Here is a 60,948-nt window from a genome sequence, read left to right as displayed (position 1 = left end):
ATTGTCTTGCACATTGACTAAGACCGTGAATTCTCTGTATCTTCTCATAACAGTAAAGTGATACTTGAAATGTTATGATGTATCACAGTAACAATTTACCGAAAAATTAAGTGATGTGTAAATGTTGTTAACCTTAAGAATAACAAATTTCAGCCTGTAATTCCGGGAAATCATCATTGATACCATAAAAAGAAAGGCAACAGTTATTTACCGCTGTTGAAAAGTCACAAACCGACCTAGAGAAAACAAATTCGGGCCACAATCTAAAACCGAGGGAAAGACATCAACTATAATCTACAAATATATATTTCATTTGCGTAAGTTTCCCATTGCATGTTAAACATTTTTGTTATCACTTTGTGTGGAAAAGATATAATTCTATGTTGCTGTCGCTAGTTCATTTAGCTTAAAAACATAAAAATAAGAATAAGAAATGATCCAACTCTTCACCAAAAACAAAATAACATAAAATTTAACAGCCACAGGTGAACGTACGGTCTTTGACAATGAGAAAAATCCTACCATACCGCATAGTCCGCTTTAAAAGACAAAAAAGTAACATATGTAAAAAATTCAGTGTGTTTGTACTGCATATTGTACTCAAGTGATTTCATCATTTTGATTTCAAAGTAGGTCCGAGACCACAATTGTCACGAATATAGTCCCTAGTGTTGACAGTGGGTTACTTGCCATTAATTTTTATACCCCTTCCAAATTTATTTCTCCATGTTTAATGCCTCAAAATGCAAGAAGGGGGGGGGGGGGGTGAAATTACACTGTAAAACAATTTGGGTCCTGAATTTTTAAGGAATTTTTTGGTCCAGCTGAAAAAGGTTAAAAATTAGCACTTCGGAAGCTGTGAAAAGATTTCATGACGCCCTATTCATAAAATTGTCCATATTTTGAGTTAGAGCCGATGAATTTTTCTAAAAATTTTGATATAATTTGTCCCAAAAGTAGTACAACACACTGTAAAATTTCATTGAGAAAGCGCAGACGGGATTTTTTTTTTTTACTTATGTTCTAAAAGAAATGCACTACGAAATAATTGTGGTCTCGGACCAGTAGCCCCATTAAAGTTATAATGCAGACAATATCATAATTCTGGTATCTTTGATGATTATTTTATTGTTTATCTTTTTTTATGGAATCTTTTTGATGAAATTTAACACGACAAAGCATATTACTAACATTGATTTTTATCGCAGGTTGTGATTACATAATAACAAACAAATTAGCTGACAAAATATTGGAAAACAAAAATACAAAAAACACCTACCTATTACAAGGGTCTTTCCAATTATTGATTTATGAAATGCATACTATAATTTATTCAGTTTGTGCTACTCAGATCGAAGGATTGTTAAACCGACTATCAGATGTTTATCATAGAAATATGATAAAACATAAAATGCTTGTCACAATATGAAAAATAACAATAAAACAGTACAGTGTGACTTTGATCTGTTATTATTTAACAGTATCGATTTCAAACACAATCAGTTATTATTTTATTTCAGATTTAAATTAAAATTTTAACGATGGGGTTCGTGTTGTTTAGTCAATAGTTTTCTATGTTGTATCTCGTGTACTATTATTTCTTTGTTAGCCATGGCGTTGTCAGTCTATGTTCGATCTATGAGTTTGAATGTCCCTCTGGTATCTTTAGCTCCTCTTTTATAGACCGTTATGGAATAACCGTTTCGCAAAAGATATCGGAAATGTTCCTTACGTCGTAACTACAATCCGCTTCCCTTTCATGAATGTGACCTACCGAATTAGACTATTTACCGATTTTTTTTTTATAACATAAGCAACACAACGGGTGGTCCGAGACCACACTTGTCGTCCCTTGATTTTCATTGTCCACAAATGTAGTCCCTAGTGTGGATAGTGTTACTTGCCAATATTTTGTTTACCCCTTCAAAATGTATTTTCCCATGTTTTATGCCTCAAATAGCAAGACAAGGGATGAAATGACAATGTCAAATAATTTAGGTCATGAATTTTAAAGGAAAGTAGTGATTTGGTCCAGTAGAAAAAGGTTAAAAATTAACAATTTGGAAACTGTCAAAAGATTTCAAGACCCCCTTAACATATAATTGTCCATATTTTGAATTAGAGCCGATGAAGTTTTCTATGATTTTAATATAATTTGTCCCAAAAGTAGTACAGCACACTGTAAAAATTTTATTGAGAAAACGCAGGTGGGATTTTTTTAATTTGCATTTATTGTCTAAAAGAAATGCACTACGAATTAATTGTAGTCTCGGACCGGGTGCCACATGTGGAGCAGGATCTGCTAACCCTTCCGGAGCATCTGAGATCACTCCTAGTTTTTGGTGGGGTTCGTGTTGATTATTCTATAGTTTTCTATGTTGTGTCATGTTTACTGTTGTTTGTCTCTGTCTTTTTCATTTTTAGCCATGGCGTTGTCAGTTTATTTTCTATTTATGAGTTTGACTGTCCCTCTGGTGTCTTTTGTCCCTCTTTTATGAAAGTCGCATTTAATGCTGAACTGGTACCATGATAAGAGTTTAACAATTTAGGATGCTCGAGGGTATAAAAATTTCAGAAAAAAATAAACATTTATTTTTCATTACAAATTTTATTTACTAGTATTACCTTTAGTAGTTTTTACTTTATCTTTGGTACAAAAATGTCATTTTTAGGCATGAGAATTGAAATATCTTTTTTTTTTTAACTCATCGGTGACCTATATTTTTTTTAATTATTATTCTCAATTAAGCTTAAGACCTGCGAGCCCCCTTAACTATATGCTAAAGGAAAAAAAAACAATCGTAATTCTTTTCAACTATTGAACCAAACTGAATTGGTACTTTCAGATACAATTTATTGACAAGTTTCAGCAAAAAGTAGAAAAAAATGACTTCAAAATCTAGTTTCTGATTCTCATTTGTTTATATAAGAGAAGAAACTTTTAAAAAAACCGGATAATTTTCTAAAGATCAGTCGAATCTTAAAAAGAGATTCGATAGATTTTTTTTTATTTTAGTTTAGATAGCATTTTATGTAGATTTAGATGAAAGCTATGTACCTTAATAGATTCTACTTTCTTTTTCTTTCGACTGATCATATAAAAAAGAAAATGTGGTATGATTGCCAATGAGACAACTCTCCACAAGAGACAAAAAAGACACAGAAATTAACAACTATACGTCACCGTACGGCCTTCAACAATGAGCAAAGCCCATACCACTTTCTTCTTGTTTTCCATTTTGACACTTCCTACTTCATTGTTTGGTTTTACTAAATTAAGTATTTTTTTAATAGTTGTTGCAAATTTCACAATTCAAATGTATATTAAAATCACAATCCACTTTCATTGAATGATTTCTGAAGAAAAAAAAGAATAAAAGCATTGAGCGGGTTACAAACTAAAACGGAGGGAAACACTCTAACTATAAGAGGGGAAAAGGTACAACATGAACACTTAAGTGCAACAAAGACAAACGCCAACAAACATATAAACGATTTTTTGCCATATTCAGTTGAACTTGGTTTAATGCATATCCAAACGTGATGAAACATCATTCGTCACTCCATTTTAGAAAAGAATATTGTTATTTGGAGCGATCAGCACGAAATTCATGGTTAGTATTACATAAGTATATATTTCATAAACTATTAACACCGGAAGAGAAAACAATATTCATGCGCTGCATAAAGGGGTACTACATAAAGGATATTTCAATTAAGGGGTGTCTATAGTTGATATTCGGGATTCGCTTCGTGTAGTTATTTTTTGTTACAATGGTTATTATTAAAGTATTAATGAAAAAAACGTTCCGAAATGTTTATTTTATTGTAGGTTGATAAAAATACAGCACATTGTAAAACTTTTAACCTACCATGTTTGACTTGATCGTGTAACATTAACTTTACAACTGACATTAACATAGACATAATTTATAAAGTTCATACGTGTTTCTCGTTTTTATTTGGATTAGACCGTTGGTTTCCCCGTTTGAATGGTTTTACACTAGTATAATTTTTGGTGCTCTTTATAGCTTGCCAAGGCTCCGTGTCGAAGACCGTACTTTGACCTATAACGGTTTACTTTTATTAATTGTGAATTGGATGGAGAGTTGTCTCATTGGCACTCATACTACATCTTCCTATATACAATTGAGAATGGAAATGGGGAATGTGTCAAAGAGACAACATTCCGACCATAGAACAGACATATATAAACATAAAATTTGTGAATACCGTACATCCTTGCTAAAACTGGTTATATCTTGATTCTGGAATATTGTTGCTTTACAGAGTATAATTTATGAAAAGTCGTTTAATTGTTCATATGATTAACACAAACAAGTCATTAAAAGTAAATTGCATTATTATAGTAAATACAATGATTAATAAATTTGATTGTTCAACTTATTTTAATCATTGAATTAATTAATCGTATTATTGTTTAAACACTATAAATAAATTTGTAGTGTTATGATTAATTCTTCAATAAGAAAGTGTTTTTCACGATGCATTGTAAATAAGGGCATATACCCTACTTTTCTGTTTTTAAGGTGGGACGGTAGTATTTGCAATCCAGAATTTAAGTTGCTCTTTTGTGTACCCTACCTAAGTCAATGTATCTGAACAGTGTGATTGGACAAAAATTACAGTATTAACTGAACACACTTTCCAAAACTGTGGGATGCATCTGGTGTAGAAAAATATGAAATAATTTTACAAACAGATGAAAATGAATTTTTGAGAATTTGTTTAAATTGTGTATTCACTGCACGATAAAAGACCTAAAAGCACTAGTGGCCTAAGGTTATTAAAAATAGCAAAAAAGTAAACGGTCATGATACACATTCAAATTCATTTCTGAATAGTAAAATGAAAGTACTTCAGTTAACTGTGAATGTAGATATCACCCATAAAAGATTTCAAGACCCCCTTAACATATAATTGTCCATTCGGGATTCGCTTCGTGTAGTTATTGTTTGTTACAATGGTTATTATTAAAGTATTAATGAAAAAAACGTTCAGAAATGTTTATTTTATTGTAGGTTGATAAAAATACAGCACATTGTAAAACTTTTAACCTACCATATTTGACTTGATCGTGTAACATTAACTTTACAACTGACATTAACATAGACATAATTTATAAAGTTCATACGTGTTTCTCGTTTTTATTTGGATTAGACCGTTGGTTTCCCCGTTTGAATGGTTTCACACTAGTATAATTTTTGGTGCTCTTTATAGTTTGCCAAGGCTCCGTGTCGAAGACCGTACTTTGACCTATAACGGTTTACTTTTATTAATTGTGAATTGGATGGAGAGTTGTCTCATTGGCACTCATACTACATCTGCCTATATACAATTGAGAATGGAAATGGGGAATGTGTCAAAGAATTAATATTCCGACCATAGAACAGACATATATACATATAATTTATGAATACCGTCCATCCTAGCTAAAACTGGTTATATCTTGATTCTGGAATATTGTTGCTTAACAGAGTATAATTTATGAAAAAAATGACTTGTCGTTTAATTGTTCATATGATTAACACAAACAAGTCATTAAAAGTAAATTGCATTATTATAGTAAATACAATGATTAATAAATTTGATTGTTCAACTTATTTTAATCCTTGAATTAATTAATCGTATTACTGTTTAAACATGATTTATAAACTCTATAAATAAATTTGTAATGTTATGATTAATTCTTCAATAAGAAAGTGTTTTTCACGATGCATTGTAAATAAGGGCATATACCCTACTTTTCTGTTTTAAGGTGGGACGGTAGTATTTGCATTCCAGAATTGAGGTTGCTCTTTTGTGTATCCTACCTAAGTCAATGTATCTGAACAGTGTGATTGGACAAAAATTACAGTATCAACTGAACACACTTTCCCAAACTGAGGGATGAATCTGGTGTAGAAAAATATGAAATAATTTTACAAACAGATGAAAATGAAGTTTAGAGAATTTGTTTAAATTGTGTATTCACTGCATGATAAAAGACCTAAAAGCACTAGTGGCCTAAGGTTATTAAAAATAGCAAAAGAAGTAAACGGTCATGATACACATTCAAATTCATTTCTGAATAGTAAAATGAAAGTACTTCAGTTAACTGTGAATGTAGATTTTTTTGCAGTGTTAGAAAGTGGTGAAAATTCTAAAAAGGCTATCATTATCCCTTATGGGCCAGGAAATACTACCGTGCCACCTTAATGTATGACCTTCTTCTTACGTGCTATTATGATACCAAATATGATGATAGTTTATATTATATAATATCTGTAAACAAGTACACCTTTTTCTCATGGAGAGGCGATTTTGAATTTATTTTTCTATGTACTGTATACATTTCTTGGATGTCGATCTTTCTAATACGTTGGAGGTTTTTCCTAATGACAAATTTTGGTTGCTTTTACGTTTAATTCGAAAGGAACGCGTTGTTTGTTAATACAAGTCGTTCTTATCACTACCAACCAATTTCCAACTGTTGGTCATATGGTAATCTTGGTGGTCTTAGGCGTTGTTCAAAGATGTATAAGTTCCCTTAATTTTTTTAGTAGAATGACTGAAATAGGTGTATGATGAAACTTCTCCCTCCTCCCCTAAATTAGTGCAGTTTTACGATTTTTTCTGTACGTCAAATAGGCTCAATAAATCATGTAAGAAGAGATTGCTATGTTCCTTGACAAAAGCGGATATTTCGATATTTTTGTGACTATGGTCCGATAATAATCGTTCTCATGAACTATAACGCATATCGTATTTAGGGTTTTTGAACGAATTATGTATTCAATTTCAGTCAACATTAAGGTTCGAATATGTGACCCGCCTTGACATTTGCAGGCTTATGGAGGTAGAACGTCATTGTTAGAAAAATTATAAACATGATAAATATCGAGATTCAATGAAATACGTATTTGTGAAGAAGAGATAAACACTTTCCTTGGCTTCTTTTTTGCCGACTCCGAACTATACATCATATATAAGTTTTGAAGAAGTTTTACTTTATCGTTTGAAGTGAAAAATATTTGAATCTACATTTTAAATTGATACAAAAAAAAATCAAATTTCTGCTCTATAGATTTCCTTTAATAAATGAAATCTGAAATATATCCCTAACAAATGCACCGTATAAAATGCATATAAGAGAACACCTACTTATAAACTGTTACGCGTCGCATACTAAGTATAGAGACATGCATAATAAATCTAATTTAAAAAAAGAAATTCTTTAAGCTTACTTTGATAAATTTTAAACTAAATTCATTTCAACAAGTTTAAATTACATGTTCTAAAATAGAGCTACAAAAAAAATGCTCTGCTTTATAAATTTTCTTTCATAAATGGAGTCTGAAATATATCCATAATAAATGCACCGTATCAAATGAAATATATGAGAACACCTACTTATAAGCTGTTACGCGTCGCATGCTATGTTTAGAGACATGCATGATAAATCTAAATTAAAAGACGAATTTAAAAGAAAAGAACTTCTTAAAGCTTACTTTGACAAATTTTAAACTAACAAGAATACACAAATTTACCATAGCACAATGACAGGATGTATAAGCACAAAGGCACGTCAAATGGACACTATCAAAAATAAACCAAACAGTTAAAGTAATGATTTACAATGAAATAATTTATTATATACGAAGATAAACAAAGTCAGTATTTAGACTCTATACTTCAAGACCATCGTGTATTATTTTTGGAGTTGATACGGAATACTTATCGACAAGGGTTGGTATCTTCCGATGAACCTTTTTAGAGAAATGACGAGACGTTCTTTGACATACCTCTGGTTTATCAATTTTCTACTCAGACTCAGTGACCATTCGTCTCAACTCGGCCGATTCAGAGTAGCGGATTCTACCGAGGATTGCCGAATGACTCAGTGACGTAAAGGTTATTTCGTGTACGTTGTCAAGAGTCATTTTATTAGTAATATTTTATCATTGGTTGTATGCATTGCTGATCTATCTGATTTCAGTATTACTTATAGAAATGTAAATTAAAAATCTAAATCCATCCTTAAATAAAGACAACAGTAGTATACCGTTGTTCCAAATTCATAAATCGATTGAGAAAATAAGTATGAGAAATTTTGGTTATGTAACTATATAATCTTTTCAATGGTCCACAAAAGGGGAGGGGGTTAACTAATATCGAAAACATCAGCCGTGGAAACATGCAAATATAGCTGCAGTCAAAAATTATACTTACTAATATAATAGCATATATATTTATGATTTTCCCTTATATTGTTCCACAATGTTTTTGTTTTGTGTTATTTATATATTTGTAATTGTACACCAGCTTTGGAAAACGAGATTTAAAAAAAATCAGGTTATAGGTTATTATAAAATTAAGAGTAATTCAATGTTTCTATCAAACAGATTGATATGTTTATTTGACTTCAGTCTATGTAAATCTCATTCGTATTCAAGAAAAACGTACACACGATCGAATGTGGCTGTTGTAAATCAAACTCGCCATAGACGTGTAGCAATCAAAATGGTATTTCGTCGTTACCTAAAGGATACTAGGGCTATTTAATATTGATAATACAAGTATATAAATTTCTTTTTATTATCAACAATATATATAGAGAAAAGAATGTTTGTTTAGACGTATCCCACTATAACTTGCATAGATGAAATTGAATATATAATTTAGATTTTGTCCTGTCACAGGATAGAACAAATTCACTAGCGGTTAAATATTTGTCCAAGTAAGGTGTTGTCAGTTGTTATCTTGTTATCTATTCGTTTGATGTGTTTGAGCTTAGGTTTTTGATTAGGGACTTCCCGTTATTAATTTTCCTAAAAGTTCAGTTTTTTTTGGTGATTTTACTTTTAAACTGCAAACATGATTTTTTTCTAGAGATTACACGTTGGAAAAATGCAAGAAAAAGTACCAAAATTCTTATCCGAATTTTAACAATGTAATTTTGTTTTGTAAGGTGAAATCCGTGTATTTGATTATGCCCGCGTCACACTGTCCCGATTTTTATATACGATTGACAACCGAATGCGAAAATTGTAAGTTCGTACGAAGTTGGTCCCGATCTCGTTTAAATACTTAAAAGTGACCGAAGCAAGTACGATGAATAACGAAGTCTATACGATGGTGCTGAAAATATATACGATAGCAAAAGATGGACACACGAAGGTTAACCGAAGACCGGTATTTAAGCTTCATATCTCAGCCGAAGCCTATACGATTGATCACGAAGGCTACACGATGGATTACGAAGGCTACACGGTGGATTACGATGATGGCGGGATGACCATACGATGTCTAAACGACGTCGTGTACAGCTTACGATGCAAGGTCACAGTGGCAGTTGTAATACAAGGCAATATCACCCGTGTGGACACTCTAAAACCAATATGCTTCAAAAGATTTTAACCACGTTTGGTATATTGTTCCTCCTTGTAATGATCTGAAATTTTTTACGTTCAAGGCCAAAGGTCAAGGTCATGCAGATGGACTTGTTTTTTCTCCTTGAAATAGCTAATACACAGGCAATTGGTTGCTCTTTTTAACCTGCTGGTTCTTAACATTTTACACACATTTTACAGTTCAAACTAGGCAATGTGTGCTGGTTTTTAACCTGCTGGTTCTTAAGACAATATTAAAGGTATTTCCAGTTACTGAATGTTTTGGTTGATTTCTAAAAAAAAAGTTTATGTATCAAATATGCATATTCAATTTACCATTTTCTGCATGTGTCATATACAAATATAGTGTCCATATTTGTCCCCAATATGTTACATACGAGGGGATGCCACGCTCGGCATTGCCTAGTTTGAACTGTAAAATGTGTGCACTAGTCTGAATAATCACCCATAATTATGCCCATGTTTACTGATCTATCTTAAAGGTAAGGTAATGGGTTCGTTGATCCCTTTTATTCAAAAAGAGCTCTTTCCAGAAGAATATCATAATAATATAGACAAAAGGAAGGATGTGGGGAAAGCAACAAATGCGGCAAAATATGACATATAGAAAACGAAATGGTTATGGATACATTCGTGTGACAACAACTCGGACAATACATAAAAAATCAGAATAATGAAGAAAAAGTTGGTTTCCCTATATACGTGTACCTGCAGTGTTGGTGTACAATGCGCGTTTATGATTTCATTATGTTACTTGATATAAAAAATTGACAAAAAATAATATTTTACTTGTAAAAGTAAATCCTGAGCCTGTAATAGCTACTCTTTGTGTTCCATTTGAATTAATAGAAACAACGCGCTGTCGCCTTTCTTGTTCTCATAGAATCATATGATATGAGCTCCATGTTTTGTGAACGGGATTCTTAATTGTCATATTAGACTGACCAGTGCATATCGCGCATGGCACTTTAAATGTATTTTAGCGCAAAAATTAACTTTACATTTAGCTGGATTTATTGCCGTCGTACTTCCATCTTGTCGCCTTCGTACTTTTATTCGATGGCAACACGACGGGATTACGAAGTCTTCACGAAGTCGTGTTGCCATCGTAAGACCTTCGGGTAGCTTCGTGATTCATTCGTGTAGACATCGTAATGTCAAAACTGCCCGATGGAAACGATGGAAACACGAATGCAATACGATGTTCAAAGATGCATTCCCGGTGACATTACGATGGTGAGGATGGTGATACGAACTCAATACGAACCCTCAACATCGGACGCACCTTCGGGGATTTTTTAACATGTTAAAAAATTTAGAACCCTTCCCGAAGTTGTCCCCGAAGGCTAGAAAATGTGACCGATGGTTAAAGATGGTTAAAGATGGCACTACGAATAGCCCGATCTGAATACGATCAGTCCCGATTTTGAAAATTTCCATAATCGTGTTGCCATCGGCGTAAAAATCGGGACAGTGTGACGCGGGCATTACGATAATTGAATTCTGCATAAGAATATATGAAGAGAAAAAAACATTCATCTACGACAGCACACTCAGCAAATCATTTTGTTATCACAAGTATTATAATATTTCAAACGAGTCTGATTCAGTTATTTTAAAAGCATCTAATCTAAACTTTGAAAAATCTTTTGCTTTGACCTCCAATACATGGTCTCTGATTTTTTTCAGTGATGGCTGAAATGGTTCAAAATTCCCTGCAATACTAGCAAGTTCTTTGTCCCACTCCCAATGACTGTTATAGAGCCACGGACGTTTAGAATCGTCATCAATTACTGCTATCCTCTCGTTATAAGCTGGAATATCGACAGACCCCTCTAACATCGCTTTAATATAGGAAGCATCATGATCTCCATATGGAAAGAAAAGTATATATAGTCTCATAAGTCCCATGAAAAAAATAGTAGAATATTGACGTGGCAAAATATACTTGTAGAGATTACATACGACACCATTTTGTCCAACTTCTAGTATGCCTTCAGGAAGGAAAGAGAAGTCGTATTTAAATCCGGTACAATATATAACTGCATCAATCTGTATGACGTCATTATCATCAAGAATAATTGAAGATGATGTGAAACGTTTGAAACCTGGCGTTTTTTCTATCACATTATCTGGTAATAACGTAGGAAGCTTAGAACTTCTGTGGCATAAATATACCTTCAAAATAGAATAATAATTGAACAATTAATAGAAAGTTTTAGTTTGAAATAGATATACCAAGATCATTAATTACAAAACTTCATACTTTGAATTATGAAAAATATATTGCATTATAAGTAACACACTTGTTTCTCGTATTTAATTTTCGGAAATAGTTGTTGCAATTGTTTAGGTATGTCAGTATCCATTTAGCAATCCAACTACTTATGCTAATATATTTTCTAAATATCATAAAAGTATGCACTCCAGTTTTTGCATATGCATAGTTGAATTGTACTTACCTTTTTTGCATGTTTTGAAATGTCGTGAGATATATCCATTCCTGAATGACTCGCTCCCAACACGGCTACTTTGAGTCCAGCAAACAGTTCTGGGCGTCTGTATCGAATACTATGAATAACCAATCCTCCAAACTCCTTCTCGTTATCAATCATTGGATAATTTGGAATTGAACAGTTTCTATAAGCAGAATACAACAAAGTTATTAAATAAATGAAAGAAGCAATTAAGAATGTTAAAAAATAGAGTGTCAAGTTTATAGTAAGAATGTTATATTCTTACCCAAGTATTTTAACATTGCATTTTTGGAAGTATGTTAATCAATATTATATTCTTTATGGAACTGAATATACTAATACGTACTTTGTATTGTACAGGGGTTTTTATCCTACTATTGTCTACTTTCAAGATAAGTTTTGTTTCTACAGGCTTCCTGATAAAGCATATAAAGCACTGCGTTAGCACGGAATCAGCGGGGATTTCATGTTTTGCTTATGGGCACGATGTACATGAGACAGCAATTACATATGACTATTGTCGTAACTATATAATATGGGTTGAACGGGAGCGTACAGTACTGGTAAATCATTTGTTAAAACATTAATAAGATTTAATAGCTATCTGTTAACATTTACCCATTACAAACAATAACAGCATCAAATACTTCAACCTGACTGTCATTCTTTTTTCTATTATCGCCATATGTAATAGCCATTTTGTATCCTGTGTATTTTCCGAAACTGGTTTAACTAACTGTACTTCAGTATTGAACTACAAATATTGTCATTTGCAGGAATTAGATAAACAATAGTATGAAAGAGTTTGGACGCTTCAGAAAGAAAAAAAAAACCCAGCTATTTAATGAAAAGTAACATCATAAAAAAACTGAACTTCGAGGAAAATTTAAAACGGGATGTCTTTAATCAAAAGTCACAATTCAAAAGTTCAAACACATCAAACGAATAGATAAAACTGTCATATTCCTGACTTGGTACAGGCATTTTCTTATGTAGAAAATGGTGGATTAAACCTGGTTTTATGATAGCTATACCTCTCACTTAAATGACCGTTGCATACAATTGTTATATTGACAACGATATGTGAACAAATCAAACAGACATATTAAGTAAAAAGGTCAAAAATTGGGATACAGCAGTCAACATTGTGTTGTAATCTTAATCACTAACACTTTACACTAAATCCATTGGATGTTCGATGTGTACTGATTGATAATTTAGTCTTAGAAGCATGATTTTTTAAATTAGTTTTTAGTGATTTTGAACTAGCTGTCAGTAACTGTGAGTACTCCCAGAGCTATACTTAGTGTCTTTTTGTTATTGGGATATACAATACCCGGTAACGTTCACTCTGTGTTTTTGTTATATATATTTCTATTTGTATCCATCTGATGAGTTAAGTTTTTTTCAACTGATTTTTATAGTTCGTTCTTATGGTATACTGTTACACTTCTGTCCCAGGTTAGGGCAGAGTTTGGATCCCACATACATGTTTAACCCCGCCTCATTCTGTAGGAATATGCCTGTAATTCAGGGGTTGTCGTTTGTTGATGTGTTACATATTTGTTTTTGTTAATGTTTTTGTACAAAAATTAAGCCGTTCGTTTTCTCGTTTGAATTGTTTTACATGTGTCATTTCGGGGGCCTTCAATAGCTGACTATGTGGTATGTTGAAGACCGTATGGTGACCACTAGTTGTCAATTTCTGTGTTATTTGTTTTTTTTTGGACAGTGGTCACATTGGCAATCATACCACATATACAGACATGAAGGACAAGAATACAAAAATGTACAAATGTACAATAGTACAATAAAGGAATGTATAAGTACAGAGTCACGTCATCTGTATCAAAGAAACACAAAAAAGACATACACATAACGCACATAAGCAAAATTGAAAGATAAAAATACAAATATTATCACAGAACAATAACACAATGTCGGTATATATAAGTTTACAGCCACGCCATATGGATCAAAGAAACACAAAAAGACATATAAATAATGCACATTAGCAAAAGTGAAAGACAAGAATACAAAAATTATCATAGAACAACAACAATATAAGTGAGTAGTAACTTATTTTAACTAACATACGAATATAATTCTTAAAAAATCCGGAAAGATCGTTAAAATGCAGTCGTTTTGATTTTAAAACTAGTTCCAACCTGCCATGCACATATCACTGATGTTCCTATTCTAAGCCAATATATTCGAGTGTTTTCATTAGTCATATCGAAATTGTTTTCCCTGTCTAGTTTCATAGCGATTAAGAGTTTGTCATCTTGCAAAAACATGTATCTTCTGCTGAAGACCGCATGGTCTCTTGATGTTATTTTGTGTTTTTTATTGGTGCGGTTGTCGGCTTTGCTCTCTCGATCAATGAGTTACATCGTAAATGTCCGTACATTAGTGTTAATTTTACATTATCGAGCCTTTGAAGCAGCCAATGTACATTACCTTGATATATTTCCGAATATCACATTGGTCGGCAACTTTACGAATATAACCTAAAACATCCGTGTGCGTAGGAAAAGATGGACATTCTTCGTCCATGGGGTAACCTTCTAACTGCATTAATTGTTTTGGAAGATTAGTCCTGTAGTCGAATAAAAGGAAAACTATTTCTAAAAACATATATGCGTTAGAAATTTATCAATATTACTACGAATGTTTTTATTAAATTTCTGTAATCAGAGTATCTTTCTGGGACATTATAGACCAGTCCTGGTTGTAGATAGGTTAGTCTGTTTTTTTTTTGGTGTATGTTTTTGATAACTTGTTTGTCTTTCATCATTTTTCTACTTGGCAATGGTATTGTCTGTTTATATCCGACTTATACCATGGCTTTTGATTTCCCAATTTTTATCTTCTGTCTCTTTTACCTAACCTCATTTTAATGTTCTTCTTATGTAAAAATCTCGTTGAATGGAAGCATTGTCTTTTTCTGTCGACTGGACAAGTTAGTATGCCGCAAAACTACCGCAATTTTGGACAAAAATGAACAATGATTTAATTTCATGAAAGGGTTGAATGCAGTTCTCTAGACGTATTTTTTCACATCTCAAATGAATACAAAACAAAACTGTACTAACCTAACCCATTCAACCTTTGACACAATCTGAAATGTCAACTTACTGTAGATTGCTATATATAGCAGAATTAATTTTTCGTCCATAAACATCATTTTCTGTTTGATCGGTATAAACCCATAGACCTCCAAGGTCATAGTTCCGCTCAAAACATGTAAGAAGAAACCTGTTGTTTTCAGATAGCCGTCTTAAGGCAGAAATGCCCATTATCCCTGCTCCAATAACAGCTATCTTTTTTTCATCCATCTTAGGACTGATATATTAGTGTATTATTTCTACATTTGTCTATTGTATAGGCTGGAAATATACAGATAAGATATACATTATTATTCTCATTAAAAAAAACTTACTAGGATAATAAGAATAAGAATTTTATTAGTCTAAAATCTAAACAATAGGATTGTTACTAAAATGCAAAACAAAAACAAAAACAAACAAAAGGACAGACGGGCATTTTAATTACAAACCAATAGACATTAAACACTACAAACATGTAGCATAGACTTTCGGGAGATAACCTACGTAAGAAACCAGTTCATGGTTTACATCATTTGTAATTTTTACAGTGGATAACCGATGTGGTCATCCGATGTTCAATACTTCAGTACTTTGATTTTTATTGTATTGCTGGTCATTTCGTTATTTGCAATATCTGTTCTCTAGTTTATGACAGAAACGTCATTAAGGGCGACATCTAAAATTGAAAATGGAAATGAGGAATGTATTGTGACAGATATTTGACATACATGTTGGGCATAGCTAAGCACCGAAATCCTTACTCATGCGGTTCTGGTTTGCCTACTGAGAGCAACGCCATTAAAACGATTAAACAGTAACTTAGAGACTGAAGTAAGCCAGATCAAATTCTGTTCAAGATTTATTAAAGTGTATTCTTCCTTCATAAATGTTTGCAACATTTTGTTTGAACACTTTTCCTATATTTCTAATTACATGTCATCAACTGTAAAGATGAAAGTTTAACGTCCAATTGTAAGCATTGCCAGAGGCGGATTTTGAGGAAAAAATTTGGTTGCATATATAGGGAATCACTGAAGCGTGACAAAATCGGGCCCCCTTTCAGGCAGTCAGTGGGCCCCCACTTATGAAAATTTCTCGATCCGCCACTGCATGCGGGTAACAAACTTTCAAGAACAAAAAAATTATAATTAATAATTATAGTATTTTATCATCATCATAACATAAATTAAATAAAAAAAAAATAAAAAAAAAATAAAAGAATAACACCAATTGAATAGTATGATAACTGAAGTCTAAAAAAAAAATAAAGAAAAAAAAAAATAAAAGAAAAAAGTATTTATTTTAAAAATTAAGTTCAAGTTTTTTTTATCGCTTAAAATCAAATACAAACTACTATACTTTATTTTTTTTGCATCGCAATCTTCTCAATTGGTTGTATTCTATATTGTTTTGAGGTTTAATATGGATATTAGTTATTTATTTACATTACTAATTAAAAGTTATAAATCCGTTTTCAAATTAAAATAGTAAACATAAAATTGTACACAAATTCTTTAAAATTTTCTGTTTTATTTATTTTATTTTGGAGTCCAAAATTTCTGAGGAGAGTGATGTATTGTGACAGATATTTGACATACATTTTGGACATAGCTGACTTTACAATTATTTAAAATTAAATTTTATTTAAAATAAGAAATCAAAGAAAAACAATTTTTAAGTAACTTGTAGTTTTGGCCTGGTTTTGGACCATGCCTATAGTTATGCATTCTAATTTTTGTTAATAACTTATTAATTCTTTCGGTATCCTGTTTATTTTTTGTAATCATGTTTGCTTCAGTCAATTAAGGGCTAAGGACGTTCAGAAATAAGAATATTAACTGATCAAGCCGCTATAAAATTAATAGCGAGTTTCTCAAGATTTCAAGATTTTATTGTACACTCTGACAGTTTACACTGTTACAAGAGGCAGATATACATAATATACAGCTTGACAGAAGTGGTATAATAACAGAACAAAACTGAAATAAACATATATACAGATCAATTTAATATAAGTCATCAAACACACCGTAACATACGGTTGTTTAACACGTGATTTAAACGATCCAAACAAATACACATATCATGACATATATATATATATATATCATATCATATGATTAATTGGATTATAACACACAACTTGAATTAGGTAAGTACTAAACAGTTTCTTTTATCAAAAATACTTCATGATTTTTTGCAAAAATAATGCAACATTATTGAGCACTTTTATATTACAATAGTATAGCAAACCAAATAGCTTGTCCTCAGTTGGGTTAAAAAAATAGTATCTTGGTATATGTATTTTTCTAATTCTTTCAATATTAGGGTTACAACATACTAGCAGATAATGAAATTCATTTCCTATTACACCCATGTCACATAATGTGCATATTCTGTCCTCACGAGGTATAGTTAAGGTTTATGTACCCTTCTGTAGCCATTTTTGTACGAACTTTTCAAACTTCAATTGTATCAAAACTACAGATATTATGAAAAATAGAGATAGGCCATTTTGTACATATTCCAAGGGGAAACTTGATGCAAAGCATTATTTTTTACTGTTCCATTGCATTTAATAGAAAAAGAGGACTTTGTGGCAAGTAAATCAAGATTTTTATAGAAAATCCACAGCCTTTATCCTTGTACTCTCATATTTGGCAATTTGATGACTGATAGATATAGGATTATTGCATGCAGTGCTAGCATTGATTTCCTTAAAACAAGTTTATAAATGTAGTTATTGGTTAAGACAAGTATAAATATGGCCAAAATCAAGTACACCTTTTAGGATGCGCTCGACTTTAGTGACTCAGTACGAGGTGTTTTGGAATATACAGGTTACTTAGAACTTTATGTAAAGAATAAACACTAGCACATCATAGAAAATCAAGTGAGTAATTTATGTTTCAAATTTTATAACAAAAATCTCTGTATTAAAGGCTGTGGATTTTCTATAAAAATCTTGATTTATTTGCCACAAAGTCCTCTTTTTCTATCAAATGCAATGAAACAGTAAAAAATAATGCTTAGCATCAAGTTTCCCCTTGGAACATGTACTAAATGACCTATCTCTATATTTTATTATATCTTTAGTTTTGATACTATTGAGGTTTGAAAAATTCGTACAAAAATGGCTACAGAAAGGTACATAAACCTTAACCATCTTCCGGCTTCTATAGGGATTTTAAATTTGAACATCGCAGTTTACTCAAGTGTACTCTGCGTTGTTTATTTAGTTTCATCAAGTAGCCTTCAAGACAGAAATCCCTTTTAAATGATAAATAAAGTTCCCCTCTTGAGGCACTTTCAGTCATACTGTGCCATTTTTGTACAAATTGGTCTTGTAAGATTTGTTTAACATAATATTTTATACTATTTTTACTAAGAACTTCTTGGCTATCCCATACAAACGATAAGCCAACATCATTAAGTATAGATTTCACATTTAATAACCATTTTGATTGCATATTTCCTGAACAATTCATTTCATACAATAACTTGTACATAATACTAGACAGTTTAGAATCATTCGAAAGTAATTTTACCCAAAAATTAAGTATACGTAATTTTACATGTATGTCTAGTGGATATCTACCTGTTTCGCCGTACACCATGAAGTTTGGCGTTGATCTTCGGACAGAGAGCACCTTCTTTAGGAATTGCAAGTGCACCGTTTCCAATATGTCTAATTTTTCATATCCCCAACTTTCGCTCCCGTATAAAAGTATAGGATCAATTAAAGAATCAAATAGCTTAAGCTGTAGATCTACTGAAATAGATATATTCCTAATCTTTCTGTATAGAGCATAAAGTGCTTTCTGTCCTTGTTCTGCTAACTTCTTTTTTGTTATTACAAATTTCCCGTTTTGGTTTAAAAGCAAACCAAGATACGGGTACGACTCCACTCTTTCAATAATTGAACCATATAGTTTAAAATTATCAATCATAGCGTACTTTCTTTTGGAGAATACCATCACTTTAGTTTTTTCAACATTTACTGATAGTTTCCATATATGACAATATTGTTCAAATACATCTAAACACTTTTGCAATGCTGCTGCTGATTCAGCTAAAATTATTGTATCATCATCATACAATAGTATAAATAACAACAAAAACGTATTTAGGTGTTCAAGAGTTTTTTGTGATACGGTTTGGAGTCCAGATATACCATTTTCACTGAAAAAAGTCTCAAGGTCCGAGAGAAATACAGAAAATAAGAAAGGAGATAAATTTTCCCCTTGACGAACACCAACTTCACAAGGAAAAAACCCTGATAACTCACCCCCCTTTTTGATACAAGACTTGATATTGCCATACATATTATAAATAACTTTAAATATCTTTCCCGTGATATTACAATTTATAAGTTTTTTCCAAAGTCCCACCCTCCAAACAGTATCAAATGCTTTCTTGAAATCTACAAAAGTACAGAAAAGTTTCTTATTGTTATAAAAGTATAATTCTATCAAAACATGTAGTATAAATATATTGTCATTCGTACTATATCCTTTTCTAAATCCGGCTTGTGCCTTTGGTATAGTTTCTATCAGTTCAGCATACTTTGTCAACCTACTATTAAGTACTGCTGTAAAAAGTTTACCAAGTGAGGACACTAATGTTATACCTCTATACGAATCTGGGTTGTTCAGATCACCCTTGTTTTTATATATAGCAATAATTATTCCAACCGTCCAGATTTGAGGAACTACACCAGTATTCAAAATCATATTAAAAATCTCTCTATACATAGGCAAAGTAGCATTAATGGTCGATTTAATATACTCATTAATGACCTTATCAAACCCAGGGGCCTTGCTGTTTTTTAAATTTTTCACAGCATTCAAAATTTCTTCGTTTGAAACGTCACCATTAGAGTATATTATTTACAACATCATCATCACAGTTTGGCAAGATAAATTCGTCATGATCATCATCTGGATGTTTATCAATGTTCAGATTCTTTAAATACTCATACAAGTTATCGAGATCAATTTCATCTCTTTTTGAAGTAGATTTATTCAAGTTATTTAAAATATTCCAGAGCTCTCGTGGTTCGCCTTCAGATGCACTGCGCAAGTCTTTCTCTGCCTTAAACTGAAAGTCATTAAAAACCTTGCCTATTGCAATCTTATAAGCCTTAGCGCGAAACTTCAAATCAGCTCGGGATTCGTCTGTTTTAGAGAGATAATGTTTTCTCTTTGACTTGTGAAATTCAGATCTCTTTTGATGACAATTTTTATCAAACCAGGGTTGAAACACCTTGGTTTGCATATTCGCCTGATTATATCGAACTACCTTATCACCAAAACAATTATGCACTGAATCAATAAATATGCTGTTAAAAAAATCTACAAAATTGTCAATATCTGATTGAAACGTGTCACTTTCAACATTTAATGTGACAAGTTTATTGAACAAATCTTCAGTCGAGAGTTTGTCCTCAACCATGTTAACAAACTGATCTTTCATCTCATTGTTCCACCGAACAGGTATATTTACCGTGTTTGGAGTAGAATCATTGTTATGCAAATCAGTAGTAACACCTGTTGAGAATATAACATGTAACCTGCAATGAACATCTGAGTATAATGGGTCAAAGTCAATGACCTCGAATTCCGACAAAAGTGGAAATAGATCTGGCGATACAATACAATAATCAATAAGACTCGTCTGACTACTCGTAACACGACCAACCCCCTTATCTGAACCCACTTGTCCATTGCAAATAAACATGTTATTATTTTTGCAAAAACTTAATAGCTTTGATCCAAAAGTATTACGTCTACCTTTATCCTCATTAGCTCTGTCTAATGGGATATCACACAATATCATTTTTTGGAAGCTATGAAAATAATTATCTATTACATCTGCACCATCAAAATTCAAAATTTGTGCTAAATCATCATTAGGAAATATAAAGTCTCTACCTGTGCCGCATCTGGCATTAAAGTCACCAATAAGGATAGTATGAATATTTTCCTCTTGAAAAAAAATGAGCTCATTTTCTTCTTCATCAAATGCCTCTACAGAGGAATACCTCGATTTTTCAGGAGGTATATAGACACAACCAAGTAAAGAATTTGGTTCATGTCTTAGGTTATATTTCAGCCAAAGAACATACTCCGAATCACTAGACAGGAAACTTAAGTGTGATTTTAATAAATTTTTAAACACAACAACAATCCCCCCAGATTTTCTGTCAATTTTTTTGCGGTTTTTGGAAAAATATTCATACCCTTTCGGAACATTTAAGATATCTAAATCATCAGTTTTTGATTCACAAAATACACAAATATCATAAGATTTAACGAGTTCCTGAAATTCAGGGTAATTAAGCTTTTTTTTAAGTCCACATACATTTAGACAAGATAATTTAATCTGAGATGACTGTCCTCTTGTGTGCCTGTCCTATCCATTCTTTACAATTGGTTGCTGATTTACACCAGTAGGAGGTCCAAAGTGTTTTAGCAGAAAAGGGGGATCTTGCTGATCATTTCTGTCCATCTGTTTGTTAGGGGCTGAATAATTTTGACGGTTGTTTTGATTAGTTACATCTTGTGGAAAAATCCTACGACCGTCGACATAAAGCTTGTCCTCCTTGAATCGGACTCGTCTACCTGCTCGTTGTTCTCTCTTAAATATGGGCCACAATATATTTCTACGCTCCATAATTTCATTCGGAAATTGCTCATAAATGCTGTACTGAGTGTCTTTCAAATTGTCGCGTGCAGCCTTCAATACCCTATCACGATCCTTCCTACGCTCAAACTTTGCAACAATGGTGCGTGGTTTACCATCTTGTCGTGGACGTAGCCGATGTACCACATGAAATTTGATATTGTCAGGGATATTAAGTTTTTCCTTTATGAAATTTTGGAGAACTTTCTCAGTTTGGATATTGTCACGGTCCTCTTTTTCACATGTATCCTCCGCTATACCCCCGAATAAAAGATTCTCCCTCATAGATCTCCACAACCCTTTCTCTTAAATCATAATTTTCTTGTTTAATATGATCTCGTTCCATTTCGATATAGTTTAATCTTTCATTTAATTCTGAGTTATTACATTCCGTTCCCTTAACCCTATTTTCAAGTCTGTTTACATCATTTCTCATCTGCACTATTTCATTCTCCATTCTAGAAAATCTATTTTCTATTCCACCAAGTCTTGCGTCAATCGATGGTTATGATTGTAATAAGTTAGGGAGAGTGTCTATGTTTTGCAATTTTGAATATATATCATTTAATACTGCCTCGAGGTTGGTCATCTGTCTCGGGTCGAGGGGGGAGGGCTGGTCAGAGAAAGACATTTTTGTTGAACATTGAAGCCACGACTGCTGGTGTGTTACATGGGACGTTATATTGTGATGTATGGCCATATAATACTTGTCGGGCCTGTTGAATACTATTCCCAACAGGTGTATGACATGTGGCAAGTCTATTGTTTACATTATGATTTGGTGTATCCGCCATTTTGTGACAAAATAGAGAGTGTCAGTTCATCAGTATTTATCACGTTTTTGCATATACTTGCTATTTACAGGTGAAATATTATATATATATCAATATAATTCAACTTCAAGTACTCCATTCCTTATGAATTTGCATTAAGTACACAATATAAGACATTCATGTAAGAGCGCCCATTACCCACTTCTGTCTAGCCCGCCATCTTTATGTAATTATCTTGATATTCTAGGTGTCAGTCGATCCTGGCCTGCCTCTACATCGGCAGCAATGCCATGCACCATCCTAGGCATTGTCACAGCTAGTTTCCCCCATCATGTAAAGATCCCAAATCAGCTCTCACAGACATAGTTCGTCTGTTGAGAGTCTGAGGGAAAAAAGCAAGAAGCAGACCATATTACATTACACAAATATCAACTTACTTTTTGTTATGATAAATGTGTCAAATAGACATTAACCCGACAAAAGAGTGGAAAACAGCCGAAGGCCATTAATGGTTCTTAAATACAACGAGCAATCTTATAAAAATGAAATTAAAGGAGATATCTTATATATTATAGGAGAATGTCTAATATAGTTTATAAGATATCTTATATAGTTTAGATATCTTATTAAGAAAACTATCTTATATAGTTTTCTTAATAAGATATCTTAACTATATAAGATATCTTTTTAAGATATCTATTACATTTTATAAGATATCTTATATAAAAAATATTTATAAGATATCTCATTTACTTTATAAGATATCTTATAAAGTATATAGATATCTTATAAACTTTTTGATATATCTTATATCACTAAAGACATCTTATATAACATTAAAGATATCTTATATAAGATATATATAATATATCAGATATCTTAAAAAAGAAAATTTATAAGATATCTTATATATCAATATAAAAGGAGATATCTTGAAATTCGAATAAATAGCAAAGCGGCTTACCACATCCTTATTATATATTGATCAAGCGAGAAATACTAAAAAAACCAAAGTGCATTAAATAAAAAAAAAAAACCGACCCATTCATATATAAGTCATGCATGCGCAGTTGTATTTCTCCATAGAAAATGTGTAATTTTTCTTAGGAAGCTGGCCACCTATGGCATATAGTAATATTTTAAGGGTAAGGAAAACATTATTAGTTCGTCCATAAGTGTTCCAACAAATTCGTCACGTTACGCCATGTTTTTTCGTCTTAAAAGAATAAATTCAAAAAGTTTTGCTTACCTGATCATCAATGGTGATTTTTAAAGTAAATAGAAAACATCTCTGTGAACACGTATTTATACATAAAAACTGATATGTACACATATAAGTGTGTATACGTACATTCAATTGAGTTATTTTTACCTTCGATAATAAGTATATACGTCATGAGCATATTAAGTTATAGCGTTTATCGAAAAAAGGCGGCATGGCGAATTCAAGTATCTGTCGTTTCACATTCAATGAAAAAAACTATGTGAATTAAGTTTTTTTATCCTTCATTGAACTTTTGATGTCGTCCCTAAGTCTAAACATTTATCCAAAACTTTTATTTAATGTACAATCTTATATTATTACAAATAGATGAATAAAGTGAAATATATCATCAACCCAACATCTCGCCGCGATATCTATATATATATAGCCTTTTTGTGCTAATGCGGCGTAAAGCAACCAACAATCAATCAATCAACCCAACATGACTGTTGTGAATTAGTTATAGTTTCACATTTCACATAGAAATGGCTGTAACCAAACTTTCAAAAATCATTAAGGAATCGGAAATCACAGACAAACAGTCAAGTAAGTCATTGCTAAACCCAAATGCACACGAGTTTATTAATTTCACGAATCATCAAGAAAGTCAGCCACAGCCCAGTTTCATGCACGCAAATACATCAGCGTCCGTTTTTTCAAACTCCAGCATGTACCACAAACTTCCCAAATTAAATTTACCAACGTTCGGCGGGAATATGTTAGAATGGCAACCCTTTTGGGATTCGTTTAGTGCTGCCGTACACGATAACCTGTCTTTAAACGATGTACAGAAATTTAATTATTTGAAATCTCAACTGTTCGGAGAAGCCACCCAATGCATAGCAGGTCTACAAATAACTAACACAAATTACGGACAAGCATTACATGTACTGAAACAAAGATTCGGTCAACCACACAAGATAGTACAAACATACATGCAGAGTTTAATCAGCCTTCCTAGTCCAACGTCAAATATTACACATTTGAAAAAATTCTATGACAGCATGGAAAACTACATCCGTGGCCTTGAAAGTATAGGAGAGTCTCACGAGTCGTTCGGAAGCCTTTTAGTGCCCATAATATTAAATAAACTACCTGGGAATATACGAGAAAACATGGTACGTGCCCACGGAGGCGACCACTGGAACTTGCCGTCGTTACGGCAAGCTATTCAACATGAGATAACGATTAAGGAAGCAGGTCAGTCGGTAAACGGGGATGATATAGAGCCAAATTACACACCCACATCAGCATTCTTTACGGGTACAAATCGCAACTACTCAAATCAGAAAGGGAAAAGAGACATAACCAAGAAACCGTGCATCTTTTGTCAAGGAGTTCACGCCCCATTAGCTTGTAAAAATGTCATGGAAATAGAAGATCGAAAACGAATTGTTAAGGAAAAACAGGCATGTTTCAATTGCTTAGGAAATCACAGAGTTGCCGATTGCAAATCCGATAAAACATGTAAAAACTGTAATAAACGACACCATACTAGTATTTGTTCAAAGAATGAAACACACTTGTATACCAAGTCTAAAGATAGCAGTACATCAAAACCAGATACCGATGCCGCAGTCGCAAGCATTCATTCATCCACATCATCGGTTAAATCGCAAGTATTGTTGAAAACCGCGATAGCACCTATCACGTATGACAAGACACATTTTAACACCGCCAATATACTATTCGACGAAGGAGCCCAGCGAAGCTTTATCACTCAAGAAATGGCCGATTTATTGAACCTGAGACCACATAGGAAAGAAGCGATAACGATATCCGGTTTCGGTGAATCCAACAAGAAGGTTAGAAATTTACAAATTGCTACTATCTATATAAAAGGCCTAAAGAATACGCTTATCCCTATTGAAGTTCTAATAGTACCACAGATTGCTTATCCGATACATACATACGCAAGGAACCAGTCGAGTTTTACGCATTTAAATGGATTGAAGTTAGCCCACCCAGCTTTACAGGACGAGGATTTTGAGATATCAGTCTTAGTTGGCGCCGATTATTATTGGGATATAGTTGGAGACAGAGTAATTAGAGGTTCCGGACCAACCGCTGTACAGTCCAAAGTTGGATACTTGTTATCAGGACCTATACAATTGAACACCAACAGTAACCATCAATCATCGTCATCGATTATGAATATTTTGACCCCACACAGACTAGGAGAATGTGAAATACATAAATTTTGGGAAATCGAATCCATAGGAACAGAAAATGACAGTGAAGTAAAAGCGAAAACGGACTTACAAGAAATGACCACTTACCAAGAGAATAACATTCATTTGAAAGACAATAGGTACATCGCCAAGTTCCCATGGAAACAGGAACATCCGGAGTTGCCTAGCAACGAGATGATCGCCAGAAAGAGAACATACAACGTGATTAACCGACTTGCTAAAGAACCAGAGATGCTTAAGATATACGGGTACATTATCAACGACCAAGAAAATCGAGGTTTTATAGAGAAGGTTGAGATCCCGGATGAGACTACTAATCGAGTACACTATATTCCGCACCACCCAGTGAAAAAAGATTCATCGACTACACCGATACGTATAGTATATGATTGCAGTTGTCGTCAAGATTCAGAATCACCCAGCTTAAATGATTGCCTTTCTTCTACACCGCCGCAGCTTAATAAGCTAACAGATATACTTACAAGATTCCGCTACGGGAAATACGCCTTAACAACTGATATTGAGAAAGCATTCCTCCAGATTGGACTAGACGAAGAAGACCGCGATTCCACCCGATTTTTCTGGCTTAGAGACCCAAGCAACCCCAAGAGTGAACTTGAGACTTACAGATTCAAGGTAATTTTATTCGGAGCGACATGTTCGCCATTTATTCTAAACGCTACATTATTGAAACATTTGTCAACGGTTACAAGTGCTACAGCTGAGATACTCAAGCGAGATTTGTATGTAGACAACGTACTTACAAGTGTTAATACGGAAGAAGCCGCCTTAAATTTCTTTGAAGAATCTAGAGAACTCATGACAAATGCAGGATTTAATTTGAGAACATGGAAGTCAAATAGCAAGCAACTTAGCAACGAAGCTACAAAGGCAAACGTACTTGATACGGATAGCGAGACGAAAATTCTTGGGATGCGTTGGGATGCGAAGTCAGACATATTGACATTTGTGAAATTAAATGAAGATCGTATAGATATTGATAATTCACAAGCGACAAAGAGAGAAATATTGAGTAAATCATCGTCAATTTACGACCCACTCGGAATTCTTGGACCAGTGACCGTAAGAGCTAAGCTACTGGTACAAACATTATGGAAAGAAGGATACGATTGGGACCAGGTGTTGCCTAGCAACATAGTTAAATCATGGTATGAAATTTTAGATGACATCCGAGATGTAACAGTTAATACGAAAATCGCACGACATTATTTCAACGATCAAAATGAGAACGAAAGTAACGAGAAAATCACATTACATGTCTTTGTTGATGCCAGCCAACGCGCTTATGGAGCCAGTGCCTACTTATGTAAAGGAAACACTTCATCTCTCGTAGTTGCAAAAAACCGGATCGCTCCGCTCGCCAAAATGACATTACCAAAGCTAGAATTGATGGCTGCAGTAATAGGAGCTCGAATGGCTAAAAACCTCACGAAAACCCTAAAACCACAACGCACAGTACTATGGAGTGACAGTCAGATCGTTCTGCACTGGATTTCGTCTTTAAAATCATTTGGAAGATTTGTTCAGAATCGTGTGATAGAAATTAAAGAAACGACACAAAACTACGACTGGAAATACGTACCAACAGACTCAAATCCAGCCGACCTTCAAACTAGAGGAATATCATCAACGCAATTCAAAGAATCGACTTTGTGGATGCAAGGACCGTCGTGGATATCAGATGAGAACAGTTGGCCTACATGGACCCCACAAATTAAACAAGAGACTCTTTTGTTAACGACAACAGATGACAGCGAAAAGACAAAACCGTGTGCTTTAAATGGAATTTCGAAAATAATCGATCTATCAAGATTCTCGTTATTGAAGAAGTTACTACGAGTTACATGCTACGTGTTTAAATTCGTTAATATATGTAAAAGTAAGCGACCGTATAACTTGAGGAAATATGCTAGACACGGAAAAGATATTACGAAAGATGAAATTGACCGCGCAACTCGTACATGGATTACAGATATTCAAAGTGAAAAATTCAGTAATGAAAAGCAGCAACTCGCAAACCCGTCACATGACAAGAATCTACCGTTAGTAAGACAACTGCGCTTGTTCATAGATACAGAAGGTGTCATTCGATGCGCCGGGCGCATACACAATTCACAGTTAGACGACTCCGCGAAGTTCCCAGTGTTACTACCGAAGAAAAATCAATTTACGGACTTAGTTATATTGAACGCGCACCTGCAGATGTTACATTCTGGTGCTGGACAGACAATTACGCAAATCCGCCAATCATATTGGATACCTTCCATTAGACAATGCGTTAACCACATCGTACAGAAATGTGTGAAGTGCCGAAAAGTGACCGGAAAAGCATTTCCACAGCAAATTTCGCCTCCGCTACCAAAGGATAGAGTCACCGATATGATTCCGTTTACGACAACTGGTGTTGATTTCGCTGGACCACTATTCGTTAAAGATAATGGACTTGTTGCAAAATCGTATATTTGCCTATTCACATGTGCTTGTATTCGTGCCGTACACCTAGAACTAGTTACTGATATGACAATCGAATTATTCAAATTAGCGTTTAGACGATTCGTTAGTAGGAGAGGAATTCCGAGTACTGTGTATTCCGATAATGCACCAACCTTTGTTTCCGCCTCACATGACATTCCGAAAGAAATGAACATTCAAATTAATTGGAAATTTATCCCGAAAGCAGCACCGTGGTATGGTGGATGGTGGGAGAGACTAGTTGGAATTACGAAAACGACATTGAAAAAAGTGCTCGGGAAATCTCAAGTAAATTCTGACGTATTACGAACAACTTTGATAGAAATTGAACGTGTAATCAACGATCGTCCGATTACATATGTGTCGTCCGACATCCGAGATCCAGAGCCGCTAACGCCGTCACATCTACTGCAGGGAAGAAGATTATCACAAGAGAACAATTCTGATTCAGAGGACAATAATTTAAATTTAGATTTCACAGAAGCAAACAAACGTTTTAATCATAAAGTAACTTTGATTGAACACTTTGCAAAACGATGGAGAATGGAATACCTCACCGGATTAAGAGAATTTCATCGCGTCGCCGGAGACCAAAGCGCACATGTGAAAATCGGTTCCGTCGTACAAATCATGGACAATTCACCGAGAATGATGTGGAAACTAGCAGTAATAGAAGATTTGATCACCGGGAAAGATGGAGTAGTGAGAGCAGTCAAACTTCGTACATCAAATGGACTGATTACAACAAGACCAATTGTGAAACTGGTGCCATTGGAAATATGAACTTTAATTGTTAAAAGTGTTTTTTCAATACCCTTTTTATGAACAATACATGAACAGTAATTGCATTTTGCGGCCCCCAGAATGTTGTGAATTAGTTATAGTTTCAGTTTAGTATTTTATACTCTTTTATTTGCTTAACGTTTTACCGCCATTTACGTAACAATAGGCCCGCAACGTCGTCACTTGACGACGTCTCTTTGTATATCTTAGACTCTAGTAAAGCATACGAAACATTGAAGACGCTTTTGTGTTTACTCGCCTTTATTATTGATACGTCCAAAACAATGACTTTCTCATTATTAGAGTATCAAAGCTACCTTACAGTGGAATTTTCAGTGACACTACTAGAACAATACAATACAATACAAATATTTTTATTGTCAATTATGACGCCCAATAATTTGAGCAGTACAATTAAGTTCAATTTCATACTTCTTTCTTCTTCTCTCCGTATCTCGAGCTCCGTATAAGCTTCCTTTATAAGGAACACCAAGGATTATCTGCAAGTAAAAGTACTATTTACATATTAAAATATATGGTGTATTATGTATATATTAAAAGTTATTATCTAACGGTTAAATTACACAGTAAAACTCTTCTATTTACACATAAAATCCAAGTGTCATTTATAAACGTTAAAACACAACTTATACGGAATAAAAACTGTTTGTTTCAGACCGTGAACCATCCATTGCCTCAAGCAATTTTAAGCGCTTAATATAAAGTTTATAGCACATCTCCCTAATGCCTGCAGTCTATAATTAGCCTGATAATACTTGATTTGGATTGAAAGACACTGTGCCAGACTTCAGCTGTTGTATGTTGAGTAACATAGGCCTTGATTGGTTCAAAGTATGTAATTCTAGTATTTGATAAAAGTGGACACTCCAGGAGAAAATGAGAGATATTTTCCTCAGAAAGATTACATAATTGGCAGACTGAAGAAGGTGATTGATTACATTTCGCTCGATCAGAATTCAGTATAAATGTTCCTGAAACTATTCTGGCTTTAATAATAGCTTTCCGAACTTCGGCCTTTGTCTTGTTAAATATAGTCAACACTGGATGATTTTTGCCAATAAGAAGATGTTTAGTTACCATATATTTTAGAGTTGATTTAGATTCGGTATCGTCCCTTAAGGTTCATGTGGACCCTATGGCTAAAATGGCCGTATTTTCACCTAAAATTTTACTCTTAATACAGGCAAACCTGTGCATCTGGAAAAGTTTTAAGGCATAGCATGCCCTAGATAAATAGAATTCAAATGCATTGTATGATTTAGAAAATTCATAACTTAACTGGATTTTGCCGTACACATTTTTTCGTCCCTGCAGAAGATGATAAAATTAACAAACAGTTGAGTTTACCTTGATATGGTCCACTCAGGTACACAGTTTAAATGACCAATTATTGTAAGGTATCTATTTAAGAAATAATTCCTTCATGTCATGCTCTATGCTAGAGCATGACACGAAGGAATTATTTCGATTCTAATAGGACAAATACAGTATTTTTATAGGTCGAAGCGTACGAAATTAAAGTAAAAATGTTTGGCTGTTCCCGTTTCCTCCTCGAGAAGTCTGTGCATTGCATTTCATATTTGATAATGTTAAAAACTACGAGCAGTGTAAATATATGTTGTTTCATAAACAAATATAATAAAAGTTTATGTTAGCTGCTTAAATATATATATTTTAAAGGATAACGATGGAAATAACGTTAATATAAACAGTAAGTTCGTGCGCATGTGTCAAACATATTTTGTGCTCATTAGAACACTGCTTTGTTTACAAAGCGTAATAAGGACGTCATATTAGAATGTCCATCTCATGTCCATGTCAATCAATACAACTAACTAGCTAAGGTTTTTTTTCTGTACAAACTTTTTTTTTCGCCTGTGGCGAAAAACAATCTATTTTCTTCGCGACAAGTTGAAAAAATTTTTTTCTTTCAATTTTAGCATTACATATAGTGGCAGCTGAGGGTGAAACAAACAATTTTTTTTCTCAGAATCAAAAACAAATTATTTTTGTCTCCAAAAACTAGAAACAAACTTTTTTTTCCAAAAAAAACCATAGCCCCCCGCCCCCCCCCCCCCCCCCAGAAAATCAAATGGTTGCTGCCTTAGTTTTTATTTTTCTAAAACATAAAACATATTTTAAATTTATTTATCTAGGGCATGCTTTGCCTGAAAATTTTACAGATGCGCAGGTTTAATTTGTCTGTACTCAGATTAAACTTTGAGGTGAAAATACGGCCATTTTAGCCATAGGGTCCACATTAACCTTAATGTATTTTGCCAGTATGTGTTCAGATGCTTCGTTACAAGAGATTTCCATTTCACTTTTGAAGGGAGAGTTTCTTGAAGAAGATGAATCGGAGGCAGTCCATACTTTAATAGGATTTCTCGAATTGTTGAAAAAAAACCTGTTCGGCTTATCATAGTTAACTGACATTTGTCTGATGATGATATCATTAACTCTTTGAACATTTGAAGAAAGTAAATTATGGAGAAATGACAGTTGCTTTTTGTGAAGTTCAGCTTCTATTGGCAGCCCACCAATTAAGAGATATATTGCAGCTATAGCCGTGCGTTGAGGAAGAGATTGAAAATGTCTTAAAATTTTTCTATGAAAAGATTCTAGCTGCGTTATATTGGTCTTATTTAGAGGAATGGCTTCCAAACCATAAAGAAGTCTTGGTAGAACATATGTGTCGTACATTTTATAAGATGTTACTGGATCTAAGCCATTTGTTCCATGCACCCAGAGCCCATTAATGCGTACAAAGTTCGTCTTGCGAGCTTTATTCTATTTGCCACATTTATTTCTCCTTCCTTTTTCCAGCATCTAGTTATACCTAAATGAGTTGCTTCTTTTGATACTGTAACCGGAGTATCGTATAGAGTCCAATCATCGTTTGTAACCTTTCCACATATGACAATTTTTGTTTTTGTAGGATGAATTTTGTAGTGATGTTGATTAGAATGTCTTTCCGAAACGTTGAGCATAATTTGAAGATTGTCTCTATTTGTTTCAATAAAAGCCATGTCATCAGCGCAAGTAGGAGTACCAACAAAAATATTTCCAGTATTTAAACCTAAAGAGTTTCTTTCTAGTTCTAAGAGTAGATCTTGTACAAATATTTTGTAGAGATGAGTAGACAAAAGCTCACATTGTCGTACACCTCGCAAGTAGGAGAGATCGATTACGGGGAGGGACTGAATTATTCGGGTTAAATAAGCATTAGCTTCTTAAGTTGCTATAGAGATATTTTACGTATGATCTGAAATTTATTATGATATAATATTTCCTTGCACACGATTACAAGCTGCTAATATTAACCTACATGCGTAGTATTTTAATTAGAGTCAAACGTTGAAACCAGCTGTGTCTAGATATGAGATAAGATTTCATGTAGACAATGCGATTTATATTCTGAACGAGAATAATTCAAAAATAAAATCTTTAAAAAAAGTTTAGTGGTATTTTATTTTAGATTTTAAGTTTAAGAAAGATGTACATGATGTAAAAAGCAAGCTATTTATTTTTTTTTATACTGAAATTAAAGGGAAGTCTTTCTTGCATATGATTAAATTACAGTTATTTTTTGTGATTTAATATTGCAACTTTAATTAAAAAAAAAATGGTTATTAAAAATGTAATTAAATAGATATTGAATATGAAAAAATAAAATAAAACGGAAACCTACAACTAAAATATATTAACTAAAATACAATTGACTATGCAATTGTTTTGTCGTTTTTCGTTTGTTAATACAATACATGCAAACATTAATTTGTTTCTAACTTCAACCTGTTTAAACGATTAATTTTTTTCTAAGTTTATAAAAAGTATGTTTTTCAACAACATGAGCATGAATTATTGAAAGTTCAAATAGGGTCAGAAAAGAATTATTAAGCGATGTTTCTACTTCTGTAGCAGTTAAAAATAACAACAAACGCCTCAAAACGTTTTCAAAACTTTAGTTAGAAACAATTGCACCCTAAAAGTACCGCTTTAAATACGATCATAAATCTTAAAATTAATCATGCATGCAATTTCGGTAGACTTAATAGGGTCAGCGATAAGATATCAAATGTCTATTTTTAGAAACCGAGTGATGACAGATGCAGATAGAGATAAGAACAAATACTTTCTATTTATAGTTACCTTAGCCACAAATACTTTCTATTTGTAGTTACCTTAGCCACAAATACTTTCTATTTGTAGTTACCTTAGCCAGGGAACTGGTTATCACTTGTGTTGGCATTTTAGAGTAAAAAATAAGTTTGAAGAACTTGATATGGAATATTTGTGCAATGGTGCTATTTTGAACAAGGATTTACAGTTAAGAATATTGAAAATGTATGTTTTGTAAAATTTAAGGAAGAATGGTATAACAAGATTATGTCAGATGATAAAAATAAATTACGTACATATAGAATGTTCAAAAATGTATATGGCGTAGAAAATTATTTAATTTTTAATATACTAGGTAGATACAGGAGTGCTTTAGCAAAATTTAGATGTGGTGTAGCACCCATCAGAATTGAAACTGGTCTTTATGAGAATATTGATATTGAAAATAGATTATGTTTTAACTGTACTGATGACGTTGAAGACGAAAAACATGTTTTGTTAAACTGTCCTGTATATTCAGATATTCGTAAAGTTATTTTTAACCATGCTAGTATTGTTGATGAGAATCTTTTACATATGTCTGATAATGAGAAATTTATATTTCTTTTTACAAATGAAAATATGGTATTTCATACTGCCAAAATCTGCTTTGAAATTTTAATAAAGCGAAAATGTATTTTATATTCATGATAGTTGACTTAAGTTGTATTTGTATTATAATTTAAGAAAACTTGTTTTATAGTCTCTCATAACGCTCTTGTTGTTAATTTGTGTTTTAAAAAGCTGTATATTTGATATGTAACAAGTGGTGAGACTTTAATAAAGTATTTGTCTTGTCTTGTCTTGTCTTGTGTAGTAATTAATTTTAAAATGTTCCTCTTTATAAAACCAAGTAATTATTTTTTTGTGAAAACAATCAAATAATGAATTTTCGGTTTTTATAGATTATGTATAAATTTGATGTTTAGGTTTTTTATGCATGTAAAATAATTTTATGAAATTTTGAAGTTTGTTATATTAATGATATTTTTTAAAATTTTTATCAAAAGCAACAAAGCTTTGTGTGATCATTTTGAAAATGTACTGATATAAACGCGTTCTCTATAAATTAATTAAAAGCTCCTGGTCAACTGTTCTCATAACTGTGTAAACTAAACTTCCTCTGATGTCTTATATTTAGTATTTTATTTCATATTGTGTATTATATCTGTGGATTTTAATAATCTCTTATAATTCTGTATAGAATGGCTCTCATTTTATCTGGTGTTATTTTACAATGTATAAAGATTGATTGTACTTGTTGAGAGATGAGACTTTAATAAAACATTGAATTGAATTGATATAATCGCCACGGTGTATGGGTTGTATGTGTTTCTTTGTGGTGTTAAATTAGCCTTGCAAAAACAAATCGGTTGTTGTACTAATTAATTAGTTAACAAGACAGTAAGTGAGTATAAAATTATTTTTAATTGATACAGAGAGATTCTTAATTATATAGAGCGACGCCTGTTGTAACCATTTGTTGCTGACATAATAGCTACATTGTAAAGTCCAAACAGGTGTAGTGAGATGTAAACTTTACGAATGAGACAATAGCCTTTTCAAATGATTTTTTAGTAATCTAATTTAGAAAAAAAAAATACTAAAAAAAAATAACAGAAAATCTTGCGAGGTTAATGATTTTTTTCGTATTATAATAACGTTTTTATATTTTTTTAGTCGTTAACTACTTAAGGAAACCTTTCATATGACATGCTCTCGTATATATATATCTTTATTTCCTCCAATAATGAAGAGCATTAGTTAGATCGATAGTTAAAGTAAAGTTGGAAGATAGGACAGTATATTTACATACAATATATCAAAATTAACCTTTACACAAATATATAAACGTGAAGAATGCGTAACAAGAGAATACAATTAAATGTTTATCAGCCTAAGAAAGTAGCAATGTTCACACAGTAGAATCTTTTACACAACTAATTGTCTAATATGTAGAAATTGTTCTATTCATCCAATTCAAGTCCCACACATCCAATATATGTTTGTGATGCAGGCCTTTTGAAACATAGTCCGTTCATCTTCGTTTAGATCAAAGTCTGTATGACATGATAAGATGCATGCTAAAAAGTCTTCGTCAGTTAAACTATGTAAATAGGCACTGAATTCGATTGGACCTATATCTATTAAATCACACCAAAACTTGTCCCTTTTTGACTGGAAAGTTTCACAAGAGAGTACGATGTGAATAGTTATATCACCGAAAAACCTTCCGCACTTGTCACACAGAAAAAACGGTTCTTCATATGGACGGGTTAAGGTACATAGATTGACAATAAAGCGGCACTGTTCTATAAGTAATGGATGTTTTCGGCTAAAAGTCCAAGCAGGATGCAGACCTTTTGAAAGTGTATGTATACGACTGAAGAATTTAAAATCTTTGTCTATTTGTGTCCTGAAATGCCACAACGATTCCTCGGTTTCTTGGACGGCAACTTTAACTGTTTTCTTCCATTGAATGTAAGTTGGGAAATGACCTGTACTCAGGTAAGTATCAAAGTCTGACAATCTATATTTGCCCAAAATTCTATGTATATCAGGAATAAATCCAAGATGGTGTTTAACACAGTTATATTTAAATTCCATAGCTCGGGTAAGAAATATCTGCTTTGGAAGCATTGAGTCTTTCATTAATACTAACTTTCCAAGAAATAATAATTTCCGTTCATCTATGTATGACTCGGCGGACTTCCATCCAATCAACGCATTTACCATATCAGATCTAGTTTGCCTTGGTAGTCCCTGTATAGATTTACACACATATCGCTGTGCACGTTCTAGTAATAAAATCTCGGTGTTGGTAATTTCGGTCCACAATTCACATCCAAAGAAAGCTTTCGTGAAACATACCTGACGAACTATACGGTTACAAGTGTCGAGACTGATAACAGAAGGATGTAAACCTGATTTGATCAACCCTAATGCTGAAGATCTTAATGTTCTGCAGGCTTGAAGTGTTCTGTCCATAGAATTAAGGTTACTGTTCAATAGGACTCCTACGTGCCTAGCGGAAATTTCCAATTGTATGCTGCTGTTGTACAGTAGAATATCCGTATGTTGTTTTGATTTGGAAAAATTAAGTTGAATGCTTTTTAGTGGATTAAACTTAAATTTCCAATCAATGCTATAATTTTCGCAAATTGTAACCATCGTCTGCATGTTACAACAGTTAGTACTGATCAAAGCGATATCATCTGCTTGAACTGGTGATGAAATATGAATGTCCGTTACGAGTATGCCACGTCTACAATCGGAAAGCTCTTCTAACAAGTCATTAATGTATAGCAAATACAATTTAGATGATAAGCTGCTCCCTTGGTGAACACCACGATATACTGGGAAGAAACGTGAGATTTGTCCGTTGTAAAGAACTGCACTGTTAGCGTCCGAGTACATGTTAGCTATAAGCAACCATAATTTTCCAGTTACTCCATATTCAAGCAGTTTGTACAACAATCCGTTGTGCCAAACAGTGTCAAATGCTTTTGTTGAATCAAGTAAAACAACTATAACGTTTCCAAGTCTTTCAATATGGTGATAAATGGATTCATGAATATTGAATGATGTATGTAAACACGATAGACACTGCTGATATGCCGTTTGCTGTGGGTTTGGAAATAAAATTGAGAATGGAAATGGGGAATGTGTCAAAGAGACAACAACCCGACCAAAATAAAAAAACACAACAGCAGAAGGTCACCAACAGGTCTTCAATGTAGCGAGAAAATTCCCGCACCTGGAGAGCATTGAAAGCATTTGTTGTCTTTTTTCAATTCAAGTTTTAAATCGATGATTTTATCAAACACTTTTCCAATACACGGTGCTAAACTTATTCCTCGATATGAGTTTGGATCACTTTTACATTTTTTCCCTCCTTTAAATAAAGGAACAATCAAACTTGATTTCCAAGATTTTGGAGAATAAAAGTTGTAACAAACTAAGTTGAAAAGTTTTGTCATGTGATTTCTCAAACTGTTGCCGCCGTATTTCAGATGTTCAGTGGCAGTGATATACGCATGCGCCAAGAAATTCAAAAGTGTTTATTTTCTGTGGCGAAAAAAATCCGATTTTAGTGCATTTTAAAGTATATTTAAACATTGGGAATATATTATCTGCAATCTATAGTGCTTACTTGTGAGTAGAGGAACAATTTTGAGTGTTTTCACAAGAGAAATGGAGCATTTGGACATTTTAAGTTTTGATCCCCTCAATCCTCAACTGGCAGATACATACGTACAATCGGTATTAACACCCGTTAATGTTAGTAAAGTGACTACTACAGCAGAAATTCACCAAGAAAAAACTGTGAGTAACGTTAAAAGTACGTCTGATAAAACACCATCACGAAATAAAAGGCGATTATCAAATGGATCTGTTGAAGGGACATCGAAAAAGTTGAAATTTTTAGTTAATGATGACCATGAAGATATTATACGCTTAACACAATCTACACAGTGTAAAGATAATTCTATTTGTACAAATGAACATAACTCAAGTGATTTTAGTGAATTAAAGTCCCTAGTTGTTGGTTTAACGGGATCTATGAACAGTTTTTGTCAAATGATTACACAAAGAATGGATAATCTTGAGAAAACAATCCCGAATACAATAGCGTCATTGATCGATAGTAAAATTTCATCAGAAATGAAAAAAGTTAAACAACGGTTCCAAAAAGAATTAAAAACTGTGTCTGACAAAGTTGAAAATATAGAAAAGTCCTATGCAAACGCGGCGAAACAGCAACCAACTTCAGACGAGGCTATACGGGTTATTGTTAGGAATTTGCCCGAGTCCAACGGAGAGAATGTATTAAACAAGGTGAACGCTTTAATTAAAGATGGTCTACATTTAAAAGACGTAAAAGCGGTATCTGCAGATCGTAAGAAGAGTTACAAAGAAGGGAAATACGGTGTAGTAATTGTAGTTTTCAAATCGTTGAACGAAAAAAGAAAAGTCATGGATAAAAAGCGCAATTTGAAAGATTCTCGAAACTTTAAAGACATATTTATTGAAAATGATTTGTCGAAGTCGCAACGGATTCTGAATAACAACTTACGGAATATTGTGAACGCAATTGGCGAAAATAGACTAGAAATAAAAGGAGGCAGAGTCCGAACTCGAGAATCAAGATTTCGTGACAACCGAATTGACAGCAATCCACGTCGTAGTGAAAACCAACAAAGAGATCACCTATCAATAGATGAAGAATATGAAAATCGAAATTATAGTACTCAGGGATACAACAGCGCACGAGGTGGAAATCGACGAGGGAAACACTACAAAAGTGGGCGTGGCGGTTATTAGGTAGAATGCGGATTTTGGAACATTAACGGATGGAACTATAATGTAAATAGTTAACATTGAAATTGTTGATGATAACACTGATGGTATAATGTGGGTACAGTTTAAAGATAAACGTTGTAATTCCAATAATATGTTTTACGTTTGCGTCGTCTACCTGCCACCAGAAAACTCAACTAGAGCAGTCAATGTACACGAATTTATGGAAACATTAATGACACATATATACACAATCCCACAAGGTAATTTGTTCTATCTGTGTGGTGATTTTAACAGTCGTTGTTCTGATTTTTCGGATTCAATCGAAGGAATAGATTGCTTACCAGAGCGCGATATAGTCGACTTTCAGACAAACGGATATGGGAACATTTTTTGTGATTTTCTAATTGATGTTAATTGTTGCATACTTAATGGTCGGAAAACTTTAACCAACGACTTTACCTTTGTATCAACACGCGGTTCCAGTGTAGTGGACTACTGTATTTTACCATATGAAATGTTGGATTCATTTAACTCCTTTAGCGTAACAAGAGCTACTACTATCATTCAAAGTCTTGGCGAGCCCGGTAGATATGACCTTCGTAAAATAGTACCTGACCATTCACTATTGACATGGAATATGTGCCTATATTTTCCAATTGAAGACCAAGTCAGTAAAAATAAAGACAAAAATCAAACTGTTACTAAAATAATTAAATATGATACTAAAAGTTTACCGGAAAATTGGCTTATCGGTGATTCTATTGTAACAGAAATTAATCGTGTGATATTGCAGTTGGAACAATCTGAAGCTTCACAACAAAATATCGATAAAATGTATGAAAATTTTGTATCGGTACTGAAAACAGAATTGTCCGAAAAGTTATCAAGTAAAGAAATTCGAATTAGTAATGCGTTTAACAACAAAGCTAGGAAATGTAAAAAACCGTGGTGGAATTCCGAGCTTACTATGTTGTGGAATGATGTTTGTAAAGCGGAGAAAAACTGGAATAAATGTCGTCTTAGTAACAAAAAAAGGGAACTGCGTCATATCTTTGTCCAAAAACGAAAACTATTTGATCGAGGTGTCCAAAGATCAAAACGTCAATATTGGCATTCAATGCAAGAGGAATTAATTAATTCGCAAGGAAACCCAAAAGAATTTTGGCGGAAAATTGGCAGGATCGGAGTAGGGAGCGAGCGTCAAAATACTATTCCAATGGAGATAAAATTAAATGATGGATCAATATGTGATGATAAGGATATAGTTATAAATAAATGGAAATATGATTTTGAAGAAATGTTAAATAAAAATAGCGATACTAGTATTAGTAATGAAATAGAAAATTGTAATAGTGATATAATTTGTGATGAAATTTTAGATGGTGAAATTACCAGTAGCGAAGTGTATAATGTAGTGAAAATATCAAAATGTGGTAAATCTCCTGGCGTTGATGATATTCCAGTTGAATTATATAAAAATCCTACAGCATTGAATGCGCTTATCCGTGTTTTTAATATATGTTATAATTCCGGTAAAGTGCCAGCTATGTGGAATAAATGTATCATTACACCGATCCCCAAGTCATCCACGACAGATCCCAGAGATCCGATGTCCTATAGAGGAATAAGTTTAGCACCAGTGGCGTATAAACTATACTGTGGCGTCCTAAATGCACGTCTGACCGGAAAACTTACCGAACTTGAAGTGATCAATGACGAACAGAATGGTTTCAGAAAGAGTCGCAGTACCATAGACCATCTATCAACTTTAACAACTATCATTGAAACAAGAAAACTTTGTAAACTTTCAACATTTTGTGCATTTGTAGATTTTAAAAAAGCATATGACTGGGTTAATCGTAATTTGTTGTTTAGTAAATTAGAATCCTTAGGTTTAAGTACCAAAATGTTAAATGCTTTACATTCTTTATACTTTAATGTTCAATCTTGTGTCAAGATAAATGGCAATTTGACTGATTGGTTTGGAGTAAATTCTGGCCTAAAACAAGGCTGCATATTATCGCCGTTATTATTTAATATTTTCATAAATAACTTAGTTGATGACATCAAGAGCTTAGATATTGGTATAAATGTAAATGGTGAAAAGATTTGTATATTGTTATATGCAGACGATGTAGTTTTATTAGCCGAAAATGAAAATGACCTTCAAAGAATATTAGATGTTTTAAGTTTATGGTGTAATGTAAATGACTTAATTGTAAATATGGACAAGTCAAAAATTGTTCATTTTAGAACACAATCTGTGACACAAACAAATTTTGAATTTATGTTGAACGGAAACCAGTTAGATATTGTATCAAAATATATGTATCTTGGTTTATTATTAAATGAGTTTTTGGATTATAACGAGATGGCGAAAATTGTAGCAAAATCAGCCAGCAGATCGTTAGGTTTACTAATTGCTAAATGCAAAGCAAATGGTGGGTTTGAATATTCTACTTTTACTAAGCTTTTTGACACTCTTGTTATGTCTGTAATTGAATATGGTGCTGCGATATGGGGAAGTAAAGAATACTCTTGTATAAATGCTGTAAAAAATAGGGCAATGCGTTTTTTCATGGGTGTTGGAAAGTACACACCTAATTTAGCCCTATATGGTGATATGGGCTGGATGCCATGTATTGTAAAACAATGGACATGTATTTTTAGAACTTATAGTAGATTTACAAAAATGTGTGATAATAGAATAAACAAAAAAGTTTTTATATGGGCAAATAATATATGCAATAATAGACTGAAAAATTGGAATTTCAGAGTACACACAAAGTTTAAAGAACTTGATATGGAACATTTTTGTAATACTAATTTGATTATTGATAAACATGTTATAAAAACTATTGAGAATATCTGTTTCAATAGATTTAAAGAGCAATGGTATATTGATTTAATGTCAAACGAGCGTAGTAAACTACGTACTTACAGACTGTTCAAAAATGAATTTGGTGAAGAAAATTATTTATTAAATATTATACCTGGTAAATATAGGAGTGCCTATGCCAAATTTAGAAGTGGTACGGCTCCTTTGAAAATTGAGACCGGAAGGTATGAAGGTCTTTTAGTTGAAAATAGAATTTGTTATAACAGTATTTGTAATGAAAATCTTTTAATTGAAGATGAAAAACATGTTTTAATGAATTGTCCTGTGTATGAAGATTTGCGTTGTTATTTATTTTATCAAGCATCTCTATTTAATGTTAATTTTATGCAATTGTCTGATGACGATAAATTTATATTTTTATTCTCAAATGAAAATATGTACTTTTATACTGCCAAAATCTGCAATGACATTTTATTGAAAAGAAAATGTATTTTATATAGCTAATTTTAGTGTAAATATTGTATATACATTTTAGATAGTCTCTCATAACTCTTTTTAGAGTGGCTCTTGTATGTTTTATGATGTTGTTTTATCAACTGTTTGTATGTTTTATATAATGAAGAGGTGAGACTTAAATAAAATATTGTCTTGTCTTGTCTTGTTCATATTCGATGTTATCTAATCCAGACGCTTTATTATTTTTTAGGCACTTCAATACCTTTTCCACTTCGTTAACTGTAATATTTAGCTTATAATCGCTACGGTGTATGGGTTGTATGTGTTTCTTTGTGGTGTTAAATTAGCCTTGCAAAAACAAATCGGTTGTTGTACTAATTAATTAGTAACAAGACAGTAAGTGAGTATACAATTATTTTTAATTGATACAGAGAGATTCTTAATTATATAGAGCGACGCCTGTTGTAACCATTTGTTGCTGACATAATAGCTACATTATAAAGTCCAAACAGGTGTAGTGAGATGTAAACTTTACGAATGAGACAATAGCCTTTTCAAATGATTTTTTAGTAATCTAATTTAGAAAAAAAAAAATACTAAAAAAAATAACAGAAAATCTTGCGAGGTTAATGATTTTTTTCGTATTATAATAACGTTTTTATATTTTTTTAGTCGTTAACTACTTAAGGAAACCTTTCATATGACATGCTCTCGTATAAAACTGGTATGAAAGAATAAAAATCGTTACAAATGAAATGCAAATCGGCGCAAATGCAAAACGCCGGTTTAAGATAAATTAATGTATATGTTCCTGTCTTAGTTAAAAAGTTTATTATACCCAGTTATATTTCTTCAAATGGTTGCTTGCAACAATAAAAATCTTTTTCTCCCCACCGGAGGTACACATAGGAGGGACGACATTGAAGGTGTCTCCCAAATCACTGTATTTTTAAATCCATTAATAATTTTGCGAAGTTAGCTCGCCAAAAACAAATTATTCTTATTGTTTTCCTTAAATAGTTGTTCTTAAACCTTTTAAATAATCAAAGAGTCACTTTTAGCAGTAACGAGGATTTTTTTTAATGATTTCAGGCTTAGGTTGTATTTTATGTAATTGCATTTGTATTGCAATTAAATGTTATGTTTTCCTTAATAATTGATTGGGCACTTATTGAATAATTCATTTTATTTTGTAACTGTAAAAAAGTGTTTGAAATTAGAATAAAAATCGGGTTAAAAATGAAGCATTAAACAACTTATAAACATGCCAAAATTTCGGAATCGCAATTTTTATAAGGGTGTACTTTACGATAGTGATTTACTTATTTTTGCTTAAGTACACCCTATTTTCATGTCTATCGCTTTTCATATTGTAAAATATTAAATGTTGAGTAACAATATAAAATACTTCTGTTTTAACTAATTTTTAATACCAAACATGAATTTTGGGTTTACGATTGCATTTCTTTTTTTTAAAGAAAACAACTTGTTTAACAATTAAACAAAGTCAAGTCTTTTTCAACCAAATAATTTCTGCAATAAAAAGTGACTCATCGTACGAAAGAGATAGAAAAGGTAGAACAATAAAAATAAACACATAACACTGAGTTACTCGATATGCATTGTGATGAATATCTCTAAAAACACAAAACCATGATTTGTTTTATACAAACACTATAAATAAAGTAGGTTTTCAAGCTGATTGTTTTAAATATATATGATTTATTAGTTGCCAAATACGCTGTTAATTGAACAATTTATTGCTCTTCGATATCTACGCCGGGTGGAATAAAAATGAGTCGGAGAAGGTTTAAAAATATTTTCTAAAATAGGAAGACGAACGACGATGAAATGGGAATTCTTGTATTGTCATAAACCTATATAAAAAGGGAATCATTGTACTGCTTAAGGCTAGTTAAACGTTTGAAATATTATTAGTTACATAATGTGTTAGTGACCTAATACGATACATACGGGGTCAGTAAATTTCATATGGGGTTAGAGCGAAACCCCATATGGAATTTACTGACCCCGTATATATCGTATTAGGTTACTAGCACACTATGTAACGAATCTATTTTACCGACTTGTTGAATTGAAACTAGAGTTGTCTCATTTGCAATCATATCGCATCTTCTTATTTTATATTAAAGTATTTAAGTGTTCAATTTTAAGTTCCATTGGTCTGCACATAAAAAAATAATGTCAAAAATAACAATTTAATATAAACAACCTTAAAATAACAATATTAAACAAAAATTTCAATACATTTAGAGAATCAAATAGTGCCAAAGTAGTAAATCTACAACTAACCGTGTATGGAAATAAGCCCCGCCTCCCTACTAACCTTATATGGAATATACACGGTCTCTACGCGAATGCTGTAAACCAATCATTTTCCTAGATATGTATAGGAGGTAAGATAAATATATTTGAAAGTAATGGTGCTTTCACTCTATTATAATATTCTACTGGAGACATGACAAAAACAAACACACTGAATGTGTTTAATCGAAGCTATAAAAATATGACAAAACATTAAAGACATCGAAACATGTATATGTTGATTTTATGATAACTAAATACAAGTCTACAAATTAAAACACTTTTAAATCTGGAAAACTATTGTAACAAAACGGATGATTGAAAGTAAAACAATTTATAAAATATAATTCAATGAATTTGTAAGAATATATGTTTTATTGCATACCTTCTCAACGTGGTGGTGTACAATAGCTGTACCAATCTGATCAGTTAAAAGAAATCAAATAGGACAATCTTATGAACAGTCTCATATGTTGATCTTTTCTCTATATCTATAATATCAGAGCGGGCTCATACAAAAATGGTATGAAATATTAAAAAAAAAATGTCCCCTATATTTTTTGTTCAATTTAAACATTAAAACAGTAATTTAAGTTTAAATAACATTTCGAAAAGGACTTCTCCAAGGACAAATACAACATTAACTATTTCACGAAATATACAGAAGTCTTTAAATACATAGAGTATGGTACATTGTGTCTACAGAGAAACCATCAGTTCCCGTATTTGGTGATTAAAAAGCCCATCATGAAACAGCACACTCTCTCCACTTGACGTACCAAAAAAATATCATGTTTTGGCTATTTTGGATTAAAATGTATGATAACCATCTAAGTAGAACCTTCTGGTTTTTCTATTGTTTGTTTTGACCTAATACTGGCCTAATACTGTAGCGGAGCGCTTTGTGTAATATATGAGCTGCGTCGGATAAAAATCGTGCACATTTACATGTACATGTATACAACTTTGATGGTTTTAGGACCATTCAACATGTTCAAAATTGAAATAAAAGATGAATTTCAGTCTGTTTTATAGTGTTCTTTAAACAACTCAAAGTTTCAAACAGTTACAGACTTTTGATAGAGATTTTATTTTAAGCCGAAATAGGATAACAGATATATTGATATTCACTTGTAACTATAAGGTCGATTTCTATCCGACGGAGCCCATATTGTTATTTGGATGTTGATTAAATACATTAGATATCAAATACACACACAATATTATTCATTCGTTACCACGTTTGAAAAGGTGGAAGGTTATCTGTATAAAAACAAAGGGTTTTCCCTTTGTTTTTGAAAGATGCCCAGCAAAATATTTTCTTCACGGTGAACTTCTCACCCGCAAGTACCCCACATTCCATACAGAGATGGTACAAAGTTGGGTTAGCAAACTGGATGTCAAGTGTAACTGTTTGGTCATACACAATTAGTTTTTGGTTTGGATCATTAAATCCATACTCTTTTCCAGCTTGAATCTTCACTATAAAGCGTTTGTAACTTTTTATGTCAGGAGGAATTCCTTCCAATATTCCTTTAAGTTTAGGATTAAATGTTCTGATATGAACGTTATTAGGATCTCGTTGTTTTGGAGGTGCACCAAGACGATTTGGTTCCGTTTCTGACATCCGAACTTCAATAACATATGAACTGTTCAAAAGTTTACACATTTGTTTATGTCGTGACCAATGTTTAGTTTGACACTCCTTTGAACAGTATGATGCTTTTTTACATTTTGAACATGCTTTCAAATTATGTGATACTCGACGACAAAAACCGCAGGCTTCTACAAGACGAACCGCATCATTTGGATGTTGCATCCCTTTTTCGTTGTTTCTAAGAAAATTGGTACTAGTAATTATTGGCGGTTGCGAATATCCCAAAATTTCACCGTCCCCTACATACATTCGTTCTATAGTCATCGGAAATTTGTTATAAAGACTCTCTGCTGAGTTCACTGTATAAATACCTGGACCAATGTGATCTCTTATAGTGTTTCCATCAATTATAACTGAAGCAGTATAGTTGTGGCCGATTCTGATTCCACCACATTTATTATCAAATATCTCATTGTTTATAATGTGGGCAGAAGATCGCGTCTTTACCATCATTCCCCATAAATGATTAGAAAATATTCTATTTCCTTTGATTTCGAAAAAACCACCATCACATGATATGCCAGAAAGACCATTTTGTCCTATATCATTATCGATTAGTACAACCCTAGATGCACCGGTTTCGTTCATTTGTAGCGATTTATTAGAGTCAAATATTCCTCCACACCATATGCCTTCTGCTCCATTCCCTTGAATTATGTTTTCTTTTATATAACCATAACCGTTTGGGCCAATAGCAATACCATGAGACTGATTTTCCGATATATTATTTTTATTTACTTTTACAGCTCCTCCATCTCTAGCTTCGATTCCCATTTGCCTCATTTTTTGCACTGTACTGTTTCTGATGTCTATCAAGGAACCATTCCCATGCGACAAAACGCCACCACCTCCACATCTGTTTAGCAAACACGAGTCTATATAAGCAGTTCCACCGTTGTATACCCCTATTCCAGCAGAACCAGCTTGACCCAAAGGAACACTCCAAGATAGAAACTCGCTTTCCTGGTAGGCTTGTTTACATTTCTCAGGATTGATACACCCTTCACTACCTGAACATTTTGTGGCAGCTTCACATCCCTTTTGTCCGTTTGAAAATGTACACTTATAAAATGATGCTACAGAATTCTTACTCACTATTATCTGATTTCCGGAAACAAAATTTATGTTTTCAAAATGGGTGCTAATAGTTTGTTCGGGTTCAACATCTTCTGCAAACATTTCGGGGGTACAACAAATTTGAAAAACTTTACCTGTATCAAATTCAACGCCGTCTTCAATACCAATGACTTGAATGCTTTTTGTTGATATGAGTGGTTCGTTAAATACATACCGTCCTTTCCGCAAAATTAATGTTGTAAATGGTCTGTCCAATAAACTCATTATTACTTGTCCTAAACATTCAGGTCTCTCAACAATTTTATAATAGATAATGGGATAACAAATTTTCATGTTATATTCAAGAAGACACGGTGGATTTTTGTTTGATGCAATACAGGCAGAAGCCAGTCCCATTGCTTGCATGGTAGGAGGAAACAATCCATCTTTGATTAATCCAGAAACAGCGTAGGCTTTCCAACTGTATCCTTTCCAATTATTAGGATCAATTTCAATACACCTATTTGCATCAGAAAAGGCGTGCTGAAAATCTCTGATTCTAATATAACATAAGCTTCTGTTTGCGAAGAGTCTACTATGACTATTTTCCACAGGACATGATCGTATGGCTTCAGTGTAATATCGAATTGCATCCTGATACCTTTGCTCTTTAAACGCTTCGTTTCCAATTAATCTTAAAGTTTCCGCCCTTGAAGTGACGGAAGAGTTACTATTAGGAATTTCTTCATTTTCAACTTGAATAACAGATACTAAGCATTCTATAAGTTTTTCCCTATCGTGTTTAAGCAGTGGGATTTTTATGCATGTAAGATCATTGTAACAATTTGTATCAAGCGGCACAATTGTCATTAATCGAACCATCTGCTCCTGGTCTGCAAGTGCTATCGCCTGTCTTTGATGAATACTGTTATATAATGCTGTTGTCTGTAATACCTTTAACATTTCATTATCAAATAAAAGTTTGTGCTCCGGATCTTCTTCTTTCTTAAGATTAAAGACATACACTTTGAGTGCATTTGCATTGGCTGCAAACTTGCTCCATTGTACGAGTGATCCACTTTTAGTTTTTTCTAAGTGATTGTTGAGAATATCTGCTGGAGATGGGCTAGAATCTAACGCCTTTTTCATCATACGTAAAGCATGGTGAAGAAGTAAATTACGATGTTGGTCTTTTATATTTTCCCTAATGACCTCCTGAACTAACCTATGAACCGACAGAGACGAATCATTTACTCGCTGAAATAACGAAAATCTAGTCAAAATTTCAATTATCTGTCTGCAACCCATTTCGTCCTGAAGTACTTCAACCAAATCGCTATCGTTAACATGTGGACTTCCGATATTAATGAGTTCTTTGGGAATGTCATCCGCAAACAAAAACGATGCAATTTCCATGATGGTTACAGCAGCACTGCCCAAGCCTTCATTTTCCGACTGCCTAGTTATATAAACAATGTTCAATTGCCACGTTGTTGCTATCGCTAATCTATCCTTGTTGATTTTCATTACAGAGGGGGCTGCCTTCAATAATTTCAACCGTTTCTTTTTAAATTTATTAACATAGTCAGTGAAGGAACATTTGATGCTTTTTATATGGGCCGCTGCTTGTTCTAATGCTAATGGTAAGCCCCCAAGCTCTTCCACTAGTGAAATAACGATACCATCGTCATCGTCGCAACGTTTACCTGTTCTGCGTTTAAGAAAATTAAGCCCTTCGTGTGCTTCAAAAACATTAAGACAAATGCAATCTTCGAACTTCACAACTATAGACTCTTCGATTTCATTTGGTTCACGTCGGCTAGTTATAATGATATGTCCACGGGTGTTTCGTTTCCATGTTCCAACCAATAACTCTTTGATATTATCAGAAAGACATTCCTCATCCACATTATCAACTATTAAAAGCCATCGGTCATTCAAACTTGACAACCATTTGAGGGTTCTTTTAAAGGTTATTCTAAAGTCTTTTCCAGTTGTATCAACGTCAATTGCTAATGTTGTAAGTGAATCTTCTAATGTATCTTGTGTCTCTGCTGACATCCAAAACACACCGGACGGATAGAACTCCTGTGAACGCCATGCAAATTCAATTGCAAGTGTTGTCTTTCCACAACCACCTAAACCGCATATGACCAAAGTGTGATTTCTATTACTATTGCATATACAAATCTCCTTAATCTTACATAGTTCCGTTTCTCGGGCAACAAAAGATTCTGGTCGATTGGGTGGATAAAAGAAAGTTTTCCCGCTAGGTCTAGACATTGGCATATAATTTTTAAAGTCATGAATGTCACCTTTTATTTCAGAGATATCAGTTTTAATGTGTGATATATCTTCATTTATCTTTTTATTTTCGTTCTTAAGTTCATTCACTTGTTTTGATGTAGATTCACTACCAGTTTTTAACATATCTACATTGTTATTGATTGACGCCATGGCTGAATTTTGTTCTTTAATCATCATTCCATGTTGTGTTTGAACCCTTTCAATACCCGATGTTCTGTCATACAAAACACTTACGCCATCATCCAAGTTACCAATGACTGTTTCTTGTTGACTTTGTTTCGATTCAATACTACTTATACGGCTACAAGCTAGTGTGATTTCTTCATCTATTTTGTGCAGAGCGTCATGAACCTTTATAAATCTCGAATCCAAACCTGATTTCATTTTCAATGAATAGTCAGCTAACGCACGTGTTTGTTGTCTAATTTCCGTTACTACTTGTAGGTCAACTGCATAGCCTTGTAGGAACATAAATCCTGTAAAATGAAAAACACAAAAATGTGTTTAATCCTTCAACAGTCTTATGATAAATACAAGATATATTTTATCAAAATCAGAATATACAAACAGTTGTTGGCATGACACGGGTTATGTTCTTTTCATATATGTTATGATGGTATGATACTAAACCCCTAACGGGAAGGATTGTGCCTGATGTTCATATGATGAAATCATAATCTTTCAGTCAGTTTAATTGAAGTCTGGAGCTGGCATGTCAGTTAACTGCTAGTATTCTGTTGTTATTTATGTATTATTGTCATTTTGTTTATTTTCTTTGGTTACATCTTCTGACATCAGACTCGGATTTCTCTTGAACTGAATTTTAATGTGCGTTTTGTTATGCGTTTACTTTACTACATTGGTTAGAGGTATAGGGGGAGGGTTGAGATCTCACAAACATGTTTAACCCCGCCGCATTTATGCGCCTGTCCCAAGTCAGGAGCCTCTGGCCTTTGTTAGTCTTGTATTATTTTAATTTTAGTTTCTTGTGTACAATTTGGAAATTAGTATGGCGTTCATTATCACTGGACTAGTATATATTTGTTTAGGGGCCAGCTGAGGGACGCCACCGGGTGCGGGAATTTCTCGCTACATTGAAGACCTGTTGGTGACCCTCTGCTGTTGTTTTTTATTTGGTCGGGTTGTTGTCTCTTTGACACATTCCCCATTTCCATTCTCAATTTTAAATGTCAGCGCCTGCATACGGAGTATATATCTCCCAATTGATATGATATTCCCGTGCTTGTATTTTCTATCATGATATTCTAGATAGAGGGTTGCTGTTTACACGGAAGCTCGTAAACCAACAGTTCCAAATGGTAAAGTTGAAATCATCCCTTCGTTATGGAATAACAGTTTCACAAATTATATCGGATATGTACATTACAATCCCCTCCCCTTTTCATGAATTGGACCTACCAAATTAGACTATTGACCGGTTGTGTAATAGCATGAGCAATATGCAGGTGCCACATTTGGAGCAGGATGTGCTTACCCTTCCGGAACACTTGCGACCACCACCAGTGTTTGGTGGGGTTCGTGTTGCTTCGTCTTTAGTGTTCCATGTTGTGTCGTGTGTACTATTATTTATCTGTTTGTATTTTTCAGTTTTAGCCATGGCGTTGTCAGTTTATTTTCGATCTATGAGTTTGACTGTCCCTCTGGTATCATTCGCCACTCTTTCAGGCTGGATATACCGACAATAAATCGTAATATGCTGCATTTGAATATATTTCTATTTAGTAAAATCGACAAGTGGGAAAATAATAATCATCATTTTAAGACAACAAGACGGTGATACAAAAAACCTAACACAACAATAACAGACCCCGAAACACCACACATTAGGCTAAATATTGAACCTCAATAAAAAATGAAGGATTACAGTCATGTACTCCAAATTAGTTAAACTTTTACCCTTCACCCCGAAAAAGAAGAAGACTACACAAAATTCACTATGATATAAAACAAAAATAACAGATATAGTTTACAAATGTGTCTCTCAACTTCGTACTTTTACGGGTGTCACTGATCAGTGAGTCTTTTGCAGACAAAATGCATTTCTGATATATTTATTTTCGTCCTCATGCAATTTTGTGACTGCACTTATAAGATTACCATTACATTAGATGAAATGATCTAATTGAAAGTGTCATAATAATCGGAGGAAAAATACAACGTGGGACTTGAAAAGTAGCATAGCCACGATAGCCTTACATTTAGCCTTAAAATTTAACTTCGTTGTACATTGAATAAAAATCTATATTTACTATGACTTAAATATACAAATTTACATAAACTAAACATTTTTGTTGTCTGTTTTAGTTTTAACAATGTGGAAATCTTCAATATGATCATATTGTAAAAGAGTTTAGCCTTATTGCCTGTTTCAGGTAAATGTAAATCAATTTCCTTCTGAAAAACATTGGCATCACCCTAATGCTAAAATGAAATAGTTATAAAAAGACTGATATTGGTCAGTTACACCTCAATACAAAAATGTATTTATCCGAAGTCTTGCATTTGGCCAACTTGAGGCAAAAACTATTACAATTAAGAGAAATATAGTTCACTTTCTTCTTCTTCATTAAAGTGCACATTTATTGATGTTACTTTGACATCACAATAGTTCTAATGCATCAAAGCTGGTTGAACTAGTTTTCGTTAGAAAATTTTACATATTTCGTCATCAAATGTTTCATCTATACTACTGAAGAGTTTAATGAAGGAAGTTTTAGGGCCAAAAGTTTATATATGCTTGAAGATTTTAAGTAAAACAATTTAAAGATCTTTATACGACTGATGAAGTATGTTTCACCCACATAAGTGTCCTATTCTATATATAACTCAACAAAAGGTAGCGTGAAAGCAGTCGTTGATTTGACTTTCTGGAATAACTAAATGGTTATATTGATGATGAAATTTTATATGGCATTGTTATTGATACTAATGAGTCTAGATCTATTGACCCCTTTAAAACTGCAAATTATAAACTTGTCAAACACAAACAAATTAAAAAAAAGTTGTTGACTAGGAAAAGCTCTAATGATTGAGACAATAGAAATACAACATAACAAAGTTATATAATTGAAGATAACATTATGGAAGGTCAAACAAATTACCGTTTTTTTCCCATTTGATTAACTCTGCAACGATGTTCGCTTCATCTGCTGTGCTTAACGTAAGACATCTTACTAGTTGATGCATCAACTGGAACGCCGTTTGATATTTGATAGTGTCCCATTCATCAAAATTACAGTGTGCCCATGGATTCCTTACAGTAGAACGAACCTTAAATACATTAAATTAAAAAAGACGAATAATTCATGACCTAAGGTATGGGAAATACATGTAACTCTTAGAATCATTTGGGACCGCTGGTGTGTTAAACTATTCATGTATTAAAACAGTAACAAATGATCTATTCATTGTTAACATTTGACAGAAGAGACGAGGAAACGGTATCCTCGAAAGTTTGACTCTTCCAAGCATGAAATAAAGGTATTTGCATTTTCAATAAAGATTTCAAGATTATAAGCTAAGAGTGCTTGACAATAATAACACATACACATATAAACAAAGGCACTTGATTGCAGGACTTTGATAGTTGTTTTATTGTTTGCACAGAATATTCAATTTTCTATATTTATACAACAATTCTTACACTATTTATATGTGTGTCATTCACTGTTTTGAGTGAGAGTATTTATCTTTAAATAAAATTATTCAAATCCGATAAACATGTGCCTGTGTCTTGACACTTCTTTAAAATATGCCTATGAGTATAGGAATATAATTTAGAAATAGTGCAGACCAAAAGAAGTTTGGAAATTATATTGAACTTGACAACATAACTGATAAAATGAAGTCACAATGTTTCAATGTTGGCAGTAACCAACTAACTTTACATTGGGTCTTCAGGTAGTACATATATAATGACATGTTGTATTTTTAGTTTGAAAGACATTAAAATATTTGGTACTTGTCATTGTCGATCAGAACTCTGAATTATTAGGGAAGGATCATACCGTTTTGTAAATGGTATACAATAACCCTTTTGTTCCAAAAAAAAAACAAACTGCATTCTCTCAGTGAATATCAATAAATTCTTTACTGAAGGGATTAATTGGTCTATACAATTTCACTATACACTTGAAAGGTATATGTTTATATAAATTCAAATATTAACATACCCCTGACGTTTCATATTAACTTTAGCATATGTTTCTTCTAAGCATGTCTTAGAACACGCGAAAATAACAAATAAGTGTAAGCTTTTCAGTGGCATCGACTTTATGAATACTCCAAACACTGTCAAATCAATATACCTTAAACATTAAATACCACAACTACTCTCTACAAGACTGTGTTATAATACGCATGAAACCTCCCTATTCATATAAATATGTTGTTGTAGGAATGCACATTGCGGCTCATTTGTTTTATCATACGTACATTTTTGTTAATTATATTTCTAATTTAACTCTGTGTGAAGGTATTCTAAAGAATATCGTTGGTTCAGCAATGGGGAAAAATCAATGCGTTTTACTCTGATGTTCAAATAGCTATCAGACCTATTTTATACGGTACTACTTTTTTTTTGTATCTCATGATCCTTAGCTTGATTCGCCACACTAAACAGGTAATACCTAAATAAGCAATTACTATTGTCACTTCAAACTGACTAAATATCCGATCCTCTATTCAATTTACAAAGAGTCTTTCTATGGAAAAACATACCTTCAGAGCGACATTCTGTACTGATTGGGGAAACTTGTCAACGCTGATGATAATGCCAAGAATCGCAGACAAGTCACATGTTTCATCAAAAGCCATGTAATGTGCCATGAAAGATTTCAAGAATAACTTTGAGAAGTCTACATGATTTAACACTTTGAAATCGTATTTTGCAACATCTGCTTTCCCTCGAACTCGAGGTACTGTATTGTTGTTATTTATAGCCTCATAATTTAGAAACGTTTTTGCTGATTTGGGGTACTTTTTAAGTTGCATTGGATATTTTTGTGTATTAATTCCATTCGTCTTTTGTAATGAGTTATACAAGTTGTGTACAACTGGTTCCATATAATTTCGAAGAGTTGGAGATAAAACTATGTGAATACAAATACTAACAATCAGCCATCTTTTCTGATTGTCATCTAGGTCAGCATTGATTACTACAAAATAAAATCAATTCAAATCGTAAATTCAAAATACCAATATATGTTGGCATTGTCTACATGTATCGTATTATCTATTCCAAATATATTTCACTGTAAGCATTGCAAACAAAAATATGGGAAAATAAATTTTATGAACCCGACAACTTAGCTCGGGGCAAAAGGTGTTATTCTGTGTTCCTATCAATTTGTCATTCCATACAGTTCTGCTCACCTTTCCGGAGCACCTTAGATCACCCCTAGTTTTTGGTGGGGTTCGTGTTGTTTAATCTTTAGTGTTCTATGTTGTGTCATGTGTACTATTGTTTGTCTGTTTGTCTTTTTCATTTTTAGCCATGGCGTTGTCAATTTATTTTTGATTTATGAGTTTGGCTGTACCTTTCGTCCCTCTTTTATACTGACTTTTTTCTTAAAGCCTTCACACAATGAGCTATTTTTTGTGAGGATGCGAGTCTACTTTGAAGAGTTGCAGATCAAGTTTACGTTTGCTTTCGCTCTTCTGATTTCTGCAGATATATGGGCTTTTGACTAAGGAAATTTGGTGAAAAAAAACCAGTTTTTGTCTAATCTCCTTCATATATTTGACTATCGAACAGTAGGATAGTGCAATTTGATGAGTTATGGGTTTGGTCCTCTTCCACTGATTTTTGGTCAAAATTGCATATATATGTAATAACACGCATGTGAGTATACTATGATAAGCTACAGCTCGGCCTTATATTTGGTTCCGCTCCCTTGATATTAGCCGAAAATAAGGACTTTTGACTATGAAAATATCCACTCCTATCAATGGCTTCCTGCTTTTTCCTGATTTAAAAAGGAACTAAATACAATGAGGGCTAAACTAAAACTATGAGTTGTTGAAAAATTGACAATACATTGAAAAAGAAACACAAACAACATACCACAAATCACTTAAATTATAAGAAAACACAAACTGAGTAGCACAAACGCCACAAAAGGTGCACAGGAAAGGTAAGCTGATCTTGTCAATATAACTATGTAACCACCAAAATTTAAAAAACCTTTTATCAAAACAATTCAATTCGAGATATTAATACATAATCTGATTATATTTAATCACTAGGCTAAACAAGTGACATAAGTCCCAGAATATCATCCAAAAAGTACCAGTGAAGTGCATCGAAGAAAAAACGCCATCTGTAGATAATAGTTATTTGTTGTTATTTTTTGTTATCATTGACACACTATCTAATTTCTATAATATTACCATTTTCTTACGTATTTGAAATACACTCGAAATAAGCGAATACTTGTAAAGAAACTTTTATCAATCATATGATTTGGTATGTTAATGTTATTTCAAAATTATTTAGCAATGTTGTGTTCGGATATTGAATTTGAAGTTGTTTTGAAAGGACTTTTGTTTTTTTATATTTTCCATGTGTTCCCATTTGTTAATTGAACTATGATAAACAGTTGTTGGTTTATTTAATTAAATCTTCAGTAGTTTCTATTTACCTTCAAAATAATGTGTGTTCACATTCTTTCATCACGATTTTCCCCTCGACTCGACTTGCGCTGTGCGGTGGCCGAATGTATATCGAGAGGTAACCTAGATAAAGTCGCGGCATACGGGAAAATATCGGCGACTTAGTGTATATGAAGTCAGTAGTATGTAGATTTCGGTAGGATAAACTAAGGATTGTCTTTTAATAAAATGTTTCATATAACTTGAACCAACTGTATATAGTGCTGATATGTTATCTTAAGACTTATGCATATTTAATTGTCAATTCAACAGTTGCCCTTTGTTTAATTCCAATACTATCGATAGCTTACACATACCTGACTTATTTGGTCCACCTGTATATATCTCAACTATCTCTGTTTCTAGCTCCTCGTCCACATCCCCACCTGATACATAAATTGTGTTTTTCGCCATAGCTGCATATCATTTAACACAGCAACATTGCAATGAAATCCAAAACAATCTTTTATATTTTCGTTAAAGCATAAGCCCCTTCAACTGCATTGACTGTAAATAAAAACAAGAGACGATACATATTTAGTGGTAAAGGGTCGACATCCGCGTAGCTACGTTTACATCAAAACGTCCGGGCGTACACTTGAATTTTGATAAAACAAAATTAATCAAAAGAAAATAAAAAGAACTTGTAAGAAGAACATCAGCTTTATAATTCTTTCTTCATTGGCTTGTAATTGTGGATCAAATTTACTTTTCAGCCAAATGGTGTCATATTATATATTCGTTTATTTTCTGTCAAGTCTGAATCTATACTGTGAGTTCTATACTCATTTCCCTTTTGTTTAAAGCACTTCATCATCTTCAGAAATTCGTTTTGTGGTTTACACTTTTGTCGAGCCTGTGACATATTTATGACGCCAAAGCAAGACGTATAAAGCAATCCTTAATTTCGTCGGCAGTGTCAATATTTAGGTTCAGTATGTAAACGTGTTTTTTTAAATAACAATAACTTTGCCAAACTTTTTTAAATTTTACGGAAGTTGAACAGAAACTGTTTGTGGTCAAATGAGTAAACTGACTGAGAGCATAATATTGTTAATGCAGTTAATTTTCCCGTGGTTTACAGAAAAAAATAACAGGTACTAATAGTTATAGTCTGGGGTTAACATTTTTTACACAACAATTTTTTTGTCAAATCGAATTAAATGAAAATTTAGCAGAATGCAAGCATTTTTTAATATTGTGGTTTGAAGCAAAGTTTTGAAAGTGAATTTGTTTATTCATTTTTCAATATTATACTGACAGACTGTATGGCTTTTTCAAAAAATTAAAAATGCATAAACCTTCAAAGTTTGTCACGACACTTTGGCCGAAACTAATATTACAGATCAAGAAAAATTATCTAAAGAAAATGTTAGATTTTTTTTTAAAATCATGTAATGGACTGATAAATGGATTCACTTTTTGCGGGAAAAATCCCAAACGGGAACCAAGGTTCCACAGAATTTACGATATCTAGTATTGCACCTGAACATACATGACATAGCTGAAGATTTTTTATTACATGTTCATTTTATACGAAATTTGGACACATTTATTTTTTGGTCGTGTGCTTTACCCCACGGCTCTTTTTAATCATATCTTTTAAGTTACTGGTTTTGACATTGTTATCTAAATCCAATTACCATTTAATATTTCAAATTAACAAAACGAATAATTTAACATAACTAATAAACCATTTAGAATCTAAGTATGTTGCTACTGACAAATGACTGAGGAGTTTTTAATAACAGGAATGGTATCCATTCTCGACAACTCGTTGGCTTCTGGCGATTTAGCTCCCTAACTCTAACCCACTACCAGCAATTGTTTGACATGGACCTGATTGGGGTCCTCGGATTTCTTGTCAATGTTCGGGCGTACACGTCAAAAATGACCTAGCTACGCCACTGGTCGATAAGTTATAACATTTAATTATGTGCATATTAGTTTTTTTACTAGGTCGTATATCGATAACAATTTGATGCTCTAAAATTTAAGAAAAATAGAAAATGGTTTAGAAATCATTTGCATTGATTTTAAGCTAACATTAATTTGTAAAATCAAATGAAAAACTTTGTAGGAAGAACAAAAATCGATGGAAGTTTTTATCAATATATTTATAAAAATAATTATGGTAAAACAGTAACAAGCTGAAAATATTAATATTACTTTTTTTTGTTTATAATTGTTGCTATTTTATTCAGTATCTGATTTGAAAATATGAAGTATATATAATACGTTAAACTTTCATGGGTATTTACGCGCGATATTATTACAAGTAATACAATTATTGTGAACTTGGTATGGTAAACGTTTCCTGTTTATTACCTGAATAATTGTGTGATGTGGACTTGCATTGTAATGACATGTCTTTTACTTGTCTTGCCTTGAGTCTTTACATCCGAAGACAAATCATATGTCTATGTTACAGATATGTTATTCTATATTTAATTTTCAATACAGTAAAATGTATTCCAAGATGTATGTACTATACACTTTTTGTTTTATTCCATTGATCGAAACCACTAGAAAGATGCCCATGGTTAAACATGCAAACTGTAGAAACTCGTTATTCAAATAATTAAAACAACAAATTGTATTTGAGCTACAAACTCGATAAATGACACAGTGGCAATTGAGTTCCGACATTGTCGAAAATATCTTAGTTTTAAATCCACTAGAGACTTAATTTTTATACAAAACTGTTACAATGGCTTGCACTGTCAGAAATGTGTTTAGCCTAAACATGTTAGATGCAAAGAATTACATTTTCTTAAGATATGTGTAAATTTATCAATTTAAAGACGTAAGTTTGTTGATTTTTAGGTGTCAGACAACCAATTAAAATAATTTAACCAAATTTTGCAATTTTCAGTTTGCTGAACATTTTACCGTAAGTTTAACTTCCTTCAAACCAGGTACATTATCAATTGCACAGATATCACCTTTCTTCAGGTCAATTTTCAACCTATATCTTTAGTCTTATAAGGACAAACTGACCTTTAGAACACAAGTTCTGCTAAAAATATTCTTTGGTGTTCGGGAATTTCAAAATGATTCAAATGTATTACTTTTTCACCAAAAGTTTCGATTTTGCAAATTTAATTTTAGTGTAGTAGGGCTACTTTTGAAATATGTTCTAAGTGGAAGAGAGTGAATTGGTTGTCTGACACCTTTTTACAATAAGACCAACGGGCTGACGCGAATAAATAATACGATATTGACAATTGACATAGAAAGCAATTTACTCTATAAAAATAATCAGTATTTGTCAACATTTCATGAAATATATATGTTCAAGGATAAAGGAATGAACTGCAAAAATTAGAAAAAAACTGGTCCCATTAACGAAAACATTTACTGTGAAAGTACTTTAATTCGTGGGTATCAATTTTCGTGGTTTGAGCAATATTTACATGTTCGTGGGTTTTTAAATTCGTGGATTTTAGTTTTCTAAAAAAAATAATTGAAAATTAGAAACGAAGGGTTACAAATAGTCTGGATTGAAGGACATTGCAAAATAAACATTGACCCGTGTAAATCGTAGTGATAACACAAATTAACCCATGATAGAGTGAGCAACAGATTAAAGACCATCAACGGTATTAACTAGGTCATAAACATGTCGCCCAAAGAAAACAGTAAAATAAACAAATGCTATAAACGTATTTTGAATTATCAAATAATTCTTATCAAAATCAAGACGAGCATGAAATTATTATTTTCCAAATGTACGAGAACTATGAGAATATAAAATAAACACTTTGTCATACTAGCATCGGAAATCTGACTTTCATCGATCAAAAATATTTTTTATGAGAATTTAAAGATCAAAAGTTGTACAGTTTAGGTTATTAAAGATTAAATGGGTATAATCCTGTATGCGGTTGTAGTTCTGTGACTGCTATTAAAATATTTTCAGATTTGGCGTTATTCAATATATTCTCAAGATCATATCAGTAGTCAAACCTACCGATGGTGATCTTTCCATGTCGTGATTAAGACAATGGTTGCTTTATTTAGTTGGTCACTTAAATTCGTGGATATAGTAATCCACGTAAACCACGAAAATTGGTACCCCATGAATAAAAGTATGTTCACAGTAAGTTAATTAAAGTTTCAAGTATGTAACAGTCAGTTAAATACACCAACAATGTTAACTAACAATGTCCCGCTCAGCTGTAAAGCAAAGCGACATTTTGCGTACTTTGTTAACGGAATTGGGATAACTGCGAAATCAACGACTAAAGTTTGCACTTTTTGCTGTCGCGTTTATGTCTTCATTCAACGTTGCGATTACTGATAATGAGAGCTAAACGATATTTGTGTTATCAGTTTCGATTTTCAAGGAGACTTTGATCAAGTTAATGAAAAAATATAAAGGTCACAAACGTCTCACTTAATATAGACATCATAGAGAAGGTTTCATTGTTCTTTAAAAAAAAGTATATTTTAACAAAAAGTTATTTTTATGTTTTATCATACTCAAAATTGTCATCTTTGTTATCCCTTTTTTAAATTTTGCGTTGTTTCTAGTTTTCAAAATAACCCATTTCGTGATACAATGCACCGTATATAAAGTTTTAAAAAAATATATGACAACCGAAATGATACTCATTTCTGATTTTTGTACATTTCCCATTCTTAATTCTGAACAAACAATCATTTATTTTTGCAAATATTTGCCGCCACACTTCTTCCATCAGTTAACATTATATAAAAAGATGAAATGGTGAATGTTTTTCATTACAAAAATGATACTTTCCTTCGCAATTATTCTACAATTGTAGTTGTTTCGTTATAGCGAAAGTCTTATTCAAATATTTCCCCAGCGTAGTTCCTTCCAATATTTAAATCCAGCCTAATTTTGTTATTTGGAGTTATTTTTATAAAAGAACCTGATATCTATAAATAAACTCATCATAGTTACCAGGACTAAATTTTGTATATACGCCAGACGC

At 32.9% G+C, this 60,948-nt stretch overlaps 3 protein-coding genes across 3 annotated transcripts; 1 reads left to right on the top strand and 2 right to left on the bottom strand.

Moving 5' to 3' along the window:
- Nucleotides 1–10,904: 10,904 nt before the first annotated feature.
- LOC139493498 (uncharacterized) lies at nucleotides 10,905–15,165 on the bottom strand. The gene is made up of 5 exons (XM_071281928.1): nucleotides 15,029–15,165; nucleotides 14,351–14,489; nucleotides 12,509–12,644; nucleotides 11,876–12,053; nucleotides 10,905–11,591 (listed from the first exon to the last, which is right to left on the bottom strand). Exons 3-5 carry the CDS (start codon nucleotides 12,586–12,588, stop codon nucleotides 10,995–10,997), a joined length of 855 nt encoding a protein of 284 aa, XP_071138029.1. The 5' UTR covers nucleotides 12,589–12,644; nucleotides 14,351–14,489; nucleotides 15,029–15,165; the 3' UTR covers nucleotides 10,905–10,994.
- Nucleotides 15,166–21,414: 6,249 nt separating this feature from the next.
- On the bottom strand, nucleotides 21,415–21,969 carry LOC139492609 (uncharacterized). Its single transcript, XM_071280759.1, has one exon. The coding sequence runs from the start codon at nucleotides 21,967–21,969 to the stop codon at nucleotides 21,415–21,417; it is 555 nt and encodes a 184-aa protein (XP_071136860.1).
- A 2,420-nt stretch (nucleotides 21,970–24,389) lies between these two features.
- Nucleotides 24,390–29,189, top strand: LOC139492608 (uncharacterized). Its single transcript, XM_071280758.1, has one exon. It carries the CDS (start codon nucleotides 24,390–24,392, stop codon nucleotides 29,187–29,189), a length of 4,800 nt encoding a protein of 1,599 aa, XP_071136859.1.
- Nucleotides 29,190–60,948: the final 31,759 nt, after the last annotated feature.

The sequence above is a fragment of the Mytilus edulis genome, chromosome 10 (assembly GCF_963676685.1).
Source record: "Mytilus edulis chromosome 10, xbMytEdul2.2, whole genome shotgun sequence".
NCBI lineage: Eukaryota > Metazoa > Mollusca > Bivalvia > Mytilida > Mytilidae > Mytilus > Mytilus edulis.
This window is presented reverse-complemented; position numbering and strand designations above follow the sequence as displayed.

Coding starts and splice junctions, on each gene's coding strand:
- LOC139493498 (XM_071281928.1), bottom strand. CDS start 12,588: ATGGCTATTACATATGGCGATAATAGAAAAAAGAATGACAGTCAGGTT. Junction 12,054..12,508: donor GCTGTTATTGTTTGTAATGG/GTAAATGTTAAC, acceptor TTCTGCTTATAG/AAACTGTTCAATTCCAAATT. Junction 11,592..11,875: donor TTTCAAAACATGCAAAAAAG/GTAAGTACAATT, acceptor TCTATTTTGAAG/GTATATTTATGCCACAGAAG.
- LOC139492609 (XM_071280759.1), bottom strand. CDS start 21,969: ATGAGGGAGAATCTTTTATTCGGGGGTATAGCGGAGGATACATGTGAA.
- LOC139492608 (XM_071280758.1), top strand. CDS start 24,390: ATGTACCACAAACTTCCCAAATTAAATTTACCAACGTTCGGCGGGAAT.